This window comes from Scophthalmus maximus, chromosome 12 (genome assembly GCF_022379125.1).
Source record: "Scophthalmus maximus strain ysfricsl-2021 chromosome 12, ASM2237912v1, whole genome shotgun sequence".
NCBI lineage: Eukaryota > Metazoa > Chordata > Actinopteri > Pleuronectiformes > Scophthalmidae > Scophthalmus > Scophthalmus maximus.
In genome coordinates, this window is record NC_061526.1 from 10,987,853 (window position 1) to 11,042,900 (window position 55,048).

General features: G+C 40.8%; 2 protein-coding genes across 4 annotated transcripts; both read right to left on the reverse strand.

The window, feature by feature from the left end:
- Positions 1 to 8,258: 8,258 nt before the first annotated feature.
- LOC118287976 lies at positions 8,259 to 10,315 on the reverse strand. Its single transcript, XM_035613689.1, has 2 exons — positions 10,231 to 10,315; positions 8,259 to 9,550 (listed from the first exon to the last, which is right to left on the reverse strand). Exon 2 carries the CDS (start codon positions 9,430 to 9,432, stop codon positions 8,596 to 8,598), a length of 837 nt encoding a protein of 278 aa, XP_035469582.1. The 5' UTR covers positions 9,433 to 9,550; positions 10,231 to 10,315; the 3' UTR covers positions 8,259 to 8,595.
- A 10,318-nt stretch (positions 10,316 to 20,633) lies between these two features.
- LOC118286230 (monocarboxylate transporter 2) lies at positions 20,634 to 43,690 on the reverse strand. Of its 3 annotated transcripts, none has more exons than XM_035610509.2 (5): positions 43,406 to 43,690; positions 33,653 to 33,898; positions 28,465 to 28,608; positions 26,760 to 27,563; positions 20,634 to 26,105 (listed from the first exon to the last, which is right to left on the reverse strand). In XM_035610509.2, the coding sequence occupies exons 2-5, from the start codon at positions 33,867 to 33,869 to the stop codon at positions 25,825 to 25,827; spliced, it is 1,446 nt and encodes a 481-aa protein (XP_035466402.1). In that variant the 5' UTR covers positions 33,870 to 33,898; positions 43,406 to 43,690; the 3' UTR covers positions 20,634 to 25,824. The 3 variants fall into 3 exon arrangements, with proteins under 3 accessions (XP_035466402.1, XP_035466430.1, XP_035466421.1); XM_035610537.2 differs by lacking the exon at positions 43,406 to 43,690 and adding an exon at positions 36,859 to 36,986; XM_035610528.2 differs by lacking the exon at positions 43,406 to 43,690 and adding an exon at positions 33,997 to 34,279.
- Between the last annotated feature and the right edge of the window lie 11,358 nt (positions 43,691 to 55,048).

Here is a 55,048-nt window from a genome sequence, read left to right on the forward strand (position 1 = left end):
ATTTTCTGTATTTTCCTGTAAGTGTGGTAGTTTGCACCACTTTATTTTAATTTTAATAAATTAAACCAAATAAAGATAGATTTTCTCCCAGTGGAAATGAAAAGTACATTCAAGTCTCACTAGATTAACTAAAGCTGTATTGTTATCACAGATTTTCTGGTTTTTCACCTTTTTGTATATCTCTTATCAAGGAATTACAAAAACAGAAGCATGCAAGTTATCAGATATTATTATTAATTACATTTTTCTTTCCTAAAGAATAACAGAAAAACTGAATGTGGAGAACAGTCAATATAGTAATTTACAACTTGTTGCAAAGGTTTGTCTTATTTTGTTTTTAACTGTTTGCAAATAAAACTAAAGTTGAAGGAAACTTACGTATTCTTCCTTTGTGATGTTTTACTCAAGTATTGGTTAACAACCTCTTGTTTCATGATCGGAAAAAGGATTTGTAATGTTTGTATACATTTTCCATGCACGCTAATCATGTTTGTGATGAGACAAGACAAGTGTGGGGTTGCTTTTAACAGAATAAAAGATAAATTCATCGTGAATGAATTGAATATGATTTTTTTTCATTCTTAGGAACCACATACAACACATTCATTTGAGTGGTACTTAAAAGGGAAGATGCCCACGTCTGTTACCTGCAACCATTTAGGAACTGTTGAGGACTCACTGAAAAGAATATCACAATTTAGAGGAATTTCAAAAAAATAAAAATGACAAAGAGCTTGTTGTTGTAAGAGATGGGAAAGCTATCAGTTCACACTTTCCATGTAGCTCAATTAAAGATGAGCATTTAACTATCAAGTATATCAATACTGTAGGTAAGCCAAAGCAACCTGGGAGTGTCTCTGTTTGTCCCTGCAGTAAGGGGTCCTCTGATGATCTTGTGACATTCAGTGTGTTATCAAAGGGGGGTAAAAAATATAGTGAAAATCATGAGAAACCCTGCACTAAAATCACTCGTTCAGGAAATTACTGTTTATGCATACAAAGGAGAAAAAGTAGTGCATCTCTTAGACGTGATGGTCGTTTTCTGAATATTATTTTTAAAAAGAACTGTGCTCTCTCACATAGTTACTGAAGTTAACACAGAAATGTCCAATCTTGGCGACAATCTTGATGGTGCAACTTACAAAATCATACTGCTCAACAAGTGTTTACCAGAAAGTCTTGAGGATGATTACATGTCAAATGTGTCTCAGGGGTTTTACTCCGATGAAAACCACAATTCTTCACAAGAGAGGACAACAAACGAGTCAGTGAATAAAGAAGAAACCAAAGACATTCAAATCTTTACTGATGGATGAAAAGTTTAGTTATCGATGCTGATAAAGAGTCTTTGTATTAAATGCAACGACAAAGTGTTCTCATGTTGCTTGATTGGTAAAAATATTAATTTGGCCTTTTTGCATCGGGGAAACATCAAACTTTCCTGGAGTGTCAGTAAATTCACCTTAACAGTGACAGCAAAGAGCAAGCTGTGCTCTAATCAGGTATCAAATAATGTATTGTAATATAATGTCATATAATTTAATGCATGTTAAGGTATTATGGTCAATACACCAGTTTAAACTAATATGGTGCTTGATTCTTTGTAAGATATGAAAGTTAACAATTTCTTGGTTCACGGCCGGTAAAATGATTTTTAATGTTTGTATATATTTTCCTCTCACTTTAGCCATGTTTGTGATGAGACAAGACAAGTGTGGAGTTGTTTTTAATAGAATAAAAGATATTTCATCGTGAGTGAACTGAATGACACTTTCTTAGTTTGAGAATATTAACAAGTTTTCCCACTACTACTACTCTGACTTTTATATGAATGAATGAATCAGTGTTTATTTCTGTGTTGTGGTAGCTGTATAAGATCTTTGCTTAAGTAAAATACTGACTTCACATTAACAAAGATATGATTTCGATCACGAAACATATGACTAATGACAAATTAAGATAACAATACCAAGAATTCAATGTCAACTTAACATCATTGAAAGTTAGGCAGATGTATGACAGCCCTGAATATGCCTTGGGATATGTTGGTGCAATACAGTTTTAAGATATGAAACTAGGTCAGAAGTATCTTTAGCAGAGGTTTTTCATAAAATCATGCAGGAGATGGGAACATTAACCGTGTGTGATCTGATGACTGTGTACACTTTGTTTGTAGATGTGGTTAAACATTGCATGCAAATAAACCACTCAATAAATCCCCTCGATTAATTGAGAAGACTCCATTATTACAGGAGGTTTACAATAGGAACCGCAGCGATGAAGCTGGCTGTACGTATTTTAAAAGTATGAAAAAATTAAAATTAAAAAAAAATGTTTTTCAATATTCGTTTGGAGTGAACTGTATGAAATTTTTTTGAATAAAATATGTTAATGAGTAAAAAAAGCCTGCGTCTCTTATTTGTTTTCAGTGCTTGTTTGCGAGGGTTAGAGGAACCATGTCTGATAAACATGTCATGAAAAGAGTTTATTACGATCCTTCACACCAAGGAAGCCTCTGTGGAGTTGAACGACTCTGTAGAGCTTTGAAAGATGAGACTGGAGAAAAAGTGGATAAGGCAAGAGTCAAAGATTTTCTATCAAAGGAGGATACCTATACACTGCATAAACCAGCCAGAATACATTTTCCTAGAAACAGAGTCTTTGTACCAAGACCTCTCAATCAATTTCAGGCTGATTTGTGTGACATGCAGGCCTTGAGCAAGTATAATGATGGCTTTAATTATTTATTAACCGTCATCGATGTATTTACCAAAAAAGGCGTATGTGAGGTCTTTAAAGAAAAATACAGGAAATGAAGTGAGCAGAGTGTTTGACTGAATTTTTAAAGACAGCGGGACTCCTGAAAAGTTACAAACAGATGCTGGTAAAGAATTCTTCAACAAGACTTTACAGAACATGTCAAAGAAAAGAGCAATTATTCATTTTTCTACAGCCAGTGATCTGAAAGCCTCAGTGTATGAAAGATTTAACCGTACGTGAAAAACTAGAATGTGGAGGTATTTTACGGCTAAAAACACCCGCAGGTACCTGGATGTTTTGCAGGATTTGGTTCACGGATATAATCATAGCTATAATAAAAGTATAAAAATGGCACCTATGCAGTTGACGGTTGAAAGTTTTCAGAACCTGTACGGAGCCGTCCCTGTTCGCTACAGTTAAAGATGAATTTTAAGCGGGGAGATCTTGTACGAATCTCCAATGCTTCACCGAAGAAGTGTTTACTGTGCATGAATGTGTGCCACGTCTTTCCCCAGTCTACAGACTCAAAGATTATGCAAAGGTGCATTTTATGAAGCAGAGTTGCAAAAAGTAAATGTGGCTCCTGATAAGATTTACGCAGTGGAGCATGTGCTGGATGAGTGCGTCATCAGAGGGGAGAAACAGAAATTAGTGAAATGGCGTAATTGGCCAGAAAAGTTTAATTCCTGGGTCATGACCGATGATCTGGTGAATGTATAAAACCCGCAGAGTGTAATTTCAGCATCAGAGCGCCATAGATCAATCACAGGGAGAGGGCTTTTACGTCAATTTGCCTTCGAACACCAGTTGTAATTATCAGACCGATCTGGCTCAGCATGTTGATTTGGCAGGGCTGTGGGAAGTCGCCTTGACGGAGTTTACATATCATCACAACTGGTTTAACCTCCCTGAAGAGGATGCGCATTTTGAATGGAGACGCAATAACGGTGAAAAACATCGTCAAAAAATTAGAGGCGGCTACTACGATGACTTGTATCAGCTTCAGGATGAGTTGAACTCATATCCACGGGAACTAGGAACGGACGTATCCTTTAAGTACAGTAATATTAAAAACACATTCGATTATGCAGCGACCACCAATTGCAAAATGAGATTCTTTCAGCCTTTGGCCTACATGCTGGGTATGAAACCGTTTGAATGGTTTCAGATTAAGGCAAATTCAGCTCCGTACCCCGCCGATATAAAAGCTGGACATTATCAGCTCTACTGTTACAGCGACATAGTACGCCATCAGTTGGTAGGAGACGCGTACGCTCCTTTCCTGAGAACCGTCCCTATACAACGCAAGTTTGGCGATATTATCACTCAGTCTTTTAGCCCAGCCTACTACCTACCAGTGGCGAAGAAACACGTAGAAAACATTCATATCGAGATTAAAACGGATCAAAACCAACCCGTACACTTTACATACGGCAAGTGTAACGTACAGCTGCATTTCAGACCGCTGCAGACAAGATGATGCATCAGGACCCTCATCGTTTCATGAGCTACTATGAGAACCAGGCTGGAGGGTCTCTCCCCGGTTTTTATGGCTCACCCGTCATGTACGGGAGGCGTATAGGGTCTATATTTGCGAAACTATTCAGATTTGTATCCGCTTTTTGTCAAAAGAGGTTTTGCAGTCGCTAAGCCTCATCTTAAATCTGGTTTTAAAAACATTGCATCGGATGTAATAAGTTGTGCCGTGGGTAAATTTACCAGGGGTGACGACAACCAAGAGGGAGCCGGAGATATAATGGTTTTGGCCAGGAGAGCAATAAAGAGACCTCCTGGTCAACGTGTATTAAAGGGGGGTAATAAACGTAATCGCGCTGATAAGAGAAAATCAGTCGCCAGAAACCGAGTTAAAGGAAGGAAGTCTTCAAAGGCAGCAGCAGCAACAGGATCCAGATCAACAGACATCTTTTAAGTTTTTTTGAAACATGGCTCTTTTACATCATAAATCTTCAGAATGCAGCATGGCTGAGCTGGATTTATTTTCAGCTCCGATGACGCAGTTATCTATCAAAGAAAAACTGTTTACAGAAGTTTTACCCATGTCCGCAATAACTGATTGCGGACCGATTGAATTTTTTATTCCCGAAGATGGGGATAAATGGATTTAAACGACACCCTGCCGCACCTCAGATTAAAAATTACCAACGTTGACAGTTCAGACCTGGTAGCCGATGCCCCAGTGGCTCTTATCAATTATCCTCTGAATACAATCTTTAGCCAATGCAACGTTGTTCTGCGGGATAGATTGATATCGCAATCCAGCACCATTCATCCTTACAGATCCATGATCGAGACGTTGCTCAGCTTTTCAGAGCAGTCGTTAAAAACCCAATTCAGCGCAGGGCTTATTTACAAAGACACGGCCGGCGCTGTAGACTCTGTAGTAATTCCTCATTCTCCCAACAGAGGATTTGAGCGCAGAGGTCGCTTCACCGCCAACTCTAGAGAAGTTCACCTGCTGGGACCCCTGCACGCAGACATTTTCTTCAGCAAGAGGTTTCTACTGAATTCTGTAGATTTGCGAATTAAACTGAGCAGAGCCAACGATGCCTTCGCACTCATGTGTCCCGCAAACACAAATTACAAGTTATAAATACTGGGAGCATCTCTGTTTCTCAAGAAGACCGCAGTCTCACCCGCTGTACGCTTAGGACATGCGGCTGCGTTCCAAAAGTGCAATGCTCTTTATCCTCGATCTCGAGTAAACGTTAAAACATACTCCATCCCTGAAAATTCCCGAATATGCAATCAAGAGAATCTCTTCCTAGGTACCATGCCAAAGTACGTAGTTATTGTTATGGTTAATCACAAAGCGTTTACGGGAAGAAGAGATTTGTCTCCTTTTAACTTTATTCATAACAATGTTGAATACATGGCATTATGCCAGGATGGTCGTCAGATCCCTACAAAAGCGTTTCAGCCCTAGTTTAACCACGGCATCTCAGTCCGAGAGTTTTATAACATGTTTACGTCTACAGGACGACACGAAAGATTTACCTCTGAGTATCGACAGAGAAGAATATGAGCAGGGGTATTCACTGTTTGTTTTTAATTTAAACGCTGGAGAAGATTCTGATGCCTTATCCCCAATTACCAATGGGAGTTTAAGGCTGGAGATGAGATTCAGGGCACCGCTGCCTCATACAACCACTCTGATAGTTTACGCTTGTTACAACTCAATTTTGGAGATTGATTCTAAACGCAGAGTGTTGGTGGATTATTACTGATTTGATCTAAAATGAACAACTATCAGTTGGACAGTATCTTGAGACGTTTACTGGCTGACAAGTTTGGCGGAGTGTGGGCCTCGGATCAGCTACAGTCGGTGACGCACTCCATCAGACGACCCACTTTTATGATGGTCAACACCCACCCCTCTCAACAGCCCGGGGAACATTGGCTGGCCCTCAGTTTGGAATGTGACGGAAGCGCCACCTTTTATGACTCGTTTGGTTTTCCTTCAGATTTTAATCACTACCCCAAAACTATATTACAATTTTTAGGGAAACGTTAAAAAAATATATATTACCAAAAGAAACAGCTTCAAGATGTCCTGTCTATGCGGACAGGATTGTGTTTATTACTTGTGTCATCGAGTCAGCCACCTATCTTATGAGAATGTACTATCTATGTATCATGATGATGTGACCTTAAATGATGAGGTGGTGTCTCAATTTGTGAAAAAATATCAACGTTGCTTTTCGAGGAAATATAGAACCGATTGTTTCAGACAATCTATGTACTATCTATGTGTCATGATGATGTGACCATTAATGATGAGGCGGTCTCTCAATTTGTGAAAAAATATCAACGTTGCTTTTCGAGGAAATATAGAACCGATTGTTTCAGAAACAGCGTATGTTCGCTGGAAATGGTTAAAGATTGCCAGAAAATGTGAACATAGTGTGTGAAATAATAAATAAACTGAATCAAAGTCATGGCTTATTTTCTTTTTTAGTTATTATTATGATTTCACTCCATTACCAACCAACGTGGGGATAAAACAACTTGTCTTCTTTTTCTTTGACTTCTTCCTCCTCCACTATACCCGCAGTTTTAAGACGTCTATATTTTTCGCTTGCACAAGGGTTTTGCACTGATGACAGTGGAATGTTGAGTGTTGATAGTGAATTAAAAAATTGCTCCCAACCTTTGGGCTGCGTGGCTGGGGATTTTTTATTAAAAGGAGCCGCTAAATTCTTAAACAAGTCAGTCATGTGAGAGCCTTTGATTGTTGTTCCACTCTCCCGTCGAAGTCCAACCATTCTCACTTTTAGACAATTTATTCATGATATACCGAACATTTTTTGATTGCGCTGAGGCAAGTTTAGTAACACATCATGGAGCGTTTCATCAGCGGCTTTTCTCATTACATCCGGCTCCCCCTCCACATTCTCCACCCTATGCATAGAAGCTCCTCCTCCTCCTCCTCCTCCACTGCCCCCTTCAGGAGAAACCCTCAACTCATCCCCTTGTCTGTTTAATGCCAGAAATCTCTGTAGCAAGGCATTGTAATTTTTCATTTTTTCATATGGATCCTGACCCGCTTCGTTTAGAATAGTCCTCATTTGCACAACCAAATCATTTTCAGCCGTGCGTCTTACAGACGGCGTCTCACCCACTATGACGGTTTGACTCATGCGGCTCATCTGCTGATGTGTCAGCAGAAAAATCTTTTGGCTCGACCTCTGAGAAATTCTTTAGTTTTTATTAATAAATAATTATATTATTATTATTATTATTATAAACTGACCGACGATGGGGACGACCGCTGCGAGCAGAGGCTCGATTGTTTCATCAGAGCAATGGGTTTTCGTTTTAGACTCTGTCTTTTAGCAGCCAGCATGTCTGAGCGTCTGTTTCTGCTTTTTAAGCTTGTTGTATTTCGCAGAAGTCAGAGGAATATTACCTTTTAAAACGTTCAGAGAGAGTTCACACAGAGACTGAAGTAAGTCAATGGAGCAACTGTTGAGAATATCTTTACGTCTCCGAGGTGTGGCGTGGTACAACGCTCGCAGTAAAGGAGCATTCCTTTTTATACGAGCAGACATAATGAATGAATTAACAGGATCTTGATCGGGGGAGATAGATAACGTGCCACTGGCTGGGTTATAAACCCGTCCTCAGTCTATATCGTTCTAGACACTTTGGCGTCAAGTCGATAAATAAATACCCTGACGGCGTCTTCAAAACTTTCAGAGAAAAAACTTTCCTGCGAAGGAAAAATTTGCTGCGATAATATATTTACCTGTAATCTGTCTCAAGGGTTTTTAAACAAGATCAGGTAGTTGCTGTTTAAACTGATGGTGCGACTGTGTTTTTCTTTGTGAAAAACATTTTGAGTGAGCATCATGACGCTCATATTCCTGTGGTGTCTGTACTGAGTAAAAATTCTGACCACTTCAGGATGTTCAGATCGTTCTGATTAGAGGGAAACAGGTTTTCGTCTTCAAAAGAATCAGGCAGTCCTTCCACAAATTTTATATTTTTATTCTTTTTCTGCAGCTCGGCGTACAGAGGTTGAAACGACGTATATAGCCACACAATATTTTCAGGCATCTTCACAATTCTCCAAAACATTTTTTACAAAAAAAGTTTTACACATCCGCTAGGACCCACAATCTGAAATGAAAAAGGCAGCTGCAATCGGGGGTCAAAATCAATTTCTTCAGGGGTGTGTGACATATTATTTTTTCTTTCCTTTAATAGCCAAATGTTAAAGTTTCACCCGAGGAGAGCAAGCATCTCTTGTCAAACACAAAGGGTATCTTCTTCTGAAATGACACATTTATCAGAAGAAAGCCCTTTTTATCGCATTTAATGTGTGTCTGTCTTGTTTGGTGGGGAAATGTAACGACTACCGTGACTCCACTGAATTAGAGCCGTTTCGTCGTTGATGAATGCATAGTATTTTACATTGTATTTCTCAGAAAACATGTAACCAAAGAATTCCTCGGGTTCGCTGACTAGAACCGTCTGGTTCAGATTACTTCTCCGTGCAAATTTACCCCAGAAACTGTTTAAACACAGCTTTGACACTTGTCTTTTAGCAACGTTCAGACTTATTTTGTCAGCGTCCAACAAAATACCCTGATTGGCCTCGTAGTCCCTGATGTATTGGGCTCTACTTTCCTCATCTACGGCATCGGCGGGGTAACCTGAGGCTTCCTGTTTTCCCTTCAGGAAAGTGTGCATATAGTCTACAAAGACAGAATCACAGCGTTGCTCAAATTGCCACACTTCAGTGATCTTACCTAGACGATAACCCAGCTCCACACGCATCCCTGGTAATTCAGTTTTGCACGTGTGACAGAGCGTAAACAGTTTACCCGCGGCTGTTCTGTAGGGTAAAATAGGGAAATATAGCCCCCGGGGAGGGTAAACAACAGCCTTGATGATACCAAAGTAGCTTTGAGGCTCTTTGAAATCTGTGTAGATGATTTCTGGGTATCCTAGGGGGTACGGAAACGTGCAGTTAACGTAAGGGTACAGAGAAGTCACGTCTACATACTGTACAGTTTCATTAGCAGCTGCTGTGTATCTGAGTTTGACAGGGCTAGTTCTTCCCCCGTAAAGAGCATCGCGTGGGGAGAGAGGCTGACGAGGGTTGTAACGTTTCAGGAAGTCCTGAACCGCTGGGTTTGATCCGCTCATGTTCTCTCATGACAAAGAATCGTAGGCCGTGGACCGAGCGCAGCGTCTGCAATTTCTCCTCGCAGAGTGCATGCAACTCTTCAAACGGCTTGCCGGTCAGAGGACAGGTCTCGTGAGGCTGGAAACATGAGGGACAACCATGATAAAAACATCCCAGAAACTCCCATGCACATTTCACACCCCCCATCTCTGCGTAGCCATCTACAAAGTACTACGGCCTTCTCCCCCTGGTTCTGTGCGTGCTGAATGTAAATGTTCTCACTGAACGCTACCCACTCTAACCAGTGGATGCTGACGTTTGAAAATGACTTAAACTGTCTACGATAGTTGTTGGGTGATGGGATGGCGAGCGTGTTTGGTGCTAAGAAATTTGTACGGAACACTTTCATGCAGGCGGATGCGATGGTGACGCAGCTGAAAAGGGTCTACACCGGTCTCGCCGATGTAGCCCTTTCTGAAAATGCAGCAGGCTTCAAAGACAATATCCACATCGTTTTGACAGTAATGAACGGCTTCGTTTTTAAAATCAAACGTACCGTGACGCACCGTCTCGTACCACTTTTCAAATTCCCTCTTACCGTCGCCACTCATTCGCACTAGCCCATATGTTTGAGGAGGAGGATGGGGACCCACGTAGTTTAGCGTGTTTTCAGAGCTAAACCCGTGTGGAAAAAAGCCCTTGACTGCATCTTCAAACCCCAGTGCTTTTGGCATGTCAGCTAAACGCATGGTGAGGAAGCTGAGCGAATCCACATACTTGCATTTAATCATCGTCTGTGAAACAAATCACTTTACTACCTTGCATGGTGAGACCAGGAAGCATGTTTAACGTTAGCATAGCTTTGATGAGTAGGTAGCTGTCGAAGCCTTTCAACATTCCGAGTCCCTCTGGGTCCCTGTGTTGGTTTGCTGAAACAATGCAAATGAGCAGGGAACAAGCTCTCTGATTGGCTAACACCTGACCTATCATTTAGATGTGTGACGTGGATTGTGGGAAGGAGAAGAGGGTAGAGCAGTGGTTCTCAATCTGTTTACACCCTGTACCACCTCAGAAAATATCCGGCTCTCCAAGTACAACCATCATGACCCATGTAAAAAGTACATAACTTAGCCCCAAAAACCTGTTTAAACCCGCTAACACCTGGCGTTTTCCACAGTGTGAAAATGTTTAATCGGCATTCAGCCCCGGGGCAAATGACTCTGCAATAGACCCGGGTGAACGCGGTAATTTGCACTCGTTGGTGGTAACAACAAACTGAATCCAGATCAACGATAAGGGAAAATGAACGGTGCACTTTATTTCAACACTGCGGCCACATACACGGACTCATCAGGCGTCTCTCCCTTCTCACAGTGCACCGCAACCTTCCTCTTCTCTCGCACACAATTCACAGCTCCTGTTAAAGAGCCAGGCTCGGCTGGGAACACTGCGCTGAGTTTGTAAACTTTGAAAGAGTGACAAAGGTACAAGATATAAATGGATTTCAAAATGGATTTCAAAATGCTGTATTTCACATTCCGCGTCCCCCACGGTCCTCCATAATTTGCTTTGATCTGTGCAATGGCACGTTGATGTCGAAAATTGGGCCACACATCCCAGCCAACATGCACATGTGGGTTACAAAGGGGGCAGCATGGGTACAGAGTGGGCATGGGCTTGAACTGGGAAAATTGTCTGGGCCCCATATGGTTTCAGTAACATGGGTCCTATATATGAAGCCCATGTGGGCTAACCATATGGGTCCCATAGGGGATATGAGTCGGCAAAGTGGGCATGGGATAGAAGTAGGCGAGTTAAGTGGGTCCCATATGTGTCACTTAACATGAGCCCCACATGGAAAGCCCATGTGGGCCAACTCTAAGGGCCCCATAGGGGATATAAGTGGGCAGAGTGGGCATGGGGTGGAATTGGGTATCATTTCTTGGGCCCCATGTGGTTCCTTCAACTTGGGTCCCACATGAAGGAACCACATGGCCAGGCAGGTTGAAGCTGACAACTCATGGTGTGTGGATGACTGTCTACAACAGCATATCCTTATGCCACTGGATAGCCTATAGATTTTCCCAGTAATAATTCTATTTCCTTACTAAGAGATATAATACAGAAGAAAAAATAAATAAATAAATAAAAATAAAATAAGAATATGTATATATATATTAATAAAGTCTATTTTTAAATAGAAAAATGAGTTATTATTTTTCAGGGCAAATGGTTTTTGCTTTAAATTTAATTGTTTCTTAAAAATATACTTTCAGAAGATCCAAGATCAACCCCCTGTCATTTTTTTTTTTTTTTAGAGTTTAGGTCACACTGCGCGCTTTTATTTTTAATTTCTTTGGAACAGCGCCTACAGCAGCAAAGAGCAGTAGTCCAGAGTAGCAGCATCACGCCTTCGACACTGGTGAGTGGCATATCTGTCTCTCTATTATGTAAAATTCTTGTAGTAAACCATCATTACTATCGAAGTATTGTGAGGCAAGGGAATCTTCCACTTTCTGGCTGACAATGAATGGGCAATATCCATTCAGTGGGCAAAAGTCGTCACGATGGACTTGCGTCCCACCTAGGAAGCCAAGTGGCTGCGCAAAGTATCATAATTTGTACGCTCGAGTGTGCCAGCGGAACTGTGCCTGACAGTTATAACCGCTATAACCCCTTTCTGGGATTGTGTGGGGGGGCCCTGGGTATTGCCATTGAACAGTTGGGCCCCGACCAGTTCCCTAACTCGTACACCTATCTAATTGATGGACTTTTTTGTCCACTTCATTCACTTTGTCATTTTTTTGTGTCCGTTTCGTGGAATATTTGTCCACATTGCATAACTTGTCATATTTGTACAGTAGTACATTAGATATGTCCAATTGGAGGACTTTTTGTCCACTTTGGGAAATTTGCCCCTTTTCGCCCAAAACTCACTTGCCGACTTCGGGGGAGGGCCCCAGGGGTACCAGGGGCCAATAGTCCAATTGCCCCAAAACTCACTTGCCGACTTCGGGGGCTTTGGGCCCCTGGTTCCAATTTTTGTCCATCGGTGAACAGGGCGTCCATTGGCAATACCTTCGGCCCATCGCTGCGGCCAATGGCAATACCTTCGGAAATGAAAACTATCTGACAGTCGGGCATTGCCATTCGACGGCGGCGTCCAATGGCAGTACCTTTATTACCACTCATGTACAGGCTAATATCTGAGAAACGGCGGGGGCCAGCCCGCCAAAACTTTAACCCACCACCCTCTCATTACACTGATGTGACCCTGTGAATTTGGAGCCGATCTGAATACTTTAGATTTTCGGCCGTTTTTGGCTGCAGAGGCCTCAGAGGCTGAAAAAGCCAAAAGTCCTAGAAACGTGGAACCACCGTAGCACCGCTCCAAACCGAGCATACGTCGACATAGTTCAGCCCCGTAAACCCACGAGCGCTAGAAAAAAAGTTTGCTCAGATTACAAGATTTTCCATCAGAGGGTGTTGGATCTGTGTGTCTCACCCCCTTTGGAGGAGAAAAAGGCAAAAGTGGGTTAAATTTTTCCACAGAACCCAGAGCCACCAAAGTTTAGGTGCCTGATCTGTGGTCACAGTAGGGCACCTGGTTGAATTTTGGGGTTTCTGACCCTCTGGCAAGACCCCCAAACAGCTCAGAGTATTTTTGTTGAATCCAATGGGAAGGTATTGCCATTGAACAATGACGTGGAAATCTTCCCTTTCCCCCCTCCTTTGACCCAACAGATGGTCACTGGGGACAGAGCTCGGTACTTTATTAATCAGGGGCTTATTCTGCATCCAGAAAACTGCCTTTGCTCAACGTTTGAGGTCCCCACAGCCTCAGAGGCCAAAATAGCAACCAAACTCTATTTTCAAGTAAACGGTATTGCCATTGAACCACGACATAGGAAATCTTCGCTCATCCCCCTCCCTCGACCCGACAGATGGTCACTGGGGACAAAACTCGGTACTTTATTAATCAGGGGCTTAATCTGCATCCAGAAAAGCGCCTTTGCTCAACGTCTGAGGTCCCCAGGCCCTCAGGGGCCAAAAGAGCAACCAAACTCTCTTTTGAATGTGACTGAATGTAAAGTGGACAGCTGTCCACTTCAAATACATTTACACCGTCGACCTCAGGTCACTTTGGGGGTCATTGTGGGGTCTTCCCATGGGTCTAGAGGCCCAAAAACGAGCCAACTGTTCGCCACGAGATCCTCCGAGTCCATGTGGAGTTTTGACGTTTAAAGCGTCGCTAGTTGCAAAGACCTCGCCTATAGTTAGTTTTCAACTAAAGGGTATTGCCGTTGGACACTGGGTGCCAACACTTGGTCAAAGTTCAGGACTGGTCAGGTGCAAGGTATTGCCTTTGGACACCACTGGGGGGTATTGTCATTGGACACCACTAGTGGGTATTACCATTGGACGCGCTGGAGGTGGGATGTCCACTTCAAATACCTCAGACACCGTCCACTTCAAATACCTTAGACATCGTCCACTTCCAATACCTTTGCTGGAGCTAGCTGAATGGGCAGCTAACCATCAGGTGTCTCATTCTGCACTGTCAGAGTTACTGGCAATACTCTTCGAGTTAGGTCTGGATGTACCCAAGGATCCCAGAACTCTCCTCAGTACAGTGAAAGATTGTGAGGTCAAAAAGATGGGACAGGGAAGTTAAAACCACTTTGGGCTTACAAGTGCAATACTGTCAGAACTGAAAATGACAAATGAGCATGAACTGACAACAGACACATTGACTATTCGTGTGAATGTTGATGGGCGGCCTCTTTCAAGGAGCTCTAATATACAGCGGTGGCCTATTTTAGGTCAAATAGTGTTTATCATAGGTGTATATGCAGGTCCCTGTAAACCTGAATCTGTGAACGACTACATGCATGATTTTATTGAAGATTTAAAAGCCATCACAATAACTGGTGTAATGTTAAGGGGGAAACAATACAATGTCGTACTTCCAGATGCTTTTATTTGTGACACTCCAGCAAGAGCTTTTTTTAAATGTTTTTTTTTTAAACTTTTTTCCAAATTGATTTTCATTAGACTACAAAATAAAATATGTGTTACATTACAGTAAATTACATAAAGGCTACAACTTCAAATGTTTAGTTGACTTTCCGGCTGAATTTTTAAAATTCTTTGAAGCTTATTGTTGTGTTGTGTTGCTCTAACTTATAATAAGCAGACGAGGCGTGATAGCTGGTCTTCTCATATTTACTTAACAGCTTGCACATAAAACAGTCCAGTGCTACCTGCATGGCTACATTCAACAACTGACAGGCAAGGCTCCTGCACATGCTCCTAACTACTGTGGCATGCTGGGCAATTGAGTTCTTAACCTACTGTACTCATAACATCACAATTGTCTTAGCAGATAATGTAAGCCTTTTTTCTCCTTTTGGCTCTCATCCCTAGGTTGCCATGGTGACAGATATAGGGGGCACAAGTGTAGATGATGCAACGAGGCGAATGATGAAATACATTCTGTCAAACGAGCTGGCATTGGACTATAACATGTTTGGTCGTCACGGGAAAAAGAAGTTTAAGGACTTGCGTCTTTTAAACGTTGTGTATAGTAAGTAAGTAAGTTAGAGAAGTTAACATTCCATATGCAGGGATTAAAGTTCTCCGTTGCCCCGATGGATTCCGTCAGTTGGAAAAATTAAAGTAAAAATTAAAGTAAATAAGAGGAAAAATGTCTCACGAGATGAAAATGGAAGGAATCTCTTTGTACTGGACAGCACTGTTTTGAGAACTGCTCATCTAATTTCTTTAGCAATAATACTAAAGTTTAAATCAATATATACATATAAATAGCATTTTTATTTCAAATCTGAAGCCTGCATTGAACCATTGAAGCCTCAACTAATGTGCATCAGTTATTGCTTTTAGCACATTTTGGCAGTTTAATGTGAATACATGTTCATCATTTAATCATTTGATTATTTCTACACACCTCACAAAGCTATTATATATTATGATTATGAGGGAGTATTATAATAAAATGTTTTATTAAGTTCAAGAACTTCATAAATATTTTCTTGTGCTAAAAATCCATAACGATTATACATCATATACTTCATAATTTTGCCAATATGGCCCTGAAGTTGGCAATTGTTTAATTCTAAATGGTGTTTGAAGAGAATATGTTTTTTAATGTTCATAGCTCATACTGTCAACCAAATTTGTTTTACAGAGGCTCTTAAGAAGAACTCATTGACGGCACAGGTGAACCAGCAGGAAGCAGAGAGGGCACTGTCGAAATGGTTCACTGGGCCAAGAGACAGAGGAGGACGAAGGGCATCCAGACAGCCAGTGCCAAATTAAACAGTAGTAAGCAACGGTCGAAAATGAGTTCAATTTGTTTTCAGTACAGTTACCCTGTTAAAATATTACTTAGTTACAAGTAAAACTACTAAAACAAAGTAAAGAACTTCAACTTTATCTTCAAGACTATCTTGTAATATTGCATTGTATTTTCATTACCAATAAATCTGTTGATCATTTTGTACAAACAGAAAATATTCATAAATAAAAAGTTGAAATCAGAGAATGTGGCCATTTTTTAAATTAGATAGAGCCTGACTCAAACTGGTTGGTGATTAATAATTTATTTTTTGATTAATTGTTGCAACTCTAGGTAGGATGTTTATTCAAATTGTACTCAGTACTCAATTAGGATGTTGTAAGGCAATATTTGTCTGTGTACATCTGTAAAGGGTAAGAGGTTTGTGAAAGTGGGACGCATGTATCATTTTATTTGAAAATTATTCAAATCCTTTCATTATGGTCAGTGGAGTAGCATAGACCAGGGATCTTAAAGCTGGGACCAAGATGGGTCTTGTGTATTTGGGGGGGGGGGGGGGCATTATGTTGTTAAATGATAAGAGAAGAGGGCAAACTTCTCTCACTTCTCATTTCCTAAACCAATGTAGGTGAAAGCTTACAGAGTCTTGTGAAGAAGCCTGTATGCTGATAACGAACACGCTGAACGAACACAATTTTTGGTTCAGCTCTGTTGAGCTACTCTAACAAAGTCTCAACATAAAAAAACTAGACCAAAACTCATTTCCAAACGCGAGTTGGGGGATCTGAGACTTTTAAATCTAGTTGTGTAGCCACTAGTTGTGTAGACATTTAGTTCTGTTTTGTCATATGTGCACAGCTATAGCGTCTACTCTGTCTTCACACTTCAACTATGTATAGGCTTAGATTTAAAGAAGAGTATAATTAAACTGTTAAACGGATAAATGAATGAATTAACTGCTATAAATCGAGGGGGGAGAACATGTTGTATAGGAAGTCCATGCAGGTTGGTGTGCAGATGCACTTGGGGGTGAACCATTCGTTTCTTCGGAGCAGACCAGCCAGCATTGAAGGCCGTCACCGGGGTCTCGCTGATCATCGTGGCCAACAGAGATCGCCTCGCCACCTCCAGTCTCCTTTGCAAGCCAACAACCGCAACAGTAGTATCGACACCAACTCTTTTTGCCATGTTGAGAAAAATGTTTCAAGCAGCTTAAAGACTACAGAGAGACTAACATTTTAAAAGATCATGAGCATATGTGGGTTGTTTGTCAGGTTGGGGGTGCAGATGCTGTTGGGGAGGGGGGATAATGGAATGTATGACCCTGTGAAAGAAGGAGAGGGGGTGCAGATGCTGGAGGGGAGGGGAAAGGAAGAGCAAGGGGCGGGGGGGGGGGGTTCTCGGAGACTCCAGTCATGGGACTAACAAACTGTAACTCTACATTAAAAGTTAAAACAGGATCAAACAAGATGGGGGGGGGGGTTATTGGGTAATAAAACTGTCAGATTGAGTTTGACGTGAGGTGGACCATTCTACTCTCTTACATATATACACAATTATGGACAATATATTCAATTTCTGTGAATACGTTTTTCTAAATATTACACACTGTAGCTTTGAGGCGAGAGTTGTTCAGCTTGTCCCAAATGGAGAGAAAGGGCTAATGCAACTATTTTTTTAAATAATTTACATTCATTTGTTTCATGATAAAAAAAACAGACACATTATTTGGCATGTCAGCTATAGCTTATATTTTTCAAAGACATATTTGTGGGCTGGTGCATTGTACAGTCGTTGAATAATGTCCGGTAAAAACGAGATCCGTTGCCCCTGTGAGATGGGGATTTTATTCATTTTTAGAGCATGTCCTGACACTGTGCTGCAGAGATCCAGTCGGTAAATGGCAGATCGCTTGCCGGAGAAACGAAAACAGCCAGCTCTCCACTTCACAACCTGGCACCGGGGCCGCAGACAGATGTGCTGATATGCCATCGATAGCCCCAGGCCTTTCTCTGACTTCTGAAGGCTTCCGCTGTCAAAACGGGGCGCCTGGGAGCATATGACACAAAAGTTAAATGAAGGTTAAATGGAAGCACTTCAAAGTGGGAGATCTCCACAGAAAGAAAAAAAATAACGGCGGAAAGGTTAATGTGTGTCTTGTTGAGACACTGGAGCAGCTTGTAGCTTTTGGGCATGACGCTTTCAGGTCCAGTTTGGGTCAGAACGCCTCGGGGGCCACCGTTTATTGGTTTCGTTCGGACAGCCGCTGTGTGCAGTATGATAACAGGGTTTATAAAAAGATGCTTGGAGCAGCTTTCTTCCAGGTCAAATTTCCCTCTGTTATATCATCAGTGCATATTTTGTAATACTAGAGGCAATTTTGGCTTTGTACATGCTGATAATCTACCAATATGAAGGGATTCCCTTTTGCAGATAGAAAGAAAATAAAGTGAAAAGCTTAACTTCTTACTTTTTTTCTCTATGTGTCAAGTACTTTGCATTAGAAAGAAAAGAAAGAATTGTTCCAGTGATTTTTCGGATTAATGAAGTAGTTACACATTTTTGAATTTGTCTATGGAAGAAGACAGAAGTTATTCATTACACAGGGACAAGATATTGTTTTGTTTCCCTGGGGTCCAGTTATAATGCTGAGTTTAGCAAAGCGCTGCTGGCTGCAGCCTTACAATGTATCGGAGGGACACGATATCTGTACTAATCCTCTCATCCTGTGCTCAGCAAGAAAACAAGTTGAGACATTTCGGGGAAAACTCCGCTCAATTTGCATTATGGTATTTCAAAGTTTGGCAGGTCAAAAAATACACCATGGATTGGGATTGAAACAATGATCAGTTGTGATAGACGGCTAAAATAGACATTTTTCGACAATTTCAAAGGACAGGGAGAGTTTGAAATAAACTCATCTGCTGTTCAAAGCATTGGCGTGTTAGACTGGACGACAATCTTAGGCAAAAGTGTTCATCTGGTCTGAATTGTGAAAATGACACAATAAATCAAACAAATTGGAGGTCACTTTTAGACGGTCTCTTCTTAAAGGCGTTAACGGTGTTTGCGCTTTATGTACATTGGAAGAGAAGAAAAAGAACAAGTTCAAATCTTAATCTGCTTCATCACCTTCACACACCCGTCCAATTGCTGATGCAATGGACGCTAATGTCGGATCGTTGGTTTTAGAAAATGCATTTCCAGACCACTGCAAATGGTTAGATTGGAAAATTATTTTTGCAAGACGACCTAATTACACGTAATGAACAAACACATAATCTTTAAATATTGGTTGTGCTGACAATACAGCACCTAAGGAGGACGCAGTGTTATAGTGTCAGGTTATGATGGCTGCACACCTCTTATTTTAATATGATTGGACATTACTAGTCAGCTGATAGGCACACAGAATGTGACTTCCATGTCTTCCCCCCAAATACCAAGAAATACCAATTTTCCTGTGCAATTTCTGGAAAACATTGCATTCACGGTGCGTTCATGCATACATATATTCAGGTTTATCTATGCGTGGAAAAATTAACACATTAAAAAGTAATAAATATAATTAGAGGTTTCACATATATCACATAAGCACCTGGCTGTTGCTCCCAACCAAATGTCCTTCTATAAAGCTCCAACATGAAGAAAAAAAATATTTAGGCAGCCTGTGTGAAAGGAAAGGGAAATCAGAGGAATTAAAAAGCAGATAGGTGGAATGCAATTACCAGCTAAAGGCCAAAAAAAAAAAATGTTTTTCGTCTCCACCGAGCCACCGGCGTCCCCTCAGTGTTGGACCTGTTATCACAACATTGTTAGTTGAGCGTGGTTGGCCCCCTATGACAAATAACTGCCCTAACCGGCAGCACTCAAAGGCGGCCCACCTGAAATTCCTTTATCTTTACAGGGAATAGAGTTTGACACTATTGAAGGTCAACTTATTCCACATTCAAACCCCAACAGGGCCGTCCCTCCCATGGGGTGCCTGGTCCTGCTGAAACGCCTATCACAGGAAACTGGAGAGGGCTTTTTGTTCCTCTCCTCTCCTGTTGACCCTTAACGCCCCATTAAAATGTAGCCTCTAACTCTGCCTGAGGGTCTCCAGCCATCATCGGCACGCACCGCACCGCCCCGCCACAGCGTTGCATACCAATGAGGCTGGGGGGGGGGGGGGGGGGATCTTTAAAATATGGGTTGGGATTGGTCACCGGGCAGAGTTAATGACAGACTTGTGCTCGATTATTAGCGGGTTTGATGCAGGAAGAGCCGGAGGAGTTGAGTGTGATCTGCCAGCCTGACTGTTAATGTGGACACAAGAGAAATATTATTATTCTTCGTGCTGACTTGCTAAAGGATTATTATCTCCGTCGTGGAGGTTCTGTTTTTATTTGTTCCCTTGTTTTGTTATCCTCTCTGTCAGCAGGATATCTGAAAAAACATATATGGTATATTGCCCAGATTTATTCAATGGTGATTAATCTCATCTTCAAAATAGTCTGTTGTCTTTTAACTTTAGTGTAATTATTTGCATGAGAAGAAATGTTCTGTGTGGCCAGTACCTCTCTTTGTTTGATTTCCTCATAAAATTTGTATGATCAAGAAATGAATGCTGTCATATAACCCCCATATAAATAGGATTTGCTCAGTCTCAGGTTGGCCTTTAATTAAACATCACTTATTGATTTAACATGGTGAGTTAAGTAGATATTTCACTTTGACCACAGTAAAAAGGAGGAAAAACTTTTCCTCTTTTTCTTGTAATCACACTAATATGAGGCTGCGTTTGAATAGCGTTTTCTTCCCCCTTGCACTGCTCGATGAAACGTGATAAGATGTTGGATCGGTTCCAATTCATGACTTCAAACATGCAGTGAAACTGTCAAAATTATCACGAGACAAGGGTTTCATTTGGACATACACGTACATGTTATTTTATTAAGCTATACCGTGACAGAAGCAATCTTCACATTACAGTAGTTTAATATCAGTTTTGTTTTTCACCCGTGTGGTCCTCACTCCGACATGACGGCTGCAGAGGTAGTGGAAAGACTGACACAATCTGAAACACCGGTGTAAGCGCACAGTATATGTCTGCTACTGGGAGGACATCGTGGACCGAGTCCACTGGTGGGACAAACCACAGTACGGAGGTCCAAAAATACGAACACAAGGTCCTATTAGAAAATATTGCCAAAGACTTTGTAAAATTACAATTTTGTAATATATATAGACTAGATTCTGCGTTACATTCTTACACCTTATTTGTTCTTATGTGTTAATGTTTTGTGAATACACCAATGTCCGATCAGTAGCTACATAAGCGGATTACTTATATGAAATGAATGAATGCAGTGGTTTGTAAACATAAAGAGACAGTAGGAGAGAGGACAAAGAAAAGTTAACACTTAAATGTTTGAGCAACACAATTTCATGTTGACCGTGTTCAAAAAAATCTTTTTTTCATCATGGTCAGCATATAGCACAATAAGGCAGTTAGCTCGACAAACGCAGATGGTATGGACAGTCCTCTAGCCTCCCAGTAGCAGATCATCTTGCACACAGTCAACACCAACACAAGAAATATATATATATATATGCTGGAAAATTGAATTTTGTTTTTCTTTGTTTACTTATGTTAAAAAACTATGGAGGCAGAAATGATCCCATTTGCTCAATGGGAAGAGATTAGTGTTTGCTTGTCTCAAATTTAATGGTTTTCAAAAGGGAGTTTTTCAAACTAAACTTGTGAGAAAATCCTGATGCAAATGAGAACTTTGATCACTTCACATCAAAGCACACAATTCAGCATCAAAAACAAATTGAAAGATAAAAAACAAAATTCAAATTTATTTCTCCGGTGACTGCGTTTTTCCTGGCTCTGCTCTGTAGTGATTCACTCAACCAATGAGACGATTGTCTCCCAAATGACTGCATCTGAATGAAACGTTTGAAAGCCCAATCTGTTTCTTTCCCCCCCGAGACAACGCTTTAAAAAAACAGATCCGGAGCCCGTTGCCGCACTTCACTTGACATTTGCACGTATCCAACACCAAACACCTCTCCAGCTCTCTTTTTCGATCATTACAAACTTTATAACCCTTTTTACATTCTGCGTATCGGTTTCACACATCGTCAACAAAAAGTAAAAAAAAACAACAAGACAATCAAGGTATGCATTAATTAATAAAACTACTTTCAGACAAGGAACTTTTCCTTTTTGTTGCTTACAGAAATAATAAATAAATTCATTCATCTTAATTCTACCCATCTGCTACATTTGGTCTTGACCAACTCTTGGAACTATATCTCCTATTAAATACAGGAACATACATAAAGACGAAAGAAACATAAAATATAAGCACTATCTGATAAGGCTATCGGTGCATGTCAAATCCACTCTTAATTATCTCTAACCATTTTCCATTTTCTTCTTGAAATAAACATTTTGAACCAAAATATATAAAAGTGTATTGCTTCATTTTCAACAAAATTACTTCATAGTTTTGCAGCACAACGTACGTTTAGGAGAATGCCACAAAATCCCAAGCACGTGTCATTTACTGTTTGTTTTGCTGTTCCCCTAACCAGCTCTCCGAAAAAGAAAGCAAAAGTTGATTTTTATTTCATTTTAAAATGAAACAGATTTACTTATGAGCCCCTGATCACAGAGTTAATATGGTCCACATTTTCCGGAAAATGTGGCTATTTTAAAGAGGTCTCGGGAGATAAACTATCCAGGATTTCACAAGGAAATAGCAAATACAATCTTCTGTCACAGATCCCTTATCCACTCCACACTGCAGTTATTTCTTCTCTGATCTACAAGAGAAATAACCTACTACTCACTTCTTATTACAGGTCACAGGAGAAAAAAAAACATGTATTATTCATAAATAGTTACATGGCTGGAAAAGAGGGTATGGTGAAATTCTGTGGATTTCCCATTTGTTCCATCAAACCATTACAGGGTTTTGTTTTGTTCCAATTGTATACTTCAACATTTGAATAACAAGAAGAAAAAAAACATCCCCACCACCAGAAGAAAAAAGAAGAAGATGCATTTGCATTACCCATAAATCCAAAACCTTACAGGTTTGAAATAAAAAAGCAATATGTGAAAACCAGTGTGTTCCAGTTAAAAGGAAAGCTTGGCTTTAACTTTTGGTCTGGGTGGTTTGAAACCAGCAGGGGGCAGTGTTATTAGGTAGGAGGTGATTGTACAGCAGTCTCCCTCCCTCATTGAGAAGCATCATGCATAGGGAGCTTAAGCGAAGCAAAGTCCCTCTTTTCACTAATTAAGTGCGAGCGGGATACGTCAACATTCATGAGGTGATAATGTTATTCATTGAACAAAGCTGGAAGGGAAGGTACAGATGCGGTTATGTACGAAAATCACGAACACCGGCGTGAAATGCTGGTGAGCAAAATACATTTTTTCGGCGACTCAGTTCAAGTAGTTCAACGGACGGATTAAGTCAGCGACTAAGTATAGGTAACCTCAACATGTACGGTCTTGTAAAGCCACGACAACCCGGCTTTGTCTATATGTTGTTTGGGCTGCTTCAAAAAACACAGACTGGCTCATCTCTACATGGGAAATATAAGTGAGGCCAAGTCCAGGTCCATGAAGCCAGCTCAGATCAAGTGCTTCACAAAAGTAAGCGCACAATATTGTGCATGTAGTTTTAAATAATCTTATTTACAGGAAAGAGCAGAGAAGTCGTCCACCGATACCCCCAGAATTCATCAGCAAAAAGCCGATTGAGCTAATTTCACAATAAACCGTGGAGGATTTCCTCTTTCACTTGGTGAGCCTCTGCCACACAGCGGGACATCTATTTTCATGAATCTGAATACACACTCGACCTTTCAAACGGGGGGGGGGACACACAATAACAGGGTTTTTTTTGTTCGGGATTGCTTTGAAAAAAAGCAAATAAAATGCGTTTGGCATTGTTCGGACATCTGAGACGGATCACACCATGTGGCCAGCTTTTGGCTTCAGGTGTTGGGACAAAAAGTGATCGACACCACAGGACGGCGAAATTTAAGAAGAAAAAAATTAATGCGAGGAATGGGTAGAATATTGAACGGCATTGACACTTATATCAACAGATGCGCACAAAACGACCGGATATACGGGTAGATGTGAGCGGCCATTCACTCATTAGGAGTATCAGCGGTATTCCTTCAGATGTCTTAATGTGCTGGCGCAGCGTCATCGTTTAGCATTTCAATACAGACACGATACAAGTCAGATGGAGCAGATTACATTGATTTTTGAAGTTAACTGCAAAATAGTGGATCACATTTAACACAAAGGTATATCAGCGTCATATAACACTATCAAGTATGCACTGTACACTTGTAATTGCATTACATTTAAGGCAATCATAGAATCGAGTGTTAAACCGACCACAATAAATACTGCACGTTTACCTGTATGTCTGCATTTAAATATGAGAGAGTATATTGCTCACAGAGTGTATATGTAGAAAAAAGAAAAACTAATATGCAAATGGATTTTGGTCATTAATACCTTATTAAGGCCCACAGAGGAAATTACATTCAACTATAATTAAATGTATTGGAATTGCAGCAGTTTTATCAAGATGTTTGCGGAGCAGAGTGGGCATTTCTCTTTTAGTGCAGTATACGAGTGCAAAACGGAGCAATAGACGACTTACAAGGAGCATTTTTATGACGTGATGGAACGTATGGACATTGGTACAGGTTTTACTTCACCACATAACAGTGCTCAGGTGGGCAGTATAATGTGCATCACCAGCTGTGGATGCATCTGTCCTTTTTTGTGGAGGTGAAAATTTTATGATGCCCAATTGCGATATGAAACAATGTAATTCACTTTTTGCGCTCGGCACGAATCACCAACTGGATTAACCATTTCCAGTGCACTGAGATTGCTAATCCTGTATTCGCAGTGCAAGAAACACAGTCCAAAAGATGTAGTTTTTGTGTGTTCCACAAAGCTGAGCAACAATGAAACTCAGGGAGACTCGGACAACTCAACAGCTGCCAGCATCAAACTAGATCACGGCTCCTCTTTTAATCCCTATTAATTCGATTTTAGGAATCAGAGAATCACATCGTAGCAGTTGATTTAACCACTGAAAGAGGGAATGTTGTGCAGATCTTTGTGAAAAGACTATGGAGCAGGTATCTTAAAGGTTGCTTGTATTCATCTTTAAACCCACTCTTGATCTCTAATTGTTCTATCTGTTCCTTTTTCTATGATAACGAATTAGCACCTCTGATTTGACTGCACATTTGGTACATTCATTCTGTCAAAAATGCGACCAATACACCAAGTTGATTGTGGCGTGAATGCACATGTAGGGATTTAGAGTTGTTCAAAACTCACCAAAAAACAGACACTGGCAGAAAGGTCTGTCGACCATCAAAATGTAACCATTATTAATTTAAGACAAAGACATCACTGTGTTTGGACATGTGAATTCAGCTTGTTGGTGGTGTTGGAACCTCGGCAACACGTTGATACTGCATTCACATCCTATTGGAAGACATGGGAGGTAAAACGGGAATGACAGCATGGAATATTTTAAATTTGTTGTGACAGATTATTCAAAATGAAGCGTTAACAAACTGCAGCAGGTAACACTTTTAAACAGAGTTGATTGTCCGACTGATTTCCTTAGTTGACGCAGTTCTATCTGCAACGAGGGATTCTGATATTTGTCCCTCAGTTGCAGTGTCAAGTATTTACAGTAAACTTGATACGAGGTGAACATGGCAAAAAAAGAAAATACAGTCGGTACTACACTTTTTTCGACAATCATTTTATGACTTTTAGCCTCTTCACATGCACACTGTATCTTACACTCCTCTCTTGGGTTAATATTTCTGTTACAATCACTGCTGCTCTTTGACAAACGGATTGTCTCGTTACAGCTTCCTACAACACCGTTGTTGCTTTGAATGAAGGTTGGAAAGAAAGAGGACCCCAAATAGACCCTAGTGGAACACCTCTCGACTTGGCTTAGTGTGATCGTAGTTGAGTGTTGCGAGGCTGCACTTGGAGGTAAAGGGGGAGCTGCTGACAGAGCAGAAGGATCTAAATGTTGGTTTCCCGCTGCATAGGTTCATCATCTTTCTGATCCTTGTTGACCAGATCCTCAGAGGCCTGGGCCTCACCATCGGCCTCCTTGTGATCATGAACCTGGTCCGGATCATCTGTCTCAGTCCGCTTGTACATTTCTGCACGTTTGCGCTCACGCTCCAAGAGTCTGTAGTTAATGAAGTTTCCAATAAAGAGCCAAATGCTGGCCAAAATGACCACAGCTCCACAGCAGAAATACATGTACTTGTAGTTTTTTGTGACATCTACCAGTTTCCCTGTAAGACAGCACAAAGTTTTAAAATGTTATAGTATCTTCACAAAGTATTTTCAAGTAGAATTTAGAAATATTTTATATATTCTCAATATCAACTATTTCCAATTATTATCTGAGTATTGGACTGGTCATGTCTTGAATTGGAAAAGGCCAAATTTGGGGTTCAGATTGATTCATTTCAGTGGAATTCACGAAATTAGCTGATATGTTCATTGGGTAATGTAAATCCGTACATATCCTTTCAACATTTTAAACAGTTCAACTTTGGTGAACTACTGACCTACAGCAAACCTTCTTTACAATGCAAACCTTGACGGAATAGTGGGCCAGTGAACCCATACAGAAGATACTATTGTAGTTTATCAGCCATGTTGTAGTACAACCTTTGTCAGAGTCTAAAGTGTTCGAAAAAAGAGGTATTGTTTGCAGATTTGAGATAAGACATGATAATATGCTTCTTGAATACACCGTCTCAACTTATTTTCCTATAAGCAATCAAGCTAACTTATTAGACCATTATGACCAAAGGACATGGTAGCCATGACATAAATGACATAATCTGACAGCCTAGAAGAGCTAAGAACACTTTGAAGTTCAGACAATTTTATTTCACTTGTAAGTGAATTAAGTGTGCTCTTAGACAAACAGATCGTACCTGCTAGTGGTGGACCAAGGAGGACCGGGCAGCACTCCACAATGGTGGTAAGTCCCACAGCACTGGAGAACCTTTCAGCCCCAACTAGGTCCATCAGTGTTTCAAACAGCACTGAGCTGACCATGCCAAATGCAAAGCCAAAGAACATTGCATATACTACCAGACCGGTGTAGCTTTCCACAAAAGGGCAGAGGATGTGGCACACCCCATTGTACAGCACAGCAAGGCTGAAAAAGTACTGGATCTTGGGGCGAACCCAGCGCGAGTTGGCCAGTAGCCCCATGGACGGCCTGGCAAACATGTCGACAAAAGCCAGGATTGAGAGCAGGAAGGCAGCTGAATACTCATCCACACCCATGTCCTTGGCATAGGCTGCAAGAAAGACAATAGGCGCGAAGAAGCCCAGGAACATGATCACATTGCCAGATAGGTAGATGAGAAAACCCCGATGTTTGAAGAGCGACAGGTCTAGGTACTTGTTGACTATTTGCCAGGCGGTACGCTTCTCTTTTGTCGCGGTGGCGATGGCAGCCAACTCTTCGTCCTTCTTGGCCTTACTCGGTGGTGGCCCCAGAGGCCGCATGAGGGCACCAGCCACACAGCAGTTTAGCAAAAGGCCGCCCAGGATGAGAAAGCTGCCCCTCCAGCCAAACTGGTTGAAGAGGTACTGGTTGAGAGGAGCGAGGGTGCTGAGGAACACCGGGCTGCCTGCCATTGCCAGTCCATTTGCAATGGGACGCTTCTTAAAAAAGTACCTGCCAATCATAGTCAGCGCTGGCTGCAGGTTGAATGCTAGTCCAAGACCTATGGGAAAAAGATTTGTGACAGTCATGCTACAACTGTTAACATGTGTAAAAGAACACTTTCCACTTAAGTAATCAAGAGAAAAAAAATACTACCAGGAGTATCTGATTCCCTCTGAGCTCCTTAGTTTAAGAAATAAGCTAGATCCCTAGAAGTTGTAGTCTGTGTTTAACCAGAGGCGCCGCTTGCCAGCCGGCAAGGCAGGCCCCCAGGTCATTAGGGGGCCCCCCGAGGGCTGACAAACTTGATAACTACAGCAGTGACAATGTGCAAAGTTTGCAATGAGAGTAGGAGACCCCCCCTGAGGGGGCCCCACCTGACTCTACTGACTCCTGTTGCAAGTGATGTAAAACAAACTTAATGCCAACAAATGCCACTCAAAAAAATTAAGAGGAGTTACCCTTTTGGAAATGAAAAAAGACAGAGGAAAAAACAGGAAGAGGATAAAAAAAAGCAAGACAGTGGTAAATTGAACAGATAATAATGATTAAATATAATACTACATAACTAAATGCTGTTAGTCTAGCCTTAGCTGTGTAGGAGAGACACTTGAAAAACGTAACATCCACTAGTGTCACATTATTTGTTTTGTTTACTGTGATGTTTGGTGAGTGTATTTAAATGTATTTTTTTCATGTCTGTGGAGTGGGCCTGTGGATTTATGAAACTGAAATCTTCATTGGGCTGTAAATGTAAAAACCTTAGTAGCCATTGTGCAGTTTCCAGCACAAACGTTTCATCATCTGTATTGGAACTATGTTAAATGAAATTTGTCCCTGAAATGTAAACAAAGCACATAATATTTGTGCTCAGGCCGTTTTATTTTTTTAACCTGCTGTTTGGAAGTAGACCCTAATCAAATTAACCGAAAATTGACTTAGATGGAATTAGTTGTTCTTACCGCCGATAACTCCTATGCAGAAGTACAGCTGCAGCACATTGGTGCAGAAGGAAGCTAAGATCATGCCAGTGGAACAGAGGCAGCCGCCCATCATGACGATGGGTCTGCAGCCGTATGTGTTGACGAGTATGCTGCTGATGGGACCTGGGACACATGGAAGAACAGAAAATCAACCCACACATGTCACATGTTTACAGTACAGGATCACTGAAAGTGAGTGCATAATGACTTAATCTGGTTAGTTGCGCTCCAGCAGGAGCCCAGCTTCTATTAATATCAGCAATCAGGCTGTTTAAATTTTCTAACACTGCACTCCCATTGAGTGAGTGGTAATGTAATAAATAAGAAAAGACCTGCATACAAGAATGTCATTTTATGTTTGTTTATGTTCTTTTAACACACAACACAGAAGAGACAGTATGTCATGATGTGTCAAACATTTCTTTTTAAATCTCCTGTTTTTTCAGCTACTCAGAGTAGAACGTCCATCACAGTACATTTCACACGCAAGCCTGAAAAAACTAATGACAGAGCACTTCCTTATTTCTGAAATATACGCCGATGCATCAAAATCACCTGGTCGAAGGAGGTGAGGTTTGTTTTCAGGCAACTGCAAAGCTGCGTCACAGATGTTTCTGCCTATCTCTCTGTCACGGAAAGCCGGCAGTAAACGTCTAAAATTGGGTTGTAACCAAATCCAGAAAATTATCGAAATGACTTAATTAGAAGTGAAAACAAAAGGTCAACGTTCATATTATTACCAAGACTGTCCATCGTCTACGTCCATTAGGCCTTGCACAGTCACTTCCTATTGTGTACACAGACACTTTTGTTATGCTACGAAATGGCTTTGGTGATTTGGTGTTTCACCTTCATTTATAATTTAAAAATGCAAAATTTGGTTTGGCAAATGGCGAAATCCCATTTGGCGCAAAAAGATGAGACACTGATATTTACTAAGAGTTGTCAATTTACACACCGGGCAGACACAGACCAATAGAAAGTGCAGTGTCCAGTGATAACAGGTGACATATTTCACTTTACATATTGCCCTTTAATACATTGTTTGATTCATGCAAAAACATTGATAAGTGCTGCTTTAGAATATAAGCATGGTAGGGACGATGAATACAGGCCTTTGTAATGATTAAAATTCAATGTGGCACACATTCAAATCAGCCACAGAATACACAGTATGATGGCCTGAAGGAGGATTCTCACTAAAAATGACAGTGCTGAGGCGAACTTCCTCTATGTGTTCAGAATCTGTGGTCTCAGTGAATCACTGTAAATGCTCAACAATCTTCTAACAAGATGAATCAGAACTGGAACTTATGAAAAGCCTTTATGTTGGTTGTAAGGTTGTTTTAATACCTGAGAAACTCAATATATTCACTGAATGATTAAGTAAAAATGATAGACTTTCCTATTCCTTTATATCTATTGTTAACATTTTTTCCACTTAAGGTATAAGGACCTATGATCAGTTGGTACATAACTTCCTATGAAGAATGTGGCAGCTTTAAACACTTTGTGGAATCTTTGCATCTTATAATTGACACTGTCTCCTCTCCCTATGCTGAATTTTAAGTACAGGAGGTGTAAAACGAAGAGGGAGACAGAAAGGTAATTAAAGATGTATATTCTGTTTGTTTTTTTTTTAAATAATGCTCTCATTACCAGCCAGATGATGTACCATATTTCTTCCAGGCCCAGGGCAATTTAAAAACAGCACTATGGGCGAGGAGTCATCTGACTTAATTTGCTCTGCGTGAAAAAAAATTTTTCCGACCTTGAGGAAAAGTTCCCTCATTTGCATCCACGCCAGCGATCGGTATTCCCGGGGCCTTGGCGGGACCCGAAATCATTGGAGATGAGGAAGCCCCTGAGCCTGCATTTTACCTCCCTTGAAAAAACAGCTTATCATCTCCTGGGCAGACGCAGCATGGACTTCATTACACAGTGGACAAGACCACAAACTAAATATAGCTACCTAGAACCCAAAAGGGTAGGACACATATAGAAATGTGTCCAACAGTTTTTCCCACAACCCCTTTAATGTGAGCTGCAGCGTAGCAGGCTGATATGGCTCATGATGTGAGGACGATGGCTTTCCATCGCACTGAAGAAAAAAAAAGCGAACAACTTTTTAAAGCTATTATGATGCAAGAGGAGACAGACACGAGGTTTCCAGTTTGATCTCCTCGGCTGACAAGATAAATTAGGGTGGGGAAAGTCTACCACCAACACTTCTCTGGTTGCAGCTCCAGAGGCCAGCAGATAAGACTGTGGTTGTGCTGGCCGGAGTCCTGATGTGAACACATGTGACTGAGTTTATATATACATTTTCTAGTCTTAATGGCATTCGTGCCATCAGCATGTGGTTGGGGGTTCAGTGTTTAGCCAAAGGTCACTTTGGCATGCAGACTGGATGTGCCGGGGATCGAACCACCCTCCTTCCGATTAGTGGATGACACGCTCTATTTTCCACATTCAGGAAAATGCTTCTCAATCAACAGGTTTATTTACCAACCGCTGTCTTAAAGAATGACAGTGAGTGTAACACAGGTATGCAGTTTCCTTTCTCTCTCTGTATTAGTCACAATAATTTTACACAGACATGCTGACGTGCAGTTTAAACACGTCATCACTTAAAGCGACGCTCGCCATGCTCAGGGAATGATTAACGGTTGCTTCACAGCTGTCTGATGTAATGTTATGAAGTGCTGCACTACAGAGTTGTCGTGTGCCCACGTCAACTTCTTCAAAGACTTGTCAGTTATCCTCACACCTTGGAACCGAACCTGCTTCTTAGAAACTAAGGAGTTCATACACATGCACATAATGCATGCATGTCTGTGCAAAATGTTACGGCAGTCCATCCAAGATATTTAAGTCTGAACCAAGGCAGTGGACCAACATTCCCATCCCTGCAGCTGTGCCCGTAGCATGGCTACAAAACAGATCAAACTGAAAATAGCAAGTCAACATATACATTTATGAGGCTCTAACAAGCACAGGTTTGGTACTTTTACTACTCGACTAAGCACTCAAATGATAATTCATTGTTCAGTCTGGAATTTGACCACTTAGTTGACTGACAGTGTTGTGTCCTCAGTAAAAGATTTATATTTATGTCATTGAAGCTTATTTTTTTTAATTTTGGTTGATGAAAAGGTTGGTAGGTTGTTGACAAGGTTTGAGATGGACGCTGGTGGTGGAAGAAATTAGGAAGATGTTAAACATTCAAACAGTGATTGCTTCATCAGCGTATGAGACAGAACAAGAAAGCAGATGTTTAATGAATAGCTGATGAGTGCGATCAATATGAATGAATGAGCAACAAGAGCCGTTGGCTTAGTAACTGCACATATTGACAATGTCACTGCATGATGATGACATACAGTCACTGTGGAGCTAAAGCAGCAGCCGGCGATCAATGAAGTCCTGTGATGTGGCAGACACACTTCACGGTAAGTGTTTTCTCCCCTAATGAGGTCTGAGGTCAAATACAGAAGACTTGTGTGAAATTAAACTAACAAACAGCTAAATCTTTTAAAACAAATTTTGAATTGCTTATGTAAAGAAATACATAATGAAAATGAATTAAACGCTTTATACTAAACTAAGTAAACTAACAGTTGAACACATTTGATTGTTTGATTTAGCATCAAAACAATCTCTGAATCTCGTGATGACATTCTACGCTCTATTACAGGTGATGTTCCAGGACGTTGCATGTATACTTCTATGTAAAGTCTGGACTAATTCACACCAAAGAGAAAAGAAAAACTTAAAGCCCAAGTGGGTAATTTTTGTACTTCACTGGCGGCATCCAGTGGTGAAGTTGCAAACGGCAACCAACTGAGCACCCGATAGGGGACACTTTATGGCGGCGCACCGCTAATTCCATTTCAGGCTTCCCACAGCGCTGGAAAATCAACGTGAATGCAACGTATTCTGGACCGTTTTCTGCAACCTAATGCAGAAAATGGACCACGGAAGTCGGGGTGGTCATTTTTTTCTGACCTCCGAGTCGCAGTGGAACCGGATCAAGCACAACACGACGTAGCAAACATGACGACGTACAGGGAGGTCAGGTCCCCCTAATGTAACTATATTTAACTCATTCAAAGTTGACGAAAAACATTGGTTCTTTGTTGCAGGTGATTATACATATATGAACTCACAATTATGGACAATACTTTCAATTTCTGTGGAAACGTTCTTGTAAATATTACACACAATGAGGCCCTCATAACTCTCAAAGGTGTTTTCACAAACTTATAAATAAGCATACATATTTCACCAAACCTTGAAATCTTTACTAGTCATACTTAAATGAAGGCTGAATGAAGCATTCACTAAAATTCTTTCACTGGTCACTTGGCGGAGGGCTTTAATGCACGAAAGGGGAAAGGAGCTTTCCAGGCCTGTTGACGACCAGTGCAGATGGTGACAACAGCAGATAGAGTGACAGGAGGATTACAGCGTGGACAGATGGCAGATTGGCACTGCCAAGCTGGAGGTTGCAGGGCTGACGCCATAAGGAATACAGGAGGTGACCAGAGCAATACGGTAGAGAATCAGATCCGCTGAAAACACATTCTTCTGCCCCTTTAAAAGGTTCCTTATTCAGGGCACAATTAAGGAGCAGCTGTAGCATTGTGTCAGTATTTGACGAGATAAAAGATGCATCTTTGGCCTGAATTTAATTAGTTACCCAGCTCTATTAGAATTTTTAATGTGCAGGAAGCTCAGCATCAATCTATTTTTGTACACAATTTAGTTCTTATGATAGATACCAATGCATATTTCTGGTTTTGCTAAAAAACCCTGTCACTCCACACCTGTTTCCTAGTATCAAAGTGGATCCGTTCGTTTCAAATTCCACAGGCTCCTGGTACATTATTATTGAAACTCAACATCTATATGCCCAAAATTGATAATGTAATGAATTGTCATTTGTGGTTTAAAATGGCAAAAGATCATCTGCAGAGCTAAGCGTGAAATTTTGAGAAACATGTTTTCATTACGTTCAAGTGTGGTTTTATTTTTTCTCTTTTAAAATGCAAAAAATGTCAAACAATTTGCACAATAGTTGTGCTTTTCATCCTTGTGCAAACGTTTAGGAGAATTCAAATTTCAGTTTAACTTTTAACATTTGATCAAACAAAGGCCGTCTCACCTGCAGCATACATGACCGCAAGCATGATGGAGGAGATCCATGCGACCTGGCTGTAGGAGGCATTGAAAATGATCTGGATGTCTTTGAAGAAGACGGTGATGGCCTTGGGAAAGGCGTACGAGAAGCCGATGGAGATGAAAGATGCCAACACCACAGCCCAACCCCAACCGCCATCTGGTGGGGGCACGGCGGCGGGACCTGTGGCTGGGGGCGGCATCGCTGGCCCACCTCAACGCTGGCTATTCACTGCACAAGACAACGACAAAAAAAGATAGAGGGGAGATTTAAACTCAGAGCAAGGAAAACTTACCGGCTTCGATATGTTTTAATTCTTACATAATTACTTCATTTCGTCCTGTGATTGATCATCAATTGGTTAGACTTTGACAGACTTTTTCTCATTTTCCGTAGGCCACGGGGACTTTAAGGGTAGAAATAAATTAACCAGAGCAGTTTATGGGAAAAAAAAGTCACAGATGATTACTCACAATATTGACATGAATCAGATTACCAGCTGCAGCCCATATTGACAGTATACAGACGGCTGTGGGTTTGCAGAGGAGGTCAAAAGCTTTGTCCTTCACATGTCATTTACACATAACAGCAACCAGCAGAAATGTGACACGAGAGAGAGAGAAGGACATACCAGAGGTAAGTGCATGCACTCGCTCTACCAGAGCCTGCCCAGTATTCACCTTGAGCCCACCCCCCAGCCCTTAGGCGGTAATGGAAACGGGGCAGAGGTGGCAGTTTGAAAATCAGGTGCTTCTGTGTACAAAGCAAACACAGCCTGACTACATGTGACATACCAAGAGAGACAACACATTTTGTGTTTCTTTTTTACAAAGCTAACTGACATGGAGCAAACTCACGTGTTCACGCACACTCCGTAGAGCAACAGGGGCTTAAGGTTTATCTCCTTTATCTCACCACATTCACCTCTCTAAATCAGCCAGGAACAATGTACAGCTGTATAATGAGCTTATGATGGCAGCCAGTTTTGGTTGTACATGAATGTACAGCCTTGTGGTCGGATCGACATATTTCCTCACGTTGGCACTGAACCATTACAAGCGCACAATTACACGAGACTAACAAAGCTAGACTGGAATCTCTGAATATGGCTGAGCAATAAAAACGACACAAGTGATTACAACAGCTCGGGGAATAGTGACAAGTTTAAAGGGGCACGCCACAGATTTTACACATCGAGGCCAGTTTTAAGTGTCATGATTATAAACAGTATCTTCCCAGGTTCCATAAGGGAGCTTTGCAGTTTCTCTTTTTTCTGTACACTGTTAGATAGCACTCCCACAGATAACATCTTCCCCACGGCAGTTAGAGGGTCTCACCACACTTTTTTTCCAGGCACCAACAACTGCAGACATGCATACCTCACCCCTCACCATTCATCTGTTCCAACAAGTCCCTAGTCACTTCTTACGGCCTTTTCTATAATATTGTACTGCCAATAAAATAACCCTTATCCACCCTATGACAACAAACTAGCTGAGACAAACAAACCATAAATTAGCCCGTATATACCAATTTGTGCTTTATCTCCTGGGCAAACATCCTTATTGATAGTTTAAGGGTTTATATACCAAGTTATTTTTTAACCAATACATTTCCAGTGGAATTACTTTCAGTTTCAGCTCGCTGACCAATAAGAGCCTACATCTGGGATTTTGTTGGTGGAAGTCTACATTTCACAGCAGCATGTCTCATTCAAGAGCAGTATAACCTCAAATGGCAAGTGGACTCTTCAATCTTTAGCTATCTTTCCTTGTTGCCACTCTCACCTGATCAGGTTGCAGTGATGTAGAGACTCATACTTCAAGTGTTGACCAGAAGTCATTAGTGGGATGAGTCACCACTGTGCCAATAAGCATATTTGCCAAGTCTCTCGAAACATAAAATTTGTCCTAAGAGATTTTGAAAGGGTTTGAAGAAATAGGGAAAATAAGGAGTAGCTGCTGGCCCGTATGGAGGCCAGCGAGTGCTGCCAAAATAAGAATAAATTTATTCATGAGTTTAAATCAATTATTTTGTACATACATTTCATCGCTTAATTTAATTATGAATTACTGTATAAAATTGAAAATTTGGAAAATTAGGAAAACATTTTTTACCGCATGTTCATTTGTGCAAGAGTGAACTTCAAATAATCACGAGCATCTATGAATTCATGAAAAAAAAACAAGGCACAGAAATGGGGAAACACAATGAGGCATAAAGTTTGACTTGATTAATGTGATGGTTTTTCAGAATAAAGTCCTTCAAACCAATTGGTATAACCAACAACAAGAGAAACATGCTTACATTAATATAATATATTTTTTTAGATTTGTTCTGGTCTTTTATTTTGAAATGGTTCATATAATGTCTTACACATTACAGGCACTGCAGCATGTGTTATTGGTAATTGTAAATTATTGGATAATTGACTGAATACCAACAAAACGTCTCAACACACTTCTGCTAAAAAACAGCCTGGTTATAGTACGGAAATATATTTATAAATAAATAAGGAAATATAAAGCTCTGCGTATCACCCTTGAATTGCCTCTTTAATCTAAATTACAGATTATGCCTTTTTCCAGAGGTCCATATAGTGGGTTTAATCCCCGCTAACCAGATTACAGGCTGTCCGAAGCAGCAGATACTGGTTTTGATTGATTGAATGTGACGACAATACACAAAGGAGCCTCAGAACTCATAAGCAGCTTAAACTGATGGGTTGGAATATAAAGCGCCAAACAGATTAACTATAAACAAGCAGCTCTAGGGTGGAAAAAAAGGGGGAAACATCCTGACAGGCTTGATGAATTCTGTTTATGATCAACCATATAAGTACATAAGAAGTCAAGCAAAGTCACCATTCAGTCGCTACAATGTCAACACTTCCCTGCTTAGTTGCGAAGCCTGGCTCCTCATCATGTGCCATCTCAGCTGTGTCCTTCACCTGACAACATTACGAGCAGCTAATCATGCTGGCAGACTGCTTTCACAATGCACGTTCACAAAATACACTGGTGAGAGGAAAGTCACTTGAACTGTGCCGACACCAGGGTGATATTTGATTGTCATACTTTTTTTGCGTGTCACACCTCTGTCCACACCCACAGTTTTGGTGGCAGTGCACGATGGCAGGTGTGTTGGTTTGCAATTGAACTTCACAAGTACTTGCAGGGGAATTCTTTTACCAGTTTCACTGTTCATGCCTGGCATTCACATCCGTGTCTCGAGATCCGAGGCCTGTACTACGAAGCAGGATTTGTGGTTATCGACGTAACTTCAGGTTTAACTCTGGGTTTTCCGTCCTATGAAGCTGGTTCTCTTCTTACCGGGGTAAATCACCATGGTAACCAAAGCGGCCAACCTGCTCCTGAGCGGGTAAGTTCGAGATCAAAGTCGGAAGTAAATTTCCAATTCACTCACTCCATTGACGTTTCATAAAATCCTTATACAAGGAGTTTTAAGCACGTCACACGTGTTGATTTTAAGGATCAAAGCCAATAAACCACAAGATGAAAAGTTACAATAAGCTTTTTATTCTGAGCAATAATAAATTGGAAAATGGGAAAAAGGCAAGGGGAACAAGACTGTGTACATAATTATTTTAAGAGTTTACTCATTCCATAAACCATTGCGAATGCATTCCCAACGAATTCCAACCAATCAGAGACGTCGGTGTTACACATGATTCTGGGTAGTGTAGGTACTTCTCAATGAAATTACGAATAAAACGTTTTTTTCTTAAAACAAGGTTGATATCATACGGACTTGTGTCTTCTACAGGTGAATATACCATTGTTTCACAACCTCATAGCTCATAACAGAATAGAAAAAACCTGGGTTGACAGAGACAGTTGATATCCAGCTTTGTAGTTATCCAGGATGGTTAATGTAAGGTTACGTCAAGCCACAAAACGAAAAAATATCCTGGATATGTTGAAATAGCAAGTGGACAGCTCTGCGTAATAATAAAAATAATAGTAAATTTCATTTATAGAGCACTTTTCATTGCTAAAAGCAATCTCAAAGTACAGGTGTGAACTGATCCACGATGCATTGCGGAACCCTTTTAGATCTGTTCACTCAGACCCTGTTCAGACCCGGTATTAAAATCCATTCAGACAGATCCGATCAAGTGGACAGCTTTGTCAGTTCACACCTGGCATTAGAATGCACCCTGAATGTGTCTCCTGTGACCACTTGTGATCAGATCTCACTTACCTGCTCTATATGCAAATAAACAAGTACGTAATTTCTGTTGACAAAGACCCAAATATGCAGTTTTTACCAAGTCTGAGTATACATATGTGACTATTGTAGTGTGTGTAGGTGTGTAAGTGTATGTATGTGTGTCGGAGCGAGCGTGAGAGCAGACTCAGGAGGGGCTCATGTCTGAAAACAGCTACATAGGCAGTGTAAACTTCTGGGCTCAACAACTAACTTGGTCTTTGCACACAGCAATGATGTATGTTCATTTGCGATCGGATCATCCGAGATGCAGCCAAGAGGACTGACCAGGTATGAATTGGGCCTTAGCTTTCCATATGTGTTGAAATTCTTCAGTCCAGACCAAAGGGTTGGATTGATGGATAATTGGAAAACCGATTAATTAAATCAATACATTTTTGTGGGGTCAAAAACAATTACCAAAATCCACAAGTAACCAGAATGTAAGGTCAAGTCTTGAATTGCCTGTCTGAGAAGCAAAGTATTCGCTAAATGAAATGCAGCAGAGAATCCTCACATTTCAGAAGCTGGGGAAGAATTTTAAGGTACTAAATAACCACCGCAAAAAAACACTAACAACACATAGATGTCCTGGTCTGCGTGTTCTTGAAATGACCGGCTGCCTTCACCTTGGTGAGCTCATCGGCACAACAGAGCAGAGTAAGTGAGCGGCAAGGTTAATGCGGGAGGACAGGAACCAAAACTGTTTCTATAATCAAACCACCCAAGTGGCAAAGGCTCATAAGACTGGGTTACACAGTACTAGACTATAAAAGAACAACTCAGTGTGTGTGTGTGTGTGTGTGTGTGTGTGTGTCCTCCAAGGACATCACTTAGCACCTTGGCTGAAAGAGACTGCATTCTTCGTAGCATGGACAAACACAGCATCTCCGGTTTAACTCACAACAAGGGCCAAGATGAGACCCCAGTGTTGAATTTCAGGTGAGTTTCAGTGAAAGACACACAGATGGTTGTGGCTGTCAATGTAAGCGTCTGGAGGCAAACACGGCTCAGGCATGCAGAGGTGTTACGTCCCTGATCGGGTTCTACGGCTAAGGTTTGGGTTTGCTGTTGGCCACCAACTTTGCAGTTTCTGCAGCCACCAAATCACAAACTAGTCAAATTGGGGAAGCCTGGAAGAGGAACAAACAAGCGATAAAGATCAACACACAACCAGCAGATTATGTGAAAACAAACACCCATGTCTATTATTTCCTTGGAAGGCCCTCATAACTCTCAAAGATGTGCGTTATCTCATCAGGATAAGCTTATATGTCCTTATATCTAATCTCTAGACAAACAGCAATTTTAACACTTAATATTCTTGAATTGGCACAATTTGATATTACTGTTTCTGTGGAGTAGACAATGTGGACACCTTTAAACCGGAATAAGTGGCAGTGCAAGAAGCTCTAGACGATTGACATATATGTATAAAACTTGATATAAAGCACTTGTATATTTACATGGAGCAACATTGACATCCACCTGCCTCTGTAGCAGCTAGTTGCTCAAAATTGCTATCTAGCTAGTCACCAGCTTTGTCTGTGGTATGAGGAGATTTTATCACACAAATTGAAAAATGCTTAAAGGTACTATTGAGCTGCAGTTTATACAAGCAACCATTTTTACATCACACAAAGTCATTTGACCCACTTTTTGAAGGAAAAAATATTGACTGGTGCAGTTTTTAGCCTTTATATCTCTTTAACTAAAGCAATATTTTTGTAACATGATGGTCAATTTTGAATTCCTTTGAAGGAAAGATAACTAACGTTGAATTATGAGAGAAATTTCGCACAGTTAGATTTTAATGGAGCCATGTTTTGGTGGCCATCACAGAAGGAAGGATAAAACAGGGCTCAGAAAAAGAATCATACTTTTATTTTCACTGATACTAATATGCACAGCATGTACAAAGTCTTTGAGAAGATACGATTTGCCTCCGAAACCTCAGAAATATTCATTAGTTCCCGTTAAATGTCAATCAGATAAACTGACGTCGTTAGCCCTGACAGACTTTACAAAAAGGAAACTTGACATTTACAGTCAGCGACTTCCAGCATGACTATCAGCACCCTCCACCCTTGTCATAATGGACTTAAGGTTATGGCAATGCAAGATTAGCTCAGATACAACCTCTAAGTAACACTTCTCGCTTTGTTTTTGACATAGTTCATCATTAACCCAATCTGCAACTCTTAAATGTAGCACAAACCGCACGTTTCATTCTTGTTATCAACGTAATATCTAATCTCGCTACCTGTGAACACACTTGCCCTTGGTCTTGAGCACCTACAGGGAGAAATACCACAAAAGCAATGGCTCCTTCCCAAATTTGCTTTCTGATCGAAAGAAGACCACCATCTTCCCGCAAAGTGTACCAAGATTCCGTTACCCTTTCTACTCAATTGTCAGCCTATGTACTTTGAGGCCCCTTGGGCTGGGAATTCCTGAGAATGAATCCTCTGACCTGACCACTTAAACTGGGCGAAAAATCTCACATTACTTCTCCTGACCAATAACACTGTATACTCTGAATCATTTGTGTTTCTGCAGGATCATTACGGCAAGACATGAAAGCGTCAATCAACCTTCCATGGAACTACACCTGTGTGGACACAATAGCATACTGGAAAGTCTATCCAATTCCAGTGTAGGCTGCCAACACCCACATTCCCAAAGGCAAACACCCAATACACAGCTCCAACGCTGATCCACACCTCCGAACACGTCACGAACGTCAAATGAACGGATTGTTTGATCCATTAAGGTTAGGAAATGACGCATTCTTAACTTGACAGATTTACACATTGCTCGTGTGTGGCACCTTCACAACAATAATTAATGGATGTGAATCTGTATCAGAAAAGTGTTTCAGCATCTATCAGCCTCAATATTTAAGTATTTTAGTCTATCTATTCACGTATTTAGACATTAGGGTCAAATATGGAGGGAAATCTGTTCGATGCACTTTTCCTCAACAGGAAGAAGGCACCGTTCTTCCTTAGCAAACAGAGTTGGAATTTACTGAGTTTCTAGTACAACCTTTGTGAGTTTAATTATCCAATAATTTCATTGGATTCTTCTATTATGATAATCAAAATATTGTGACGTGGTCAATATGGAGTACAATGCCTCGCACTGTATCGGGCGGTGTTGTTTGCGCACAGCAGGCTTGTGTCCACAACAAACTTCCCCGTTGGAAAACAGAAAGATGTCCTGATCCTGAAATGTGATACACTGGAGCACAACTGTCCGTGTAATAACATGCGTACCAGTATACATCTGAGCACAACCTTAACAAGTACCATTTGATCAAATGTCAACCATGTCCACTTTAACAATGAAACCAGTGCATCGGTAGGTCATAAAACACTTGTTGTTCTGCCCGCATTTCGATGGTTACCCAAACTATGCAACTGCATGCAAGACAACATAAGAAAAAATAAAACAAGAAAACCAGACCGAAACAAAAGAAGTAAAAATACAGACACGTTTTCACCTTTCAGCCGAGACTGGAGATCACCATGAGCAACCTTAACTGGTTGACTTTTGCCACAAAGCATTACACTTGCCCCAATTAAAATATTTAAAAATCCACAGAAAAGGTTGGGTTTTTTTCTCCAGTAGTTGCAAATAATCCTTCTCCAAAATGTCCTCAACAATGAGAAAAGCCTTTCTAGGATTACTCGAGGTTACTAGGATTTACTCTATCATACTATGATAGTGTTAGCAAGTAGCGCTAGATGACTGCAGTTGGATACAAATTCAAATATTGTAATTGTAGACCTCTTTAGTTCATCATCTGCTGAGATTAACATGAAAAGATGGATACACCTGAGCAGTTATTACTACCAGCAGCTTAGATGCAGGACGTGACAGCCTCTGGCCAAGATTTGAGTTGTAACATCCCTCCGTAGAACCCTCCATGTGTCATTTGTTCACTAGGTAGTTTGTGTAGAGACTAAACAAATAACATGTAACTGTTGTGAGCTTAGGAGGTGGTGGTAGGGTAATGTGTAACCTCTGGACAGAGCAAAAGTTGCTTTTGCTGACATTTTCCATAACTTTCCCCGCCAGCCCCCCAGGTAAAATTTGGGAATATGAGAATACAGCAGGAACATCTGCAAACATTATCGTCACGTCCTGCCTCCTGTGTGATCTACCCCAGATGACCACAGAATGTTTTCCGTGGATGTTCCTGCTGTCGAGCGCGTCTGATTCCCGACAATCTCCTCCAATGTCCTCCTTCCAAACTCTAGAAAATGTCCGGACCCAACTATGTTCCGCGTATCATGTCTGAAAACAGCTACACGCACACACATACACACAATTTTTGCTAATGTAACAGAAGTAATTTTCAATTTCACATAGTGTTTCCCCTATGTTTACTGGTTTGGGGGGGTAGGGTTGGGGTTAGGGCTCATTAGGGTTAGGTTTCACAAATCACGTTTCATCCATAATCTTTAACACAGGAATGAGGAATAAGGTACATGAAAGTGACCATAAATTACGTCTGCTTGCCATTGTATGTAAAATACAAATTATTTATTTACTTTCCCTCCCATTGGAGGGGCGGGGCGCCCCCTCAATTCAATCTAAGGGGAAACACTGCCACAATTAACTATAACGCGTGTGAATTATTACATTATTATTCAGTTTCAGCTAGCAAGCTGTATATTTAGTAAATATACAGATTACACATATTGTTTTTCCTCCATCTGCATGTATCGTGTGGCTATTTCTGTCCAATCGAAATCACACCTTGCAGTAACAGGCTACTTTAATCGGCTCAAGGTGGATAATAACCCTGAGCTGGCAGACTATTATCTCTCAACATCATGCGCTGCCGCAGAAAGGCACTGGTGGTTCATTTCACTGTCAATTTCGGCGTCGGATTCACGTGAAGTTATTTTTACAGCTCACCAGAGCAGTCAAACGTGCTCAGCTTGTGCCAAACCCACTAAGAAAAGAAATTTAAAAACTAAAACACACACACACACACACACACACACACACAAAGACTCATTGCCATGTGTTGTTATGAGATGGGGAACAACCCCCTTAAAAGTTGCACCTCCATCGGGGGAAAAGTGGAGCTGAAAGGAGTGATGCAACAGCGGGGGACTCCTCGGCACTGCAGCCCCAATCATATGATGCTGCTGATGTAAGGATGTCAGGACAGGGACCGGATGAAGCCAGTCTTGTAATGCCACATGGGCCTACAGGGGCTAAACCAGCTCAGGGTCACGGCGCAGAAGTTGTATCTTAAACTATTTAGATTTCATCCATCACATTTCTTTTTAACCCCTCTCTAGGACTGAAGGCACCGTGAAACAAATCACTAACATCCAAAATTGACGCCGGCCCGTCGCAGCGCGCGCTCATCCCTGCGGAGCGCCGCGTCCCCGGGAGCTCGGCGATGATCCTCCCGATCACCGGCAGCGGCGACGGACAAGCAAACAAACAAACAATCAGACACACAGGCATCGAATGTTGCTTTACCTTTTTGGTGATGGAGGGGGAGGTGAAGGTGTGTGTGTCCCGTGCAGGCCGTCGGCGCTCGGTGACCTTGGAGCAGGGAGAGATGCCCGCGTCGTTCGGCGTGGCGTGGCGCGGCGCGGCGGGGGACGGTGCTTCTCGTGTTTGAATTTCCTGAGTGAGCCCCTGTCTGACGTGGAGCGCCCGCGGGCTGCGGTGGGGGCGGCGCTGCCTCGCCTCCGCATTCTATTTCAGGCCTGAAAGGATTGTCGTAGCCGCCCCCCACCCCCCTTGTACTCCTGCACTCGTTACGTTACTCGTTAAATTCCTCCGCCCCGCGACTCCTCAGAGAACTGATGGGGCACACAAATAGCACTAAATAAAAATAATAGAGACAACATAACATAAAAGAAGAAAAAAAACATCTATTAAAAATCTGGCATTAGACAAATTAATTTTCTTTTTACAAATTAAAACAACTGTTGATTGGAAATAGTTATTCTCAATCTGAGAGATAGCCACGCCCCCTAATTTGCATATAAGAAATGGAAATAAATAGAGACCGAAATAAACAAATGTGGCATTAGAGAATTAAAAGTCCCCGGAAACTAAAAAAATTAATGTGGACTTATGAAATAAAAGTCTCTTGAAATAAAAAAATGTGGACTTATGAAATAAAAGTAACCTAAAATAAATAAAAGTAGAACCTATTCATTTATTTATTTATGTGTAATTTTTGTACTTTTCTGGCGGCATCTGGTGGTAAAGTTGTAAAATCGCAACCAACTTAGCATCCCCCAGGGGACATTTCATGGCGGCGCACCGCTAATTCCATTTCCGGTTGAAAAAGTATTTATTTTTTGCCTCATTTATTTATTTCACGATGTATTTCATAGACATATTTATTTATGTAATTATTAATTTATTTAATATTGGCTAAAATGGCATTCCACATTTTCGGCTCTGGACGTGATTCTCAAAAGCAGAAATGAAGTGCATTGAAAATTATTATTTGTGTACGTTTCCATTTTAACTGCATTGTTGAAAGGGTTGAAGGCAGTTGAAATTTGAGTTGATGCGTCACCACCAAATGTAGGTAGATTTGTATTTATAAAAGTTGAAACCAGTTAAAATGTCAGTGTCAGGTTGAGCTGTGTTTGTAAGCGGTCGAAATGGTGGTCTTTTTTAGATTTTTTCTGAAAAGCCACCAGCTACTGATAATGATTGCAATGATAAAAATAATGATAATAAACAAAAGCAGGCCATGGGGCAATATAAATACACTGACTTGAGAGCATTTGAAATATGAGTAAAAGAGAGATCGAGATATGGTGTTGCAGAAGGATTTTCCATAGAACATCTTACTTCGTCAGAAACAGCACATCTGAGAACACATTACATAACCTAAATGATGTAATGTAGATGCAAGCTGTTATGCTGCAATAAATACACCATTGTTGTGTATGTGTCTATAACAAACTGTTGTATATGTGCATGTGTATGGAAGGGTTTTTTTCTGGTAGATGTATGATGAATGACACAGAGTTCAGAACACATTTGCCGATGGTAGTATATATCTTGTAGCTCTTACGATACTCCTGGTATCAGATGTATCATACTCCTAAATGTTCTGTGCGTGTACAAAGTTGCTGGCATCATCAGCAACAAACTTAATCTGGGTCATTTGAGCTCGATCCATGGGATTAATATGTAGAGGGTCACAGCGAAGCCTGTGTATATGGCAACAGTGATTGTCAAGTGTCAAAGCAGGAATTCAAGAACAATTGATCACAAGCAGTGGGGGTTAGATGAAGCACCCAGCATGAAAAAGATTTGGATGGACACCATGAATTAGGTAACAGCAGAGCAAACTGTTCTCCTGTTCTCTCTCAAACTGTGATCTTATTTTTGAGTTGCACCGAGTTGCATTTCTGCAGCCAGATTAAAAGAAAAGATGACATGGATGTGTTTTACTGTAAAAATAATTAAAAATAAATGACAAGCATTTACCAATTTAGCCCAACCCATCCACCCTGTCCTTTACCACATTAATCTAACCCTAATCCCAAAGAAAATTGATGTAAAATCTGTGGAAAAAACATGGAGACATTTAAGGAAAATAAGCATTTTAAAAAGTTTAGTTGGAATTAATTAGCCTGACACTTTGCAGCAGCGCAACTTGCTACAAACACAGACATATCAGATTAGGGTTAAATTAACATCCCACTGATGAATGTAAATCCAATGTTCACTTTTCTTTTCTCTGTAGCTCTGGGCCCCAACTCATTAAAAAAGTATTCGGTCCTTTAGCTGCAGATTGTTCCGCTATATCTACCTGCGAGTTGTTAACTTTGTCTGTCTGTTGTTTTCTACATGAAACAAATATTGATAGGATTAAACTCATAATCCATCTGTCACAAGTCACCAGACGTGAGTTTCGGTAAAACTCCTACTCTGAACTACACTTCTGCGCCGAGTCATTTCTTCAATTGTCTGTGTGAGTCATTTTTACATCTGACAAAATCCTGCATGATCTGTAGCATCTTACTTTGCTAAAAGAGTTTCAAGTTGGTTTGCTTTCAGTTATGCAGCTTGTAGTCAGAATTAATCTTACTCCACTTTCTGCAAATTCAACAGGGACACTGCGGTGTCTCTCGCCAGTTAAGGACAAATTAATAAAAAAATGCTGAATTCACTTGCCTCTCTGTGTTCGAACTGCATCAATTCCTTTTACCCATAGTGTTTTGGTGGCTCTTTCGGGGCACATCTCAGTGCTGCTATTTGGTGAATTGAATTATTCTCCATGGACTATTGAACCAACCTAAAGGACGACACCGCTGTTCTCTGAGCAGGCAAACGCTGGCTGTTAGCTTGCACTAGAAGTAGATCATTACATTTTTATTCCTAAATTGCGCCAGACTTGCTGAATATCACTTGAGGGCGAAGCTATGAGGGGACATCAGGGACACTATTCAGAATTACCAAGCATATTAATTCTGCATTATGTCCCTGAAGGCCCTTCATGCACTCTCTTATTACTAACTGTCAGGATATTGGCCATGACATTTTGATGGAACATGGAATCAGAAAATATATACCTGGATATTCATTCTAGTCCAACCAATCCAAAGTCGTATGGCTTTCAGTTTGTAGGAAGCGTTATGAATGTCACATTGTCCAAAATGGAGTCAGGGTGGGCTGAAATGGTGAAATGGTGAGTTGCAGTATTCAGAACAATCTGGTTGGAAATGACTAAAATCTTGCCAAACAGACTCGTCATGCCACGAGCATCAAAGCACCTGGGAGGCTCCTTTGTGCAATCAGCACCCACAGTCTAAGACTTTAATCGATTTTTATTTAATTTTACTTTATATTGCACAACAGCCGCATTGGACATTTTTATATAGTATTTGTTATTGTTATTGCACATTATTCCTTTTTGAATCTTATTTACCTAGATTCTGTTTCTATTCAACTTTGTTTTATTATTACATTTTCCCCTGTGCTGCTGTGTCAATGTTGAATTTCCTTTACTTAATTGAAATTAATTATCTAATTTTATTTTAAACATGTCAGGATTGCCAAGTCTTTGTTGAAGAACTGAAAAATACTGACAATGGGATTTAATTTAATTGATCAGATTTTCGTTAAAAAAATAAGTATGAGAATAACTAAATATCCGCTAGTTTAGAATCCATGTTTTATGTGCATTTTCGGGTCAGAATTTAAGTTGGAAAAATTTTGTAAAACTGTTTTAACCCTCATCGTCAATTCAAAATTTGACAAAGTGCAATTAGTGCAGTGGAACGTTCGCTGAAGCTTTTGACTCAACACAGAAGTAGAAAATACAAGAAAACTGTATTTTAAGTTAGCTTAGCATTTGACAGGAAACTGGGAAGAAGATGGATCAGCACAGTTTATACTGTACATGGAGAGTTTATCGTTAGTCTTAAATGGGGCTAATGCAGGCTACTGCTATAAGCTAACAATATTGTTATCTATACACAGTTGCTGTGGAGATTAAAACATGTGCTTTATAACCTCCTCGGACCTTACACTGTCATGGCGATGCCGCTTAATTATGCTGTCCTCCATTTGATGGCCTCTCAAAATCAACTATATTAGAGTTGACCCAGTTGGTAAGATTAAGTCTGTATTAAAGCCGTCACGCTACGGCATCATTTGGGCAGATAATCGGTTCAGACCATGCAGCTTCCAGTCGGGCAGTGGTTTGATGACAAAAGTTAGTTTCAGCTAGGTAGCTAGATGAAAAAGTTAATGCTTTGTGTCTCAAGCCACCATTTGTTTTCCTTTTACCCACCATTTTGAGTATTTAGCTTACAACATTGATGTATTAGGTTGTGTTTTTGACTGATATTTCGCCAGTTTTAGGGGCTCCATATATAAAAAAAATATGCTAACAATATACGAATACATGGCACTGCATTGTAGTGTGTGAGACTTAACATGTTTCCCACTGTCTGAAACTGTAAACTATACTCCTACAGGTCATTGATAAATACACAAACATGGGAGCTCAGATTAGGGAAGTATATGACGCTCCCGAAATTCAAACAGAAACTTCACGTTAGCTCACGCTGTTGAGGTCGAGGGAGGGTACGCCGGGGTAAGCCAAGCCAAATACGTTTTTTTTGTCTCCCAACAGAGTTTAGTTGACACTGACGTGACAGAGCATTCAGGGGGAACATGATCCATGAGGTACAATGGAAAAAGATTGTTATCTAAATATTGATATAGTTTCAATCCACACACACAATTTATTTGTCTTTTTTTCCAGAGACCATCCGAGAATTGGCTAAAGTTGCTAAAAAAGGAAGAATGGACAAGTTTCATATCTTTTTGACTTAATGCTTTGATTTTGACTTTCTCTAATGTTGAATATCCAAACATAGGAAGCTTTTTGGTTGGGCTCAACCAAATTAAGACAACTGAATTTAACTACAATGTTAGTTCCCTAATAACCGCAAGTACTATTGTGTTTCTATCCTGTATGGTCACATGTTTGAAACAATAGAGAGGTGAGTCAGTGGTTGAGGTGCTCAGCGTTACCTGGTGAGTAACTGCAGTAGATCAAACACTAGCAGACTGGTTTCACTTGTCGGAGACAAATCTGAAGCAGGTCAAAGAGGGATAAAAAGAGTGATTCCTGTCAGTTCAGTAATAAAAAGGAATGCATCCCACAGGGGCATACAGACAAAACACACAACAAGTTACCAAATTTACCAGATCTCCATATGAAGATTTTCATTCAAAAGGTTACTGGAAGACAAAGAAAGTGTTTACATTCATGTTTTGATGTGCATTTTCATTTGGTTTTGAATTGCAGCAGTGTTCAACACGATGACTAAATTTCCGACCAAAAAAAGTCACTGGGAACTCTTTCTGAATTAAACCGGATCACTGTCGTTCCATAACTTTAACAAAGTGCAGTGAGAGGCTATTCACAAGTTCAATAGTGCTGTAGTCACTGCAAGTGGGTGGAACTGGAACTCTGGTTATACTTGGTGTTATTTAGAAACAGAGTGGAGTTAAAATCTCAGCACATTTAAACTCATCAGTTCCTTTTCTATTACTCCGAATGGGCCAAGTCCCCTCACACTTTTGTCTTTTTTGAAGACAGCTCCACTACACCTTCAAGTTCAGCGCTGAACATCAAATTTCAGAGTCAGTTTTTAAGTTTGACCTCATAGAGATGACCTAGTCGCACTACAAAAACGTGCCTTCCTACCGATGGGGAGCAACTAGTGGACACGATTATATATCCCACCAGCAGAGGGCAGTGTGGTCAACTACTCCATAAGGTCACACATGATCAAAGGCTGCGTGTGTGTCCTCGTCCTACTCGGAGGAACGGAGGATTTATTCATGGCGGCAAAACTCTAACCTGCCCTCATCAGTCTTCTTCTTCGAGTCCCATCTACCCTCATCTCTCCCGTCCATCCTGCATTCAATCATACATGAAGGTGTATGATTAAATGTTACACTTAAAAAACACTTTTATTTATTTATTTCATCATGTCCCCGCTTCTCAAGTGGTGTTTTTGCAGCCGGACCGCTGTGTATTTTTAGCTTCATCCAGTAGATTTTGCGAGAGATTAATTCAACCACTCAGCCGTGGAGTCTCTCCCTGGAGATGAAACACGAAGGATTCGAGTTTTGCCTCCTGGGGTTTCAAAGTCATACAGCAAGTCAGCTTTTCAGTTAGCGGCCCTCAAGGTGCAGCAAATAAAAAAATATTGGGACTAACCCATGCATTACACAACCGTCTGAGCCCGAACCTGTCGTATGCGACAGAAAATGCGTCACGTTATAAAAGTCCTCATAACATTTGATCAGTTTATAACCAGCAACTTACCATTTGTTTTGACGTGAAGCAAACACTTGCGCCGTTCCAGGCAGGTCTTCCATGCGACCATGGCCCTTTCAGAAGATTTGTACTGCGGCCTGGAACTTCAGTGTCTTTTCGGAGGCTTTGTACAACATGACCACGATGATAAATCCAACATTCAATGACTTTTATGATAATTTTTATCCCGTTTTTCAAGAACTAAAAGGCTACTGTTGCTGTTAGCGGACTTTTAACCGTCCATTTTCGATCCACTTGACCAATCAGAGGCTTTGTTACAGAATTGTACCAAGCAGATGCTGTGTTGTTGACTGGTTGAAGAAGACAACGATTTTACGCTGAAAACGGGATCTCTCACTCCTCCTGTTTACTCCTACTACTGACACTCCTATGTGTCACTGCAGGCAGGAACTGCTTTGCAAATGGAACAAGTGACTTATTGGGTTGAAAAATCAAAGGACTTATTTGTAGAAAAATGTATATAACTTTTGATTTGCATTAGTAAGAATGTTTTGGATTGTTTTATCTAATAGCCTATGCTTCAAAGAACAGCTTTCAAGAGGGAAAAATCTTCTTCATTGTTGTTTGGTGGGTCATTAAAATGAATGTCTGTGAGATTCAATTTCCGTTTAGGTTTTTTTTGTCTATTTACTACTATTTATGCATTCAAGTGATACCACTGAAGCATACATATTCTGTTAGCCTAGGTTGTCCTGAAAAAAAAAAGATGTATAAAACTTGACTGTATGTTACAGGGTTAAGGTTTGACAAGCATTATTACACAAGGTGACGCGGAGGACCAAAAATATGAAAAAAAAAGGCTTAGAGGGTCAATATTATGCCATATGGGCTGAATTTACAAAATATTAAGAGCTCTTGTGTGGACTGATGTGGTAAATCTAGAATCTAGAATAGTGCGAGCTGATAGTGGACGACCCACAGCGGAGACGTTTCATACTCCACTACTGTAAATATGAATGTTAAGTACCCATTAATACTGTATCTGTGCACAACATGTTCAGTCATGTTGTATGGATGAGCTTGCTCATAAAGACTTGAGTTTTAAATTCCACTGAAGAGCCAAACTTTTTCAAGGACACCAGAAATGTGATACTAAATAATTAAGTAAATATCTTGATTTTAATATAATATGATGTTTAAACCATCACATACATTTGTTACGCAGTATATCAGTAAATGTAAACAATGTAACGTATTGAAACACATGTATAAAACATATATTCATTAAAAACATGACATCGTTGGGCAGTGTTGAAAAAATGTTGATATAGCAAAGAGACATTAAAGAGGAACATTTGGGAATACTGGAGTTTCTATCTACCTACCTATCTACCTACCTACCTACTTATCTACCTACCTACCTACCTACCTACTTACCTACCTACCTACCTACCTATCTATCTATCTGTCTATCTATCTATCTATCTATCTAAACACAGTGTGGTATCTGAATGAGGTCTCTTAAGAGATTAGGCTGAAAGGAGAAGGAGAAACCTCACAGGCTTGACACTGACAGCTTGTGCAGCTGTCAGTCAACCTGGATTTGATGAACCTGAGGAGGTGACTTTATTCTCGATTTATCAACTGTATTCTTGAAATGCAAAAAAAACAACAATCTACCTGTGATTTAGTTCGACTTGTTAGATAGATAGATAGATAGATAGATAGATGAACTTTATTGATCCCACACTTGGAAATTCTAGTTCTGCCTCAAAAAGGACTTTAGTGTGTTTCATTCCCACGACACAGTTTCAGGAAACAAAGCCAGGGAAGCATCTAATTTCTTATTCATTTTGAGTTTCTACCAAGGTGCCCTTCTTCCATACTGGGATAATAAATCCAGGTGAAACAAAAGAAAGGATTTAATGAAGAAAAGCAGACAAGTCATGGATGGATTGTGTAGCTCTGAGTCAATACAGACAGGGGCTGACATGCATGAAGGAATTCCATCGACTGTGACGTGATTCCCCCTACACTATGTTGACCCCTAGAGGTCACTACATACCAGATCTCCTCCTCTTCCCTCAATGGGAGATGAAGCGGCACTGTGCGCTCACATCATCTCAATGCCTCTCACAGTACCATTGTTCTCCCTCTCTTCAGGGGGATGTTTGCCCCCTGATTTGAAGCCGCTTTCAAACCTGCGCGGGGCCGTGAGACGGATGAGACCGCCGAAGGAAGAGGCTCTGTCCACACCTTGGTGTTTACCTTTCCTGTCAGCTTGTTTCCACAAAGGCAGCGAGGGACCTCCAGTGTTTGGGTCAGAGAGGGACTGCAGCTGGAGGGAGGGCTGCATTCTCACCTCAACACCTCACCCTGGGGTTTGGGGGGGTGGGGTGGAGGGGGTTGGGAGACATCCAACAGCTGTATCGATTGGCAATCTTTTCTGAGTTTAAAGAAAACTAGGAAAGAATTGTCTTGGCTCTTGTCTTGACTGTGTATTTTATCTATTGGAGAACTTAAATGAATCTGCTATAATTTTTTCAGCTGCAATGTCAACATATCATATAAGTTGTTTCAGCTACTGATGGAAACACATACACGAATGCTATTGGTGAGAAGCTTGGTGAGAAATTGTATATTTACTGAGCCACTGAGAGAGCAGAGAAGTCCAGATAGGCATGTAACATTGAAAAATGTAAAACTGTTCAAAATCAATTAATATTAAAAGAAATGTTTGATAATTGGGGAAATATGATTATTCCCATCCCCCCATAGACATCCCTCTAATGTGTATGATAGATATAAAGAAATCACCAGCAGCTGGTTAGCTTAGCTTAGCATAAAGTCTGTAAACACATGGAAAGGGCTAGCCTGGCTCTGTCCAAAGCAAGCAATATCTGGCGACCGGCATCTCTACAGCTGTAGAATTTACACATTATATTTTTTTTTTTTACAGAAACCAAAGTGTAAAAATTACATTATGTGTGTAACCGGTGATTTACCGGTCTCGCCTGGGTGCCTGGTAACCACCGATTCTGTGCAGACTTTGGTGTTTAAAGCTAAATGCGTTACTTGAATAACTTCACCACCATTTTACCTTCTATAAATTTGATTTGTTTGGTGTATTTCACCAGATTTGAAGTGTTCGTATATATATAATAAATAGTATGACAGTCAGTGAACAGTGCTGCGCCTTTAGAAACGTTTTCATACTTTTCTAGTTATTTGAAAGATTAAATAACAGAGGAAACAATACACTGACAGGTTGTTTTTTTCCCAGGTGATTGGCCAGGTATCTCCTCCCTTTTTCCAGAAACAAAAGCTCAAGCTGGGCTCGAATGCCATGCATGTTTGGTCGCCAGACAATAGGCCAGGATGGAGAAACAGTGGGAGAGTTTGTGGGGGATAAAAGTTGGGTAGGGGGCTGGTTTGAGTCATCGGTGTCCCAGGGGTGGTATCAATACATACATTCCATACACAGATCGGCCCTCTATTATCCGAGCATGCTGGCAACACCCATGTAGTTCTCCTTCTTTTTCAAGTTGCAGAGACGAGGGTCGTGACGGACCTTCTCATGAAGCCTCTCTTCAAATTCACTGTCCATTTTTGCTTACAAGTTGGTACCGGTGTCTTTGTAGCGAGGACAAACACACAGTCATCCACACAGAGCCTTGTGCACACCATATGATGAACAAAAAGAAAAAGATCTCTGTATAAAAGAGTGTTTGGGGGGTAAATGGTGCTTTTCCAAAAATGAGCCGAGTGGCAGAGTTGCTGCCATTCTCCTGCATTCATTTTGATTCATATTATATTAGGTTGCATTTGGCTTTATTAAAACACAGATAAGTGACCACAGAGAGCAGGAGAATATCGGCACAGGGAAGAGTGTGTGTCGAGCCCTGGCAGGGCGGGGTTTGCGGCAGCAAAATTGAGAAAAAAATTGCCGCTGTCTTTTTTCTGTACTCACACATTTGACGTCACAGCCGTAGATTAACGTGTGTTTATGTTGATTTTAGCAGACGACGTTCTGACCATGAAGTATGTAAGATTTGGTTCAGCTGGGCCAAGCCCCCCCCCCCAAAAAAAACAGAACGGAAAGAGGAGATTTTGCTGCTCTTGCTGATGTGACTGTAGTTAGTTGCAGAACCATCTCTCTGATCACGTCCCTCTGCACCGACTTTGTCTGTGAATAATAAAAGTATACGCTCCTCTGACATTTAATCTGTTTGGAAGAGTTTCGTTTTTTTCAACAATAAACTTTGACGTCAGCATCGTTACGTGCACTATTTCACATGTTTATATTGGCCTCAGATGAAATATCTGATATGATCGAGATTCCTATATCCAATCAAAGCTACAGGCAAAACTTAAAAACCTGCATGGATGTTTGATTCTTTCTTTGAGGTTTTGTTTTTACATTATAGTTTTCAGAGAATGTTGGACCTTGCAGCTTCTTCCCATAGCAATATACGAAACAAAGACTCTAATATGTGTTTAAAAAAATGAATACAACTTTATCTTGTCTTTCAAATGCAGAGGTGAAAGTAACTTCACTTCACTTCATTGATTTGGCCTGTTGACGTGCATGGTGTTTGGATATGCTGATGTTCCCCCTCCAGCCAACCTCCAGCTATGCTCCTCCCGACGGTTTGAACAGCTGGGCTTTCTTTATCACCACAGAGGACCCACCACTGATTCTCCCCAGTGGGAGGGGTAAGTGAGGTGAATATGTGAAGGTGGGGGGGTCCCGCAGTTGGGGGGGGGGGGGCTCTCCCAGCAGGAAGGAGGTCTGCTCTGACTACCGAATTGTTTGCCATAGCAGCCGGTGTCATGAAGGAGACACACACTATCTCCAACAGATCGCCGGCATGGCTACAAAACAAAATGGGCGTCCACCACCCCATGAGAACGCCTCTTCAGGAGTTTATTGATCACGATGCTAATAGAGCAGAAAGGAAATCATCACAAATCACAAAATTATGGAGGAAAAATATTTCTTTTCCTGTAATTTCAGAGAAAATAGAAGAGAAGAGAGAAGACTAACATCGGCGCTGAATGTCTTGGCGGGATGAGCGATGAGTGTTGTATGTACTGCAGTGAATTTGAACCATGCTCAGATCAAAACCAAGCAAACAATATAGTGACAAAGGATCTTTGAAATGATCTTAACTGAACGGGGATTTTGGAAGCAAAGTGATTTGTGATTTTCACCTCGAAGGCGAGTAGGCTGTGATGTTTAGCCGATAAAGAACGGAGGATTCATTCCTCTTTCTCTTCAATTGATTCTGCCATCTACACCATTTGCAAAACGCCATGCAAGCACCTGTGGTTATCTG

What these genes read in the sequence shown, in the direction of transcription:
- LOC118286230 (XM_035610509.2), bottom strand. Translation starts at nt 33,869, where the DNA reads ATGCCGCCCCCAGCCACAGGTCCCGCCGCCGTGCCCCCACCAGATGGC. An exon ending in CTGCATAGGAGTTATCGGCG is followed by an intron (nt 27,564 to 28,464) that starts GTAAGAACAACT and finishes TTTTTCCCATAG; the next exon opens with GTCTTGGACTAGCATTCAAC. An exon ending in CCTTGGTCCACCACTAGCAG is followed by an intron (nt 26,106 to 26,759) that starts GTACGATCTGTT and finishes GCTGTCTTACAG; the next exon opens with GGAAACTGGTAGATGTCACA.
- LOC118287976 (XM_035613689.1), bottom strand. Translation starts at nt 9,432, where the DNA reads ATGAGCGGATCAAACCCAGCGGTTCAGGACTTCCTGAAACGTTACAAC.